The sequence below is a fragment of the Acipenser ruthenus genome, chromosome 27 (assembly GCF_902713425.1).
Source record: "Acipenser ruthenus chromosome 27, fAciRut3.2 maternal haplotype, whole genome shotgun sequence".
Classification (NCBI taxonomy): domain Eukaryota; kingdom Metazoa; phylum Chordata; class Actinopteri; order Acipenseriformes; family Acipenseridae; genus Acipenser; species Acipenser ruthenus.
In genome coordinates, this window is record NC_081215.1 from 9,379,906 (window position 1) to 9,451,515 (window position 71,610).

Consider the following 71,610-nt stretch of genomic DNA (forward strand, 5'->3'; position numbering starts at 1 on the left):
GGTGGCTTGATTCTTTAAAATCTTAAACAGCATAGCCAATACCTAGGAGGCTTCAGAGGGAGATGGAATGGGTCACCTAGCCATGCTGTTGATGCTGAATCATTGGGATCCTTTAAGAATTGGGATCCTTGAAGACTACTAGGAACCCGACCAGCATTACTGGGCCAAACAGCTACTCCAGATCAATAAAAAAATACTGTGTGATAATTGTTTTCATGAAAGCTTTTTTTTAAAAATTATTTTAGAATTCATTGGAAATAGTCAGAATTAACATTGTCACGTAAATGAATCTCAGTTAACAAAGACCCCACTGTTTGTCAGCGATATTTAACTTATAATTTGCATACTGGGAGGTTCATTCATGAGTAAGCATTTATCTGTTCACATTTTCTTCAGGCTGATAAGTCAATGTAAGGTGTAGTAGAGTTTTTGTGTCTCTTATCCTCTGTCTTTTTTATGACTCCACTCTCAAAAAACAAGGCCGCGAGAACGCAGGTCCATGAGAGACTAGGTCTGTATCCTTATCAAGGGCATCTTGACCGGTTAGAGTATGAGATGCAATGGAAATGTAAGAGAGAAAGAAAAAAAACTTTTTCTGTTTCCTTGGGAGGAAAACTCAAGAGAGCCAAAGCCTGTTCACACAGATCGCCCTTCGGTTGAGTTTGTGGAGTCAGTAAAGCAGACTGAAAAGATTGAGAATAGGAGAAGGAATGAGACAAAGAGAAATTGGCCCTTGCTTTGTTTGTTCTTAAGTTATTAACACGAGATTTGCAGCAGGATTACAGGAGATAAGGAAGTGTATTTCTGTCTCAGTAAGATGAAGATTCTTCAATTTGTCCCTTGAATATGATGCATTTGGACAATGATGGTATGATAACATCATAAATCTAGAAAAAGAATGTTCCATTCTGGGAGCCAAAAGGCATTGTAAATGTAGCAATTGATGATGTATTGTTTGTACGTAATGGAACATGAATCTTAAAAAATGCAAAAAATAAAACAAGTTGCATTACTGGAGGCATAATAAAAACAAAAAAACATTTACGAACAAGAGGAGGCCATTTGGCCCACCTGAGGTTGCCTGGTTCCCAGGCTGAAGCTGCAAAAATTAGCAAGATCAAATACTGTCATACCTATTCCGACCAAGCGCGGTCAAATTGATCGATACATACTATAACAATTAAATGCTGCGATATTATTTGTATTTCTCAGTCTGGACTTGCAGCTGTATTGAAGTTTGAGTATATCAGTCTGCATTCCTCAAGTGAGCTGTCTGTTGACATTTCTATTGTTTCAATGAGCTTCTAATAGCCCATCAATCAGCCTTGACAGCTCAGGGTGCCAGGCTGTCTGTCAGCACTGGTTACTATAAGTCACACGTTTTTCTAAGAAATTCAATGTTACCCCAATACACATTGCAAATGGATCGTTGAAGAACAGGACAGAAAAGAGTGTTTGGAATTACTGCACATTTTACCAAATACATTTCTGATGCAGCAAAGAAGGACAATGCGGTAAGTGCACTGCATATTTTGAAAAGGCAGTAGTATCTGTGTAATTTGTGCCAGCACTAAGACTTTGTAAACAATTGTAAATGAAGCTGTGACAGGACAGCTGAGGGTGGTGACATCAGGCCAGAAGCAGGAACTGAAAACACACAGACAGGCACTCGGGTGCAAAAGTGCACTGAGGCGCAATTTTCATTAACAAACAAAAAATGTAATAAAAAGGTTTCACAAAAACAACTGCTCACAGAGTGAAAATAAATATTTAAACAAAAACAAAATCACGAACACTAAACAAAACAAAGCTAAGATCAGGCTGGGCAATTGCCTTCATTGATCCTTTTGACTTTCGTTTTGTTCTGTCTCGCTCTTGTTCGCTCCTCTCGAACACCCACACAGAACTCAGACAGCTGCAAGCTTTTATGCTGGTGACCATCTCCTGTTTAGTAACAAAATAATCAATTCATTAAATCGGGAGATGGCCACCTTTTGCATGAGGTTTTGTGGGATGGGGCTTCCCCATCCCTGCTGCCAAACAATAACAAAAACCATGGCTTTTGCCATCATATTTATACATAATAAATCATAATACAAAACTAAATAAACACATTACAGCAGGGCTTTGCCATGCCCCTTTAATAGTGTGCGTGGCTCTCTTCTGCCCTGCCACAGAAGCCCATTATGTTCAAATGTTTATTTATTCATGTCATTTCGATTATAGTATGTCTGTATAGAAACGCATATCTTCGGTTGCACTTTGTTATGTAGGCAATATAAACCCATTTATTTAAAATATATATATTTTTATTTTCATTGTTTCAGTTGTACAGTTTTGTATGTATATGGTATACCTGTATATACACAAATGTATTTTCAAATACAGTCAAACCTGTATTAAGAAAAAAGCTTTTATTTTTGTTTATATAAATACCAGTATATTCATCCATGTTTGCTAAGTTAGTGTGACCAGACAAATCTCCTCATGAATTTTAGTTTAATGTCAACGTGGACATGTTTTCTAACAGCTTTAGATGCAACTAAGTGATGGATTGAATTGTATAACCCATTCTATATGGTCTCCACTTCTTTTAAATCACCTTGGCAAAAAATAATTCATATATTCCTTTGTTGAAAGTACTAAGCACATGTTGCGTTTAATCAGGGAGCCAGACTGTCTTCACTATCATATCTGTTGAGAAAAGAAGGGTTCTTTTTCAGTCACTTGCAGTTAACCAGAACATTTCAATTAATTTGCTTTGTTGACGAGCCAATGGCCCAGAGCTGAATCAGATGACAGGCCAGGAAATAACAAATCAGTTTTCTGACAACAGCTGCAAATCTTGTCCAGCCCACCTTTAATAGAAAGTGTTTCCTCATTAGACAAGGAGATAATGTGCACTAAGGAATTATCATTAAGCTTTAAAAAAGATTTTCAAAGCCAATATATGTGAGTTAAATCCTTAGGAATCTATTACAATCAGCACTCACATATCCGACCCTCTAAAAACTGGACTTCAGTGATGGTTAAACGAGTGTGACGCATATCTGATTATTTCATTTTGGCCCGTTCCAACTCTTGTCTTTTTTTTCAGGGAACACCAAAAAGATACAATATCAAAAATACACATCTGAAAGGACTGTGTTTTAAAATAAGTAGGCTTCCATTTAGATGTACTGTAGTTGGTTTTGTTGATACAGTACTATATTTTCAACAGTATTTTAATTCAGAACGATATGATTCTGAAAATATCACTTGCCAAAAGAGACGACCGTTTACATGTGTACTGTAATACAGTACATACTTTTAAATCTGGTACATATTGTAGCAGTATGTAAAATTCCCCATTAACGACCCAACAACAAAAATAAATGAAAATGTTACCCATGCACAGAATTGTGTAAAACGTAAAAGGCAATGCAATTCAGCAAAAGATTAAAAAAACACCAGTTGCCAGAATTAAAACAGTATCCAAAGTCGGTCTTCAAAATTGCAGAATATAGTGCTTGATAATGCCCAAATGTCACAAATTAAAATGCACAAAAGCAACTAAAGATCACATATTTAAAAAAAAACGCATCACAGTATCTAAAACTGTTTAATGATTAACTGTTTTACATTACTGTAGCTTGTATCGTTCACTTTGTTTTTGCTGCATTTTCGTCATGTGAAATTGGAGGCAGCGCTGTGTAACTGCACAATCAAGAAAGACTGATTTGGCATGTGAGAAAAAAAACACAACAAGAAAAATATGGGTGGTAACAGATAAACAAGTAAATTGTAACTTTGAAGAGATGGGCTTTGTATCAGAAAACTGGTGATAGAGTCGGAAATCGTGTGTGACGGGTAAGTGCATTAATTTGTTACATGTATATATAATGGGGATTGATTTTATTCTTTATACAAGGGCGGTAAAACGTGTATCTGGGGAACGGATATCCAAGTGCTGACTGTAGACACATTTGCAATTGTGTGGTTCTTTTTTCTGTGTACAGTCAGTTGAATAGGGTTATCTTATTTTCTAACTAGGATTTAGAGAGGAGTATTGCAGTGCATTCATTCAGGATCAAGGCACAGCATTGCTAGCTGTGTCAGATGATTCAACTGTGCAGCCCAGGACATCCCCTCAGGTGCCGTCCTCAGTTGAGGTCAACCAGGCCATGTGATGGAGGAGCACTGACCCCCAGAAGGGAGATCCAGTTGCAGAGAAGGCAGTGGGGAGGGGGGAGAAAGACTTTCAGAACATTTAGTGAGAAGTAGGCTTGGGCTATATAGTGTTGGTTAGCCAATAGCGTAGCTGACTGACCCACCCCTGGAATTACAGAAAGAAAAAACTACAAAAAGATATGTATTTCTAGGGGTCTTAAAAATAATTGGCAAATAAATCATCAGAATTGTTTTTATTATTAAGCATTTTGACAGGGTGGTTGTACTGCTCCATCTTCTTTTTTAGGTTTTTGTTATAAAAAATGAACTTTATGAATATGGTACTGTGATAACGAGAGAAAGAATCGATGCTGTAAATCTCCCTCCCGATCAGAAAGGGCGCTGTGTAAGGTTGGCAGTACGCTTCCCCATAGACGGGTCGACTCGACGGTGGGCGGAAACAGGAAGTAGGCCATCTTGGTGGGGGCACGTAGCTGTCAGTACACAGAACGACTCAAATGCAATCAGCTGCGGGCCAACCTGCGATGGGTTAGACCGGGGCGCCAAGCTGATTGCAAGGAGGAGTTGGGTAGTACAAAGGGGACGTAGGTACGCAGGTACGGCCCCTTGCGCTGAGTGGATGACTAAGCAGCCGGGGCCTGCGTTTGTTGTTTGTTTTTGTCTCCGGAGACCGGAGCTAGAGCCAGGGAGCCAGAGCGTACCTGATACACCGTCTCACTACACAGCACAGCGCAACAGAGCACCACCAGCAGTTCACAGACACTCGCACCAAGAGCACAGTTTTGTGCACGGAGGACTTGTGGTTACTGGAGTGCTTTGATTTGTTTGGTTTATTTTGTTTGGTTCTGCAACCCACCGTGTTGTGCTTCCCCTATACCATTGCTGGTATGCTTTTTCCAGATGGAGCTAAAAATCACCACATCATCCATGTACCATTGCTGGTATAGGGGCGACTTGCTTTATTTTTTAGATGTTTTATTCTGTTTGTTATTTGAATTAAATAAACATGAACAGTTTTTGGGAGCAAACACCTGGTGTGGACATTGCATTTATTACACCCTTTGCACATCCTGTTCACAGGTACCGAGACAGGGTGGAAGAACGTCTCTCTATTGTGAAGACAACCCCAACATGCACGGTAAATTAGGTATATTTTGTATTCTGTTCTGTTCTTCTATGATCATTTCTGCTGGGGATTTCTTCATTCCAGCTCATGCTGCCTGAGCCGATGAGAATTGGCCAATGATGTGAAAACCCAGCAGAGGGCGGTGCTTCTTTCTTGCCTGGACTAATGCAGCTCTGTTCTCTTTTTGTTTGTGTGATCACTACCTGTCTGACTACTCAGGTGTCATTTCACAGGTATCTCCCAAAATAATGAACACACTAAGTAAATACACAACCCCCTGTTCCAAATCATCCTTTATTGAAAAAGAAAGTAGCACATCAACACCACCAAACAAATAAATGGAATGCAGCTTCTCTCAGCGTTAAACTGAATTCACAGTTAGAATCAATATCAAAGTATAGCAAGGACTGTGGAAGGTGTTTGATTCAGAACATCCATAGTGTAGCAGGTTCAGGCCAGGGGTTCCAAAGCACAATCGAGAATGACTAGGCTGAGATGGACAGGCTGTGGCAGGGCAATAGACAGACAGTGACTGGAACCCAGTTATCCATTCATCCACTGGAAAAGGGTCCAAAAACATCAAGGGCTCCAGGAGTATCTCCACACAAACTAGACACATCCACAGCATCTCTGCACACTGGCAGCCCAGGACCCCTGCACCATTAAAACAAGAACTAAACAGCAAGCTATGAGTGTGACATCTTAGACAGCCCATTAGTGTTGGGGGAGTTACTTTCAAAAAGTAATCTGGTCCAGATCCAAGGTAACAGCCCCTGATCTTAACCACCAGAGAGTGGTGGGGGTATGGAATGGGTTACCTTGTAGAATATTACATCCTTTAAGACTTGACTTGACAAAGTTTTGAGATCAATCAGCTACTAGGAATTGGATGGGTCGATTGACCTTCTCATGTCCCTAAATGTTCTTATGTTCTTATTCCAAATTGTGAAATAAAAGGACATTCAAATGCATGTTTATCAAACACAACAAAGCAGAGGCTAAGAGCACAGAGTATAGATTATAATGACTTTGCAGAGGCTAAGAGCACAGAGTTTAGATTATAATGACTTTGCAGAGGCTAAGAGCACAGAGTATAGATTATAATGACTTTGCAGAGGCTAAGAGCACAGAGTATAGATTATAATGACTTTGCAGAGGCTAAGAGCACAGAGTATATATTATAATGACTTTGCAGAGGCTAAGAGCAGGGCCGGTTCTAGCAATTTTGGGGCCCCCTGCGAAAAAAAAGCCCCCCACCCCCACCCCCACCATTCACTGTTTAAAAGTGGACCTTCCTAGCTTTGCGAATTGCAAATTCCTCAATGACTGTTGAATAGTTGATGCACTGCACCTCTCCTGCTCTCCGCACCTAGGAATCGGCGAGCTACAGGCCCTTGGAGGACAAAGACCAGCCATACAGGTGTCAGCTCAAGCTCACCGGATGCCTGGCTAGTTGGGTGCGCTGTAGCACGATGAGGAACGAACTTGGCAACTTGGCACAGCCAGGATGCAAACCTCCACTCCCCTGACTGCATGACTCATCCTGAACAATACAGAGCCATGCCTTTACCAGGTGAGGCCCTCAGGGATTCCACAATAGGAGGTGTATAAACCCCCATGACACACAATTGACACATAATGAATGGCATGTATTTGATGATTGTGGAGTACTGTACAAGATGAAATATTTGTCCTCAAAGCCACTTGGTTTGGGGTGTATCGCCTGGATGTTTGGACGAGACGGTAGACCCTCTATAGTTAACCACAGGGTAATTGGTGTGAACCATTGCACAAAACGGGGGGGGGGGCAGTGAAAGGTCCATTTAGATTTTTTCTTTGTATTGACATAATGTATGTGGCGGGCAGTCTTTTCTGCAGAACTGAAGTTTGAAACTTTTCATTTAATTGAACATTTAAAAAGAGGCTGAATGTAAACAAAGTAAAATAAAAAGTAAAAAAAGTTTTAAAAAGTAAACAACAAAACTTTATGTGCATTGTGCCCTTATCGAGCTTCACCATGGTAAGTTTGCAGTATTTTAGTGTTTTTTTTATGCTGTGTATGTGTTTTTTTTCTTACCTGTAATGGCCCTTCCCCCAAATATTTTTACTTGTGTCTTTGCCATGTTATCAACAACAAGGCATTCTCTTTCAGGCAGGGGTGTCATTCTCTTTCAGGCAGGGACATCACTTCAGAAAGATTCTGCATTGAACATTATCTGTCCCAAATACCACCATGAATGAGAAAAAAACAGTCAGTAATTGGGCTAGAAATGCATAATGCAAGTATTTTTAACAGTAGAAATATGTAGCAAAGTTTTAAATAGTATGTTTACACAGATAATCATGAATAAACTAAAATAAAAGGGTGTAGCGTCTCGCTTTCATCTTGGCAAATTTGTCAACACCCTGTCAACAGCCTGTATTTGTTTGCTTTGTCAGGTTGGCTCGCAATAATCTAAAGATTGCTCAGTCTCTCATGCCCAGTAGCTGTACGCAGGTATGTTTTGACCCTTTTCATACATAAAAATAACTTTTTATTTGCCAAACTAATACCAACATTTGCATACGGTGAAAATGTGTTAGAAAAATAAATCCATTCATTTTCATGTATAACACTGCCTAATCATGTCTTTCCAAATAAAAGTATATGTAATCAATGTAACATTTTGAAACAGCACGTATCTATTACTGTAGTGTATATTACCTTAAATATCATTTTCTGCCAATCCACTGTGAAAAAGACAACAACTACGCCCTGGTCTCACTTTAAATACCATTCCGCTACCATTCTAATACTAGTGCAGAACTGCAATAGCATATAATACTATTGATAGTTTAATAATGCCGTATTCACCCCGATCAATCAAAGGATGGGCTGTAAAGTACCCAGTTTATAATATGAAAGATATCTTTTTTTTTTTTTTTAAAGAAAACCAGAATTTAAAGAAATTACAAGAATCTAAAATGGAAATCGGGTCAAATTGAAATGTAAAAACACCCAGCACAGCCCTACACATGAGCCTAAATCTCCTTTTCAAATTTATGGTACCTTGTCCTTAGAGCATACATGTATAAATAATCTTACCTTGGCATAAGTAATATTACTAGTTTCTTCCGCAAGTGAATCCTTCCTTGCTGTCTTGCTGTTGTTTAATTTCTTCCGTTTTCCACCTGCTGTGGCAAAAATATCTGAAATGTTCCTTTGACTCATCATCATATCAGTAATATTCTACTATAGAAATAAGACAAATGCAATGTAATCCTGCTTTGTCAATATAATCACTGGACACTGATGAATGAATGCCCACTGATGTCTTGTTGAGACTCTGAGCGTGAGCAATTACATCACATAGCAACCTTCACCAACGTCATTCTGGATCGGGATTAGATTAGAAAAGAATGAATTTCTTCGTTTGTGAAGAAAACTTCAACCATCTTATCTGTGAATATATAATATCATTCAGCTGGGGGGGGGGGGCAAAAAGTGGAACACATAATGGAGCATATCGATCATCTCCATCTGGGGGGGCAACTGCCCCAAACCAAGGTCCGGGGGGGGCACCTGCCCTTCCTGTCCCATAGCACATGACGCCCCTACTTTCAGGCCTTAACTCTTAAGATTGTGCTGAACAGTGCAAACGTGCTGCAGTGGAAGAAAGGATGTGTATCCACAACTTCTGAACAGTGGAAAGGATGTGTTTCCACAGCTTCTGAACAGTGGAAAGGATGTGTTTCCACAGCTTCTGAACAGTGGAAAGGATGTGTTTCCACAGCTTCTGAACAGTGGAAAGGGTGTGTTTCCACAACTTCTGAACAGTGGAAAGGATGTGTTTCCACAACTTTTGAACAGTGGAAAGGATGTGTTTCCACAGCTTCTGAACAGTGGAAAGGATGTGTTTCCACAGCTTCTGAACAGTGGAAAGGATGTGTTTCCACAGCTTCTGAACAGTGGAAAGGATGTGTTTCCACAGCTTCTGAACAGTGGAAAGGATGTGTTTCCACAGCTTCTGAACAGTGGAAAGGATGTGTTTCCACAACTTTTGAACAGTGGAAAGGATGTGTATCCACAACTTTTGAACAGTGGAAAGGATGTGTATCCACAACTTTTGAACAGTGGAGAGGATGTGTTTCCACAGCTTCTGAACAGAGTGGAAAGACAACCCATTGCTATTCTTAATTAAGAGAAGACGTCCATTTCATTCCTACAGCAAGGTTCTGCTGAAAAGTTTGACAAGTTTATCATCATTCAAATCCTTTACATACACACCCTTACCAGATAACCCAAGAAACCAGACTGGAAATGTGTGTCATTTATGAATAGTACTGAGTGATAAAGAAGGGTTCAATTGAGTGAGGGATGTTTATAGTAAATGTACTTCAACAGGCCTGCACTTTGGCCCAAGGTAAAGCCAAACATGTAGCCAGAATAAGTATTATTAATAAACATCAAAATCAGAAGTTGATGTCAAAATGTGATAATAATTGTCTTGCACCAGAATATATAAACTATCACCCAGCACAAAACATTTTGTTGTAATCGCTTGGTATCTCAGTCAATTGAATTGAATTGAGAGGCAAGGGCTGGGTATCCTCACAGTTCAATACAAACCTCTCAGTACCTGTTATATTCGATGTCAGTATTATTAACTCATCCTCCGCTAGGAAGGGATCCATTACGATCTCCTGCCGGGCTCGTAACCATGACAACTCACCATCCGCCAAGATCCGGTGCGACTTCACAGAATCACAGGTCTCTCAAGCCAGCATACATGCTATAGCTAGAATGCAAAGAACACTGATATTTAATTACCTGTTTCAGCCACAAGAGGGCTTGAACCTCTGACTGCCTATTGAAACTTAAGTGTTCTTCAGCTGCTCTGAAGCACAAGTTTGCTTATATTTGGTTGTCAAGGTAACAGTCTAAAGCCTTGTATTCCTGTATGACTGAAGAACTACTGTATACTTACCACTGCTTATACTGTGAAAATGTGTTTGGGCAATACAATTGCATAAAGATATACTGTACCTGTGCTACAAGGAAGCTTTGACTGGCTTTTGAATTTCTCACTAGAAAAGAATGATAAATGACCGTGGCTCCTTTGTTAGTAATCCCCTGTAAAAATGTGGTGTCTCTAGCAGAAAGGAATGGGTGTAATCCTGCGAGAAATATCACCAGTGTGAAAGGGCATGCTTTCTGTAGCCAGGGAGTAACTGATTTCACACGCCATGCAAGTGAAATTCTAAACATGACTGGCACAACAAGGAGCTAAGCAAACTGAGAAGGAGGAATGCTCAGAAGAACCCAGAACATAGGGGCAGGATGACAACGTGCGGAAAAGTCTTCCATCATCACAGCTATGTATACAAAAACAATAGGCTTAAAATATACTGGTAGCTATCCTGTTAAAAAAAATAAAATGTACCGTGTCTTCATTTCCATGAGTTGTTTTTATAGGCCTACAGTATGTCATGACAAGTAAATGACCAGAGCTTTTCTTTTTCTTGTGATAGACTGCACTGCAAATACATGCTATTGTTAAGCATACTGTAAGTCACTTGAATATACAACATGTTCATTTTCATGGAATATTTTAAGATGGAATTAACTGATCTAAATTTTAATTTAGATTCGGATTAATTACTGTATGGTTTTTCATGACATATCCTCTACTAAGAAAATTGTCGTTTCTTTTGAATATGGAGCATCTTTGGGTGTCAGCAGGTTTCTTTGATCTAACGATTAAAAAACAACTTGGACTTTGTCTTGTAAATTCTTCTTCATGTTGAGATTCACTTTGCACATCAGTTTCTGTTTCTGTCATAACTTCGTGGGAGCTGAAGTTAAATGCCCCTTGTGGCCTCAGCAGAGCCCTCAAACATGCCTTCTCGCTAACCACAACTGGCACACCCCAGTGGAACCATTAGCCTGCCCCCTGCAGGCCGATGTAAGAAATACATCAGTAAGAAATACCACCGCAAACGTGCTCTTTCTTGCACCCACGAGTGCAGGGGGACAGGTTAATGGTTACTCTCTGGTGTACCAGCTGTGCTTAGAGAGAACACGTGCTTGAGAGGCCACAAGGGGGCTTTAACTTCTGTGTTTAAAAAGTCACAAGTGATGACAGGAACAGAAAATTATATTCAATGCAAAGCCTGCAATGCTTTTCATTGGTTCTTATTACAATGATCTCTTCATTATGTGTTAAGGTGATTTCATCTGAGTTCTGGAGCTGCTCATCAGTTCTAGTTGGCTGCCACAGATATATGTAACACAGGCTAGATCGGACTTTAATAGGAGCCAGCGCCATCTAGTGTCTAGCACCTGAACACAGACTGCATTGTAATGAGGATTTCAAACATCATTGAACATTAAGGGGACAGTAATAAACTAATAATGTGTACTTAGAAGCTACTTACTCTCTAAGAAACTGATATTCCATCCCCTAATCAGTTTGCTGTTTAAGGTAGAAGACATTTCTCCAGGCAGAGTACGAGAGTGCAGGGTGCAGGGTGTCACTAGAGAAAGAGATCTATAGTATTCAGTAAATTACAAGAAGAGGGACTCACTGCTCCACTGAGCTGTGCTTGGATTGCCAGAATACTGTGATAATCAGAGCTGGTAGTAAGAAAACACATTGATGTCTCAATGTTTGTGGTACTGACAGTCAGATAAGCTCGCTACAACTCAACAGAAACTGTTTCTGGATTTATTTGACTCAGAGAGAAAACATGAGCATCTAACACTGTTGCTACAGAAATGTTATCTGATGTCAAGCCAATGTCGCCCCCTGTTGCCATGCAACACTGCTCAACGCAGCTGAGAAGAAAACTCTCATTCCAAGCTGTAGTTCACTTGAACAAGAACAACAAACAATTGACACGGGGGGCAATGACTTCAGAAGTGCTCTGATGCTGCCAGTGTATTTATCTGTGTAGTTATTTTATCATTAAAATGAGCTCTTACTATTGATAATAATAATAATAGCATCCTAGTCACACCTGCTCAACATCACTCTGGTAATGTCTTCTCTTGATAATAATAATAATAATAATAATAATAATAATAATAATAATAATAATAATAATAATAATAATAATGAAGATTAGCATCCCAGTCATACCTGCTCAACATCACTCTGGTAATGTCTTCTCTTACTATTGATTGAAAAGCAATGTTATTCTGCACTCGTGAGAATCTCTTCTTATTGGCGCAGTCCCTTTGAAATGAAGTTAAAAGAGATTGACTGTAATTGTGTGCACTAGGGGTAGAAAAATAGGCAAATAGGTCAACCAGTCAGAGATTCCTAGTTGAGCTATTTCTTTAAAATTTTCACGTAGTAGATTTGACCACATCAACTCCATTTGGCTTACTGCAGCAAGACTTGTCATTACAACCCTGAAACAAGTTGGCACTAGGTGTCAAAGCAATGGTTAGGAGACAGCTAGTTCTCGTCAGATGGAAAACAATATGTAACAAAAATGTAACGCCAAAATCTTTCATCTGAGACCTTTTCCATAAGTGGCATATCTTAACGATGGAAATAATGCTTGTGCTATGCTTTTGAGTTTCTATAAAGAAGAGTTGCAACAGTTCAGGATCATTTGCTATATTTTGTCTCTTGAAAAAACAAAGCTGTGCGAAGCATAGAGTAGACAGACTGAGGTCATTTCTTTACTAGGAAGTTTCCATATTTCAGATGAACTGTAGATATACCTGCAGCAATCTCATTATACTGAAGGCTGCTGTGTACAGAAACAATGCAATTAAAACTGCCCAGTGTCTTCTGAGCCCTAGTGTGCTTCTTCAACACAGCAATACTTCAGTCACTTTGCATTCTGAATAAATCTAGACATTTAGACTGGAGAACAGAAAGGTTCACTTTGGGCTTCCATAGAAAACCTCAATGCTTATAGTAGCAAACTAAGGCCAACACATGTTATGTAATGGCTTTATTGGATATTGATGGCTTTCCTGAATAAGTGTTTAATAGAATAAATAAATACTAAAAGAATATTTGTAAATCCACTGACAAACATCTTGTCTTAAAGGAACTGAGAAAGACTTCTTGAAACTATTTATAGTTAATATTGTTTTTAATTAATGTATTGTCATTGAATAGATGTCATTTATCTTAGTCGTTAAAGAACAGAAAGAGTCTTGGTTAAACACCAAGATGAAGCCATGCAGAACACAAAGCAGACAGGAGATCCCAGTACAAAATGGGCTTTCCTGAACATTGGAACTGCCTCCAGCTTGACATGGGATCCTCTGGGTTTGAGATAGAAGAGCAGATAACAGAGATTTAAAGATTCATAACAAACTGCTGACATGGAATATAGACACCCTGAGGTGAGTTATTTAAGGACTGTTTGTGTAAAGCCTGTTTTTAATGGCTGATGGTAGACAGTTTGCTACAGTGTTTATTTAAGGCTGTTTGCGTAAAGTCTGTTTTTAATCGATGATGGTAGACAGTGTGCTACAGTGTTTATTGAACAACTTGTTCATGAACCCCTTTCTAAGTACAGTACCCCCATCTTGCATTTTGGTGCTTTCCCATAGACAATAATTGAAAATAAAAGCAACTCCTGTTATTTTTTGTAATTAAATTAATTATCACCAAATTAAAATGAAAATAAAAGGTTTGTAAAAGTTATCAACAACAGTCTAGACCAGTTCCATGATGTTATTTCATTTACCAGAATAGTGTTTCAGTAAGTTATGAGTTCATGATTTGTGAATAGGCTTCCTATGTCTCTATTGCATAGAGACAAGAGGCTAGGTGTAAAGATCTTTACTCTAAATCATTAGCATAAGTGGCAGTGTGGCAGGGTGAAAGCCGTGCCGGTGCACGGGTGTTTGGGGAATATTGGGTGGCAAGGAGGGGGTTAAATTCCTCCCTGTAAAAACACGTGGGAATGTGGCTGAACAAAGCCTTAACAATGAGAGTTACAGAGCAGTCAGGGTTTCAGGGAGCAGGCCTTGCTTCAGGGATGAGGGTTACAGAGCACTCAGGGTTTCAGGGAGCAGGCCTTGCTTCAGGGATGAGGGTTAGAGAGTGGTCAGGGTTTCAGGGAGCAGGCCTTGCTTCAGGGATGAGGGTTACAGAGCAGTCAGGGTTTCAGGGAGCAGGCCTTGCTTCAGGGATGAGGGTTACAGAGCAGTCAGGGTTTCAGGGAGCAGGCCTTGCTTCAGGGATGAGGGTTAGAGAGTGGTCAGGGTTTCAGGGAGCAGGCCTTGCTTCAGGGATGAGGGTTACAGAGTGCTCAGGGTTTCAGGGAGCAGGCCTTGCTTCAGGTATGAGGGTTAGAGAGTGGTCAGGGTTTCAGGGAGCAGGCCTTGCTTCAGGGATGAGGGTTACAGAGCAGTCAGGGTTTCAGGGAGCAGGCCTTGCTTCAGGGATGAGGGTTACAGAGCACTCAGGGTTTCAGGGAGCAGGCCTTGCTTCAGGGATGAGGGTTAGAGAGTGGTCAGGGTTTCAGGGAGCAGGTCTTGCTTCAGGGATGAGGGTTACAAAGTGGTCAGGGTTTCAGGGAGCAGGCCTTCAGGGATGAGGGTTACAGAGCGCTCAGGGTTTCAGGGAGCAGGCCTTCAGGGATGAGGGTTACAGAGCGGTCAGGGTTTCAGGGAGCAGGTCTTGCTTCAGGGATGAGGGTTACAGAGCACTCAGGGTTTCAGGGAGCAGGCCTCAGGGATGAGGGTTACAGAGTGCTCAGGGTTTCAGGGAGCAGGCCTTGCTTCAGGGATGAGGGTTAGACAGTACTCAGGGTTTCAGGGAGCAGGCCTTGCTTCAGGGATGAGGGTTACAGAGCACTCAGGGTTTCAGGGAGCAGGCCTTGCTTCAGGGATGAGGGTTACAGAGCACTCAGGGTTTCAGGGAGCAGGCCTTGCTTCAGGGATGAGGGTTACAGAGCAGTCAGGGTTTCAGGGAGCAGGCCTTGCTTCAGGGATGAGGGTTACAGAGCGGTCAGGGTTTCAGGGAGCAGGCCTTGCTTCAGGGATGAGGGTTACAGAGTGCTCAGGGTTTCAGGGAGCAGGCCTTGCTTCAGGGATGAGGGTTACAGAGTGCTCAGGGTTTCAGGGAGCAGGTCTTGCTTCAGGGATGAGGGTTACAAAGTGGCCAGGGTTTCAGGGAGCAGGCCTTCAGGGATGAGGGTTACAGAGCACTCAGGGTTTCAGGGAGCAGGCCTTGCTTCAGGGATGAGGGTTAGAGAGTGGTCAGGGTTTCAGGGAGCAGGTCTTGCTTCAGGGATGAGGGTTACAGAGTGCTCAGGGTTTCAGGGAGCAGGCCTTGCTTCAGGGATGAGGGTTAGAGAGTGGTGAGGGTTTCAGGGAGCAGGTCTTGCTTCAGGGATGAGGGTTACAAAGTGGTCAGGGTTTCAGGGAGCAGGCCTTCAGGGATGAGGGTTACAGAGCGGTCAGGGTTTCAGGGAGCAGGCCTTCAGGGATGAGGGTTACAGAGCGGTCAGGGTTTCAGGGAGCAGGCCTTGCTTCAGGGATGAGGGTTACAAAGTGGTCAGGGTTTCAGGGAGCAGGCCTTCAGGGATGAGGGTTAGAGAGTGGTCAGGGTTTCAGGGAGCAGGCCTTACTTCAGGGTGCACTGAGGGCTTGCACTGGGCAGGCAGGATTTACAAGGCTGGCACTTTGCACAGTACCTGCTGGGACTGTTCACAGTACATGAGAAAACAAGATTTCAAAAGTTGGAAGAAATGAGTATGCCTCTTAACCCTTTGCAGTCCATTTATTAAATGCGTGTCAGGTGCATCAGGTCCAATTTATTTTCACACACGCAGTTCATTTTAGATGCTAATGTTTAAAATTATTTTTTTTCCACAAACGGGTTTAAAAGGCCCTGCATATCAACAAAGCACTCACTAGGCATCTCCAGCCCCGCCCCACCCTTTCGGTCGCTATAGCTTTCACATATGCTAATAAATAAATAATAATAATAATAATAATAGTCGTACATACCGATCGATCATCTCCTGTTCACTCGTTTTATAACCAAACTCCTCAATAATGCGATCCAAGTCATTATTTTATTACTATAACATCTCAAAAAATGCCTGTGTTATTCTCTGTGCGCTGATTCAGTAACAGGCAGCTTGTTTCCTTATGGCCGCCCCTATCTGATGCCAGGGGCAAATATGACTAATCATGAGATACGCTTTTTTTTTTTTTTTTGGCTTGTCTCGGCTCCTGTCGCTCCCACTTGGCTTTTTCCAGCGAAAAAACGACTAGAAACCCGTTTTTTGCGTTTTTTTGATGATGTTGGACAGGGTCCGACATTGGACCGGATAGGAATAATTGCAATGTCGGACCAGGTCCCACATAGGACCGCAAAGGGCTAAAGGCATACTCTGTATCACTTACTAGTCCATAATATTTAATTTCTTACTGCCTTGTTTCATATCCTATTGTGTGTGTGTGTCTGGATAATATATATTAATGTCTTACTGCATTGCTTATTACCATATAACATGACATGTTGGCTGGGAATTTATTTTGAGTTTATTGACAGTTTTGATTGGATTGCCAATAATACTTCCATCAATCAGAGTGTGGCATAGTTACAGACTGACAAATCCAACACACTGCTGAGCAGACACAGGGCTTGATCTAAGGACCTTCCTTCTCTGATACCAGCTGTTAAATACAGGTTTCTTTTCCAAACATTATATTTTTAAACAGAATACTGCATGAACATGTATGAAGTGCTGTGGTTATTTCACTTGTGCGGAGAGCAGTAAACAACGCACTCCACCACTTTGTTAATTTTGCACTTTTACCTTGTTTTCCATACTGTGCATTTCCCATAGATTGCCATGTTTTTAATATGCTTTATCAAACCTCTCTGGTCTTTACAGTATATACCTATGCTTTACCATGCTGTCACTATGTTTTACTAAACTTGCTATGCATTTACTATGGGGACCTGACATCTGTTACACTGTATGTAAATATAATGAGATACGCTGGCAATGAGATAACCAGCAAACCCTTTTTAAAAAGACTGCAAAGGAACAGCATTGCATAGACATGTTCTTTTGGGAACAAATACTGTCTTATTGTCTGCAGTGCTTTCAGCTGCATGAGGACTGTCTTCAATTCCAGTGAAAGAGCGCCATCTACTGCATGAATGTTGTCATGTTGAGCTAAATAAACACGTTTCCTGATAGTTATTGCTATAAAGACACACCTGGACCAGTGTTGCAGAAGTTTGCATGAATACCAAGAAAAGCAAGACACAATATCAAGTTCAAAATCAATTTTAGAACATGGTATCTGGTCTTCCTTTAGGTTAAAGGACGCTCTCAGTTTATATACCTTATTATCAGGTTATCTGTAAGCACTTCCTGGGTCATTTCACCTCTGTTTTCTGGGTCAAAGCATGTGACTGGCTGAAAGCATGTCAGTGAATGGGGAAAGCAGCTGATTGGTTATTGACAGGAAAAAAGCCAGTGAAGGGGTGGGGACAATTTCCTTCTCCAGATGAAATGACCCAGGAAGTACTACAATCATGGCTTGTGAAGTTTTGTTTAACTTAGTGTAGTACCAGTTTTAAAATTAAGATACATGTTTGCTATAACATGTGTTTCTTTCAGAACTGCACATCTGAGACCTAAAAATGTATAGCTGTGCATGGCAGATACATTTTATGGAACAATTTTGTAAGCTACAATTATTTCAAATGAAGATGGTTAAAAAATAAATGAGGGGTATTTGGTGAAGTGTAAAAGTTTTGATAAAGTACCTTCTTTGGGTAAACATCAGTGTGTTTATAATTTGAAAACATATCGGTTTTAAAAAGACAGAGGGATCCAATTGTATTTTCAATCACTGTGTATGGCCTTACATTCCTCCCTCTTAGGTTAACAGCCCCCTGTACTAGAAATGAAACAGCGAGTTTCACCGAGACCCTGATTAGAACTCTTACCTGAGGTAAGAGCAGAAGAAAAATACTAGCGGCGGCCATTCATTGTACTGTTTCTACAGCATATACGGACAGCAGTGTAGAGTAGTGGTTAGGGCTCTGGACTCTTGACCGGAGGGTCATGGGTTCAGTCCCAGGTGGGGGACACTGCTGCTGTACCCTTGAGCAAGGTACTTTACCTAGATTGCTCCAATAAAAACCCCACTGTATAAATGGGTAATTGTGTGTAAAAAAAAAAAAAATGTAATTGTATGTCTCGTAACAATTGTAAGTTGCCCTGGATAAGGGCGTCTGCTATGAAATAAATAATTATAATAATATAGTTCCAAGAACTTTATCAAGTAAAAAGGTGTAAACATGTCCCATTGGAAATGCAGTGAACTCACCAGTCCTCTATAGCAGAGAGCAATGGAGAAAACAGACACTTCAAACAGGTAGTCAGTCCCCTTTGCACTTACATCCTCACAAGAGTATGCAGTTATGTTTAATGTAAACAGGCAACTAAAACAGTAAGGGGCTGGTGTAAGTATAGGCGCAGTGCAAACAATTGCCTCTGCAAAATCCAAATTGTTTAGCGGCCAGGCAATTATTTTGCACTACAGCCTATGTAAGCTTAAGAGCAAAGCAAATTACTCAACATGCACAAATAATGAGCTGCAATCATGATAATGAGGGTCACAATGAGCACCGCCTGTGCATCGGGATATTCAGCAGCCGCACTTAAAGCCCAGAGGTGAGGGGAGTTACGAGTACAGAGAGCAGTAAGCACTGGATGAGATTTTACAGACCTTTTTAGGTGCAAACATGAGGGCACCCACACTGTGGTCCAGGCAAAACCGACTCTTCAGGATGCTGAACGTTCTCTCGGACAAATCACGTTGCTACATGGGCATGGTGTAGCAAACTTGAGCTTCGGTTTCCGCATTGCACAATAGTGTCATCACCCAGGGTCGCAGGCCATTGCCACTAACCCCCAACATAGAAAATGGTGTCCTATTATGTTATAATTACGGACAATACAAAAATTACATTTTTGGGGAAGTCCATCACTAAAAACATTAAATAATGCATTAACATTTTTTTTTTTATTTTGTCTAAAAACAATTTTGAATGTTTTGGTGCATTTTTAAAACTGTTTCCTTAAGATACACTTCGATTAAATGCAAATTAAATACTGAAATAAAGAATTTGTTTTACTAAACAAACAAACTTTACTCAGTAAGGTAAATAAAAAATCTCACAAGCTTTCCATCAAGGACATTAAACAGTACTTAGCAACAGATGACACCATCCGACGTTACGTTACGTTACCCTCTCAGTTTTGCCAGGCTGTTGCAGGAATGTTGAAAGCCGTCAGGTCGTTGAGCCACAACATTGCCCTCTATAGCGGAACGACTCACTCAGTTCTGGCTTGCTTACATGTGTACACCTGGGGTTCTACAGAACAGTGTCATGCTGTACACAGAACAGCCCTGCATGTAGTTCAAGTTCAAATAGTGAACATATTCTCTTTTTAAACTAAGCGAGTCTGCAGCAGCGTATGAAGCATTCAAAACGCTAAGTACTGGTTTTATTACTTTTATTTTAATACTCTGCATTTTGATATGCATTTTTAATTCAATTTGCAGCTGTCACTGTATTGCATTTACAGCCGCGTTGTGTTCATGAAGAATCACTGCGGTGCAAAGCGCTGAAGATTTTTCCTGTCCCACCCTAATTTAATTAATATGTTCTTTACAGTGAATTATCTGCATTTATTTTACAGGTGCTTAGACAATACAGAATGGGTAAGCTCTTAATTACTCGCTTCTACAATGGTTTGCACCTTGTAAGAGGAGGTGCAAAGCTTTTGGAGGGTCAGCAATTGCCCAAGTGCAAGGCCAAATCCTTCCATCTCATTAGAATGCTTGCGCCCACTTAGTATTCCAGATTCCTGCCCAATTCCATGCTCTTCTTCATTTAAATGGATTAATTATGGCAAAGTGCTAATTAGATAACAATATCTGTGTTTTACGTGCATCCTTACATCAGCCCCCAAGAATGATGCCTTTGTCATTACAAAGCAAATGTAAACAAATTAAATCTCACTAGCATCTTAAATGATAAATCATTTTAATATGCAAAAAGTGAATTTACAGTGTTATACTAAAATGCATATACCATTTTAACATTTCCTGAAAAAGTAAATTTGTGGTTTGTATTTTTTGTCATTACTGGGGAATGCAAGAATTTTAGTTTTTTTATTTAAACTATTTTGCTTAATTATAAGAAGCCAACCATTCATAAAATAAATAATGCTTTATAACAAGATACAGTGAACTGATTTTTTTTTTTTTGCCCCACCTCAATAAGAAGAATTATACTCATGACAAAAGGAACTTGCCATTAATGGAAAAGTGAAAGAAACAGTATGATTCACAGGATTTAAAATACTGTCAACGGGTTCCCTTTTATTTACGGGTGGAGACTCTTCACAAAGCAGTCATTTCTATGATGCAAAGCATGCTCAGATTGACATGGTAGCGCACACTGCTTCAGATTCAGCAACACTCACTACACACTGCTTGTACTCCTGTAACCTGCTTACCGCAACTCAACTGGAAATGTGTTCAATATTCTACAGTACTTGGCTTTGTTAAAAAAACTCTCTTGTCAACTGTATCCCCTGAAAGAAAGTAACCTAGAGAGTGCACTGTGAATCAGCTTATTGAGTCTGTTCTTTATGACAGACCCTGTGAAGCATGGAGGATAACAACCTCACTTCTACAGTCTGGCTTTTCCATTACTCCACAGGGACACGATCACGAACTACAGGGTTTCAACACAAGCAATTATATATGACTGGCTCATACGAATACTCTCAATACTAGACCATGAATAGAGAAGTGTTTCTTTGTGGATTATAGTACGTGTTACTTTCATTCCAGTAAAATAATTAGAATTCCAAACATTTTAAGCAGAACCAAAACTGAAGAAAGTTCTGCATCATGTTGTTCTTCAGTTTTAGTTAAATCATTATTTTGTTCCCTAAAACTAAAAAGGTAACATATTTATTATTGTAGATTGATTTAATATTGTAGATTGCACAGAACCATGCTTTATTATGAAAGTTAACTAGAACATTGTAAAGTCGATTGCATTTGATTTTGATTTTACATTACATTTCCCAGGAATCTATCTGTTAGTAAGACACTGTTTATAACTTACACTGAACGTGAAAAGCAGGTTGTATTTGCTATGAAAATTATGAACTATGTAAGAGGAACTTATATAAGACTTCATTCAAACAGACAGCCTTATTGAACTTAAACTAAGTTTTATTATTTACATCTATATGCCTTATTAAACCAATTTTCAGGATTTTATAGAACCAAGGTGGTCCTGCCCAAAAACATGTATTTAAAAAAAAAAAAAATGAATAAAAGGAATTAGAACTTCCACTGAAATGCACCAATATAGAATAAAAGTGCAGAGAACCCCCTGCAATGTTTACACCAAACACATGACTCTACCTGGCTGTACTCAGTGTTGTCCATATCACACATTATATATAATGTAACATTCCCGATAGTCTTGATATGTTTTTTATTTACACATCATAGGTAAATAAAATACAACTTTTTTTCAACTCAGGAATGTTGAGAGAGAGAGAGAGAGAGAGAGAGAGAGAGAGAGAGAGAGAGAGAGAGAGAGAGAGAGAGAGATTTGCTTGGGAACATCGCATGTATCCAGTCTAATGCTGGGAACAGAAAACCAGCCTTGTTGCAGCAGGGTGATCTGGATACACTGCGATCATTAATATATATATTTTTTTTTTCTCCTGGCAATCAGTCCCAAGTAAATGTTGAAAAATGACCCATGATGTGTGATAAAACATATAAAAAGCAGCAATAGGTTTAAAAATATACCGCTGCGATACAGACACGGGACACAGCAAAGGCAATGCAATGTGCTTTTTGTAAACTTTACAGGGTATTCTGTAACACTTCATAACTCTTCCTACAGAAAACTTTATATAACATTTTTCAGGACTTGATAGTTAGTTTTTAAACTATATTAACCCTACTGCATATAAGAAATGGAAAGTGTTTGTTTGCTTTTCTATATACTGTATTATCCCTGCTGCGTATTGAAATGGAAAGTGCTGGTTTGCTTTTCTATATACTGTATTAGCCCTGCTGTGTATGGAAATGGAAAGGGTTAGTCTGGCCAGCCAGCTTTGCAGGATTTGTCATAGAGAAAGACCTTCGCTTATGTTTGACGGACATCTTTTTAAACAGCATGTGAAAGAAGTGTTTCTGTATCTGCATTTAAAGAAAATACTTTACAATACAATAGCATCTTCAGCATATACAACACATGGCAAATTAAAATCAATTATAAATAAAACCGAGAGCAAAACTCAAAACAAAATTATAAATACATTTAATTTTGTCCTCCAGATATCGCCTTTAAAATCTATGAAGTACAGAGCTATACTGGTTAGCTGAGCTAATCCATATGGATCGGACAAGAATTGGTCACTATTTTCACTTCACAACTTGGCTCATGGGTTTAAAAGAGGCTTCAATTGCTAGCAAAAATACATTACAACAGTGCAATGTAATACATAGTGTCCATTTTCTTATGGGTTTAAACTTATTTACAAATGTCTGGTACTTTATAGAAAACAAGTTCTAGCTGTCAGTCACCCATTAAGCTTGCTACCCTCTTGAAACTATGAACCATATAAAATTCACAAGACATACAGGTGTTCCAAGACGCAACACTACCAAAGAAAGGACACCCCGATATTAACCTTGCAGCTGCTAATGTGACCTGGCTTACTGCTGACAACATTTCGGAATTAAAAAATGTCTTGCTTTTTGTTTGTTTTTTTCATGGCTTTATTTTGCCAATCAAGATTCAAAAGTCACCCTCAAAACATTAACAGTTTAAAATGTTCACCTTGCAGGTTTAAGTCTGAAAAGAGATTGTTTAAAATAAAAACACATTTTGAAGAAGGGGGCAAAGTATATTAATTTTAATATTTTAAACCAATGTAGAGTATACAATTCATTATCTATAATACCTTTATCTAAATAAAGTAGTGTTCTATTTTTGGCTATTATTCACAACGAAATGACCTCCGGATAAATGAAATTAGTATGTGTGCTAATAGACATGGAAGGAAAACTGTCCAATACAGCTGGTGTCCTTAGAAAGGGGTAACAGTGACATCAAGTGGAAAAAATAGGAAAGTGTATTCGACGTTTCAAAAGTTTAGATAAAAATAATAGGCAGTGACTGACCGACTGACTGAATCTGCTTCGATAGGTAATTACAACATTAATTCATTCATTTAAAATAGCAAATAACTTTAACCATGTACAGGGCTAGTTATGTCCTAGAAATCCACTTCATTGTTGAAACCATGTACATATTAAGTAGAACCTCAAACAAATGAAATAAATATCTTTGGATCAAAACGATGCAACTCGCCTACACTGAACTATTGTATTTTCTTGTAATGTTGTTTACAGGAAAGGAGACTTCCCAGGTTATGGAATGAAGAGTTTTCTAATTTACTAGCTAGGTTATTTTGAAAGGACTTTGCTAATAAACTTGTTTCAACACACAGAATGTATCATATACTCAGTAACATCTTACAAAAATGGGGTGCAGGAACAATTTACAATTTGTAAACCAATTTTTAGCAGTATCATTTATATCCAAAAACTGAAAGGCCTTTGTAAACCCATAAGCCAGCCAATATTGTGTTTGCATCATTGCAGCACTTAGTTAATTTACCTCCATTTCCAGTGCCCTTGCCAACAGGCCCGTTTTAGTTTGCAACCAGCCCTGATTTGGTCCTGAATGCCCATGTCTCCTCATTCTTGTGCTATGCTTCTTAGTACATACTTTACTGTGTAGGCAAAGGCTGCAAACCCGACTATGACAAACAGGTTTGCTAAGGCTCCCCCAAGAAGTCCATGGTTGCGGTTGGCCTGTTGGAGGCCTTGCTGGTTTGCCCCTGCTAGAGCCGCATGGCCGTTGAGAAGGGGGAGTCCGTTGTGACCGTTGTGCACTTCACCATCGGGGACGACGTCCGGGAGAGGCAGGGCCTGGGCTCTCTTACTCAGCTCTTCCTGTGCTTTTTGTTTGTTCTTGATTTCCTACAGAGAACCAGGGAAATGGTTACAATAGAAAGGGACGCACAGCAGATTTAAAAAAATAAATAAAAAAATAATAATAATAAAAAAAAAGTTTCCCCTCCACGAAATAAATGATCATAATTGCATCATTTCCAGATTAACTGTTTCACCTAAAAAAGGGATCCTCATATGCGTGGTTCTACCCATATTACATCAGCCAGGATATAATATTAAACTTCATGTAGAAATCTTTTACATTTTAATTACAACTTTGCAGGCGTTATAAAAATGGTAATTTTACACTTTTTTGTGCCCAATTATTTTACCCCCAATTTCCTCCCCAATCATTTCTCCCCTCACCGCAGAAATTCCCCACACAGCTCAGGAGACCTGAAGGTTCAGTGGGCTTCCTCCAATATCACTACCAAGCCAGCTTCCTCTTTTACACCCAGGAACTCGCAAGCAGATGTCTGAGAGCTACCGGCCTCTGGAGGACAAAGGCCAGCACTGCAGGTGTCCACTTCTAAGCTCACTGGGCACCTGGCCAGCAGGGTTCACTGCAGCACGATGAGGAGAAACTGTCCCTGCTGGTTTTGCCTCCCTAACCCACAGGAGCACCAGAGCCAGTGGAATCCCCAGTGAAGACTGGCCATATTGCACAGACATGATGCAAACCTGTACTGTACCACTCACCCACGCAGCTGGGCTTGTAATTTTACACTTTTAAATGCTTTTCCATTGCTAATACAGCACAAACACTTCTGTTTTGTCGCCTTCAGAAAAATACACATTTGCCTGTCTCTGTCTAGCTCACAAAAAGTCCAACTCCATGCTTTAAAAGGCTCTCTTATTTTCACATCATAAAATGTGGAACCAGGAATGTATTCATCTCTTCTTTCTGAGGTTAATTTGATTCCTGGAAGCTGTGGGGCAGTTTCTATGTGCATGATTTCTGTATTTACTCATAATCTGGGGTGGGCTCATACAAACATCTGTACCACAATAGGTAGAGTAACATTTAAAAATCCCATTACACCCCAAACAACATGGAGGGAAATGTACTGCAATCTAACATGCTGTCAATCTGAATAGCTCAAGGTTGTTTTGTTTAATTCATTTATCTGTAACTGTATGTAAGCGACTGGAAGATGTTCACATGGCAAAAAGCCTTTTCCTTGTTTGAGATCAACATTAAGCTGCTAAAGATGCATTAAAGGCTATTCATAGCAAACAACCCACCAAGAACGCTGAACAATGAGTGTGGAGGGCAAGCTACTGATAAATACTTTAACTAAAACAAGAACAAATAAATGAAAAGTGGGAACAAGGCATTGTATCTTACCTCTACCACATCAGGAAACAGATCACAGAAAACCTTATCCTTTGCATTAAAAGCCAAACTCTGAGCAGCAAGTTGTCTTTTCTTTAAAAAAACAAAAAACAAAACAAAAAGCGGTGTAAAAAAAGGGGTCCGGAACAATATTTACTTTGGTTCTTAATCTAGCAGCCATTGGTGTGCTTTAACTGTTTTGTGCTTTTCCAAAAAGGTACTTAGCACAAAAAGGTCTTGCTTGGAATTAATGTGAAATTAACATTTATATAGAGAGAGCTATATCCTGAAACAAGAATATATATATAAAAATGTGTGGCTTAGTTCTGACAAATACTGTTAAGTGGGTAATTAGTGTGGCTGTCCATAAACAAAGCATGTAGCAGGAAGTGTCAGGTATTCAGCAGGTATCTGAGACTGCAGCACAACCATGTGGAGGCAATGTGATTATGATTTAAAGAAAAGCTGCACACTTACAGTGAAGTCTGTGGTTTCAATACTGCCCAACGTGGGGCCTTTCTCAACCATAAAACTAAGCAGACCTGTCAGGATAGTGGAGACAGACCAAGCTGGATTCCACGTGTCAGGGTGGAAATCAGTAATTGAGAGACACAACCTGGAAAGGAAATGATTCAGTTAAACGCAATGAACTTTGAAAAATGTATCCATACAAACATGTTTTAATGCTGTGAATATAGATTGTAGCAACACCAATAGTGTGGTTGTAAGTGTTGAAGTTGGTACAGAGCAATTTGCTTTATGTTTGGAATCCACCAGACTGAGCAACTCGCACCAATATTACTGGCCTCTGTGGGGAGCTGCAAACACAATCGCACACAATGCTCTCAGAGGATCTGTAAACACAGTCACACACAATGCTCTCTGAGGGGAGCTGTAAACACAGTCACACACACAATGCTCTCTGAGGGGAGCTGTAAACACAGTCACACACAATGCTCTCTGAGGGGAGCTGTAAACACAGTCACACACACAATGCTCTGAAGGGAGATGTAAACAGTCACACACAATGGACAGGTGTTATCAGACTATAAAAGGTCCCTTGCTTAGCCACAAACACACATTACCTGCAAGGTGTGAAATGTGAGTGTAACTATTAAAACATTGAAATCGTCCAAAGGTTAGAAATACTAAAAGGAATTTAGTAAATTAAGACAAACGTTTCTCAAAAGGTCATTGAGAAAGATTTTTTCTCATTAAATGTATTAAGTTTCTTTCATCATTTATAAGTGTGACATACACTAATACCTTAAATACTGTACCTTGTTAAGAATGTTGTACCCAGGATTCCTCACAATTAGAATTGTATGTATATAAGATAGAACATTCTAAAGTGTGCCATAAGGATTCAATCTCGCTTCCATACATTCCTGTGAATCCAGGCACACTTTCTAAGTCACTGACTCACCTGCAGCCTGGTCAGCAAGCCCTTTCTTGAGTGTTAATATACCGTCTTGGAAACACTCATATTTAAAAAGGGACAAATGATAGGGGTGCACTATGTGAAAGGATTATATCTGGAAACCCCTTCCTAGGTTACAATCGTTGCATTGCTTTGGCATTCAATGTTGTAATTTGCCTCAGCGCTTCCCAGGCTCTGGATGTGGGTGAGACAATGCTTGCCCAGAATTCACTAGAAAGCATCATTACATCCTACAGGTGAGACTCTCACTCTCAAGTGCATACCCTTCTTCAAAGTGTTCAGCTTAAATACACCACGTCAACTTGAATACAATGGAATCAATACTATTACCACACCACAGTGCAGTGTGATCACCAGAGTCTGGAATCAATACTATTACCACAGTGCAGTGTGATCACACTAGAGTCTGGAATCAATACTATTACCACAGTGCAGTGTGATCACACCAGAGTCTGGAATCAATACTATTATCACAGTGCAGTGTGATCACACCAGAGTCTGGAATCAATACTATTATCACAGTGCAGTGTGATCACACCAGAGTCTGGAATCAATACTATTATCACAGTGCAGTGTGATCACACCAGAGTCTGGAATCAATACTATTATCACAGTGCAGTGTGATCACACCACTAGTCTGGTGTACTTGATTTTATTTCAGAGTGCCTGGAGAACCATATTGGTTCAATTTCTCTGTTCCATGTCAGTAAATTATCTTGTTTGCAGGATCCAATGCAGGACAGAACTGACCACATATCCCCTGATGCTTTGCACATGTTTACTACCACTAAGCTTAAAGAAATACAAATATTTGATCTAGAATGCTTGGTGCTTTACTTGTGCATTCTAGTTACAAGCACCAACAAAACTACAATGTATGAATTATAATACAAAACACCATAATCCATTTCAATGGATAAATGGAATCAGAAGTATATAAATGGAGTGGGAAACTCCTTACCCCCATGGCCACAAGTCTTAAGTGCTGTGACTGTAGCCTAATTAGCATGTCAGGTGGCTCAGTGATTTAGGGTGCAACACTGGTTTCTATTAGCTCATCTAGTTTAAGTACGTGACTCGCATTGTCAAGTGCAGTGTGCCAAGGCTATTTCATGACCTGCAACAGCAAGCACAATACAAACAGGGGCTTACCTTGTGTTGCATTTAAATCTTCCATTAGGTGTTATCATATAAATACTAGGAGGTTTGAAAGGAAATTCACGAGGGAAAATCAGTTTCCCGTGATAATAGCCACCTATAACATGTAAAAGAAAAGCATTCAACAGACAGAACATTTACACAGACACTGCCTGTGCCTAATCATTGAGATTACACTGTGGTGCATGAGAACTGGTAGATTATTTACAACAAAGGACACTTACTATTTAAATGAACTTGACATTTAATGATTTCATTCACATGCACACTGCATTCCATAATTGAGAATGGGTGTATTTAAATGCACCAGTACTGGAGTGGTTAGGCACACCACACCAGAAATATCTGTTAGAACATGCTCAGCTAACACAGAAACACATCTTTCTCATTCCAATGCCAACACTGCAATGACACATCCTTTTTATTAAGACAAAGCTGTAATGCTGTTTGTACAGCATGCTATTATCACATTTCAGCTTACCTTCATATGGGGTTTTCTCAGGCCCTCGTACAACATAGTGCCTTAAATAGAAAATGGCATTATTTTAAAATTGCTACTTCACAACAGAAAAAAAAGTTACAATATCTGAAAGACCCTCAATATGGCACCCATCTTAAATCACAGGTCAAAGTGAAGGGTACTGTCAGATTTTATTGAAAAAAGGCAGTACATCTATGCTTAACAGATTAACCTACATACATAACAGATGGTGGTAATTTCCAGCCATTAAAAATAATGACAGGGTGGTATTTAACACACGATTAATAGAACTACTGCCTGGTTCATCAGCAGCACACATCGTCTGTTTACACCGTCACGTTATGGGTACGGGACAGACAGATGGTCCAGAATATCGACAATGTCAGGTTTAAAGGAAAATACTACATTTAAATTGCACACGGGTGCTGGACGCAGCGACAGGATAGGTTAAGAGGCAGTGTACGCTTTTTGATTACAAAAATTGACATTTTTAAATACAGTAGCTTATATGCACATGCCTTCCTGAAAAAGAACTGTGACCACCAGGAATGTCATTTCTGTCACAGTTCAAGATATTGTACTTTTGGTTGAGAAAAAAGGGTCCTCTAATGTGAGCACACATTTCCTTTCCAGCACAGGAGAAAATATAGAAGCACTGGAGTGTCAGCAAGCTCCAGTTATTTCTCATGTTTAAAACTTGAGTTTGAATGACAAATGGCACAGTTACATTAAAATACAATTCATTGTTAAATGGTGAAACATATGTTTGTTACTGTATTCCCTCAGTTTGCAAATACCTGCCCAATTCATTCAACTACAATAATACATCTAAAATATTTCTCATACAGTACACCTTACCATACAAAAAGCTTATTTTAAACTAAAATAAATACAACTAGATTGAAAAATCTTGCCTGTCACACAATGCTACTGTTTCATTGCAAAATTGGATTAGAAAATGCTACATAGGCCTACTTCTTGTAATTTATTTGTAGTTACTAATATTCAACTTACTAGACCCACAAGAATGCAATCCTGTTTGACAAATATGTACTTTAATATAAATAGTAAACACACAAACGTGTTGGGGGACTTGTAAGAAAAAATAAATTGACTTTAAAATGACTTGAGCCGTCTCGATCGGTAGATGCAATGCTATGACACACATGTAAAGCTCAGTACTACCTGCTTTGGCACATGGACAGTGACTCGCTCACACCAGAATCCAAATCATACAATGAGTTTGTAACTCATGAATACGGGAGCAAACTTGTTTCTAGCAGTTCAACTCTTCAGTTCATGTTCCAGCTCTCCGCAAGGGTGAATAATTGTGCTCCAAATCACATAATTAGAGTAATACAGAAGGTCAAATCTGTGCCACAGCAATGAATAGGCTACAAACCTGATTTTTATGTTTTCCAACTAGTAAGTAGCCTACCCTTTAGACAAGTTAACAATCCAATTTAATGTATGCGGTACAAATAACAGAATACTTAATTACCCAATTACTGGATAATTAAAACATATACTTTTTATTATTATTATTGGCCTAAATACATGTTCCTAAACACAGAAATTATGCTAGGAAATGATACCGTTAAGACACATCTCATTCTCTGCCCGGTCTGAGACACGTGTTAATTATGATGCCGTAAGGGTCAATTAACGGCACAATACAGATTTATGAATCAGACTAATAATATGTTCATGAGAAAATTGGTCTTCAAGGGCTTGTTATTCTAACTAATTTATTTATTAACATTACAATTACTTGAGAAATATGGATCTAATTTTACACCACTTATTGGCAGAAAATCTTGGCTACATCTAAATAAAAACTCAAAGCAGATTTAGTGGGCTTAATAGGTTCTCTTACCCCAATTAAGTTGTATGTAAATCTATACATTACTGCCCATTAAGGAACATACAAAAGAGATTATCAATAGTGAAAGTCTGGAAATCTTCAATCAGCTTTGTGCTCTATTGCCGACCGTAGACGGCAGCTTGCAGGGGGTGGCGCACAACTGGCCAAGCGCCGCCGGGGACTTAGGTCGGCCAGGGTGTCCTCGGCTCACCGCGCACCAACGACCCCTGTAGTCTGGCCGGGCGCCTGCAGGCTTGCCTGTAAGCTGCCCAGAGCTGCGTTGTCCTCCGACGCTGTAGCTCTGAGATGGCTGCACGGTGAGTCTGCAGTGTGAAAAAAAGTGGTCGGCTGACGGCACACGCTTCGGAGGACAGCGTTTGCTCGTCTTCGCCATTCCCGATTCAGCCCGGGTGTGACAGCAGTGAGCTGAGCCTAAAAAATAATTGGATATGCCAAATTGGGAGAAAATAAATAAAAAATAATTGCTGATTACTAAATGTAAAAAAAAAAAAAAAAAAGGAGTTGAAGTGGTTAATAAATGAAAAACAACACTAACATTTTTGTTAACCCTTTAAGGACCAGGACTGTGGTAACACGATCACAATGAAGTGGGCTTCTAGGACCGCGATTGTGTAAACACGATAAAAAAAAAAAGCACATTGTTTTGATGACTAAAAGGGCCACCGTACTTTGCAGTACAGGCTTGAAACACATATCAATGGATAGGGGAGGGACTGACATTCACTTCCTGATATATTTTTTTCGTTTTTGACTGAGAGGGTCATTTAGTGCCAAAAGGGTGGAGACAGCTTACAGCAGATCGCAGAGAGAAAATCAGAAACAAAACAGGACACAAGAACTTGTTTAGAGCTAATAAAAAAAGGCAAAACACTGTAAATCGGATGTATTTCACTTAATTAGATTACATTTATTCTGTCTCATGTGTTTTTATATATATATATATATATGTTTTTACAACATTTATAAATATTAAGAAACAAGTGGATATAAGCATATACTATTTCATGAACTAAATGTATCAGGTACATTTTTTTTTCCTTTACCGATAATAATGGAAGTAATAACTTATTTTATTTATAAATATTTATTTTGAGAAATTAAATCGAGAGTAGTGTCCATTATTTCTTATAAAGACCCTGAGAATAAACATGTCTTATGTCATTGCAATCACTCAAGTGAAACAATGTCTTGTAATTTGCCCAAACATCAATATTTTTCAACAAAACTTTCAAGAAGTATTGTAAGGTCCCTCTGGTCACAGAATAACATGTTTTTATACATGTATCTCCAAGCAGAATACAAAATAAAAAAATATTTATTTTTAATAATAGAAAAAGCAAACTGTTTGTATGGTTGCTGAAGTACTTTATGTTCCCCAGAGTGTTCTGAAAAAAGGACACATTTTCCAAGATGCTACTGTGAAAAATAGATATTTAGTGATTTGTGTATATGAAGAGTGAGCTACAGCCAGTGCCTGGTCCTGGGGGAGCATCCCACTGAAAAATGCTTGGTCCTGAAAGGGTTAAACTGCTAGAAACATTTTTCAAAATTTCTACCATTTAGAAAGTAATAATTAACAGAGTGTAAAAGAAGTTACACATCCCACATCACATCTGTATTTTATCAAGTACCCGTAAGAACATGTCTTTGCTTTCCCGAACAGTTCTTTCCAAAGCCATACTTAGACAATAGTTCCCGCTGCATTGGCTTTTACAAATCTGTTGTATTAATTCAAATTTAAAAGAAAGTATTACAGTGCTGCTTGTATCAATTAAAAAAGCAACCAAACAATAAACTAAACAGTGCACCATCTAATACCCAGTAAACAAAACATTTTAGTGTTGCATACGGTGCAGTACAATTGCATTCAATTTCCAGCTGTACAATTGCATTCATGTTTTTCTGTTAATCAGAACCATAACCAGAGGTCGCTCTAGCTTTTCTGTTCATGCGTTCCTGAAACGCACATGCCCAAAATTTTGCGTCCCATCCATCAGATACTAAACGATCAGTTAACACAAAGGCTACTAAACTCCAGGGATGTGCATTTTTATGAACATTTAAACGCTATGCTATAGCTTAAACAATCTCTGTCTGTGTACAGATACGCATATGAATACTTACACGCTTTTCTTTAACCAACAGTAGACCGTTCCCATGAGGAGACGGGATTCTAAGCAGTGTTTGTTGCCTTCATCTTCATGCGTTTTCATGTTTTTCTGCATTCCAATAAGAGCATCGCCATGTCTGTGTCTTAAGCGAAGATTCTTGTTCTGCGTGCATATGCATTTTTTTGCTCAGCAGCTTTTTCACACACACTTTAGTACATAATGCCATTTCGATAGACAACCTACGGGTACTTCATCTCTCATTCATAATTATATGAACGTATTTTTCGTTTGCGTTTTTCTGCATTACTACTGCTTGCTACTGCTTCCTGTCTTTGGTCACTGTTGTACAGTCTCCGGCTAAGAGAACCCCCCTCACGTATATAACAAAGAAAAAAGTGTGTGTCTTTATATGTATAACTATACAGACATATTTTTTTTTTAAAGTACTATATGCCATAGAGTTTAAACGTTCAAAGAAATGTACCAAAATGCACATCCCTGGAGTTTCTTCGCCTTTGTGTTAAAATGTATATTTGATGGATGGGTCACAAAATTTTGGGCGTGTGCGTTTCAGGAACGCAAGAACAGAAAAGCTAGCGCGACCTCTGACAAGTGTACCACTGCGCTGCACCGACATGTAGAATAAGTTACAGTATGTATTACGCATTCAAAGTACTCCATTCAAACAAAATGTTTTCTACATCCGGACATAAACACTTTCCTCCTATAAGCTCACATTTCTTTCATCATTTTAAGTTTGTCTTTGTTTCGTCTCCAGTCACATACTGTTTTTTTCAGCATTGCGATTAACATGTATTTCTGCAAATTCAACAAAGCGCATTTTCAAACCTGTTGAGTAGCATTTTCGTTTTTTGTCTGACTGTCCTACTTTATCCAGTCTCAAAGCCACCTGCATTATTATAGTATTGCAGTTACAACGAACGGAAGACTTGAAGTTTACTACTCGGCTTTCTAACCAACAGCTGTCTGCTACAGTTCCCAGGGGAGGGTTCAGTCTGAATGTTGACAAATCAAAGGCTCGGGAGGGTGGGAACAAGGAATAATAACCGTGGCTATAGTAATCACATTGTAGCACTGGTACAGTAGTTTAATATTAGACAACGGCGCATAAGTCGCACCAGCGTATTAGTCACCACCCCCTTTTAAAGGCCCCGCAAAAATGCCTAGAAAATCGACATACAACAGTTCTTACGGTAATACGTAGAGCCTATCCATATGACTGTCTTAACATGGTCTGGAAAATGTTAGATGGACAGTATTGGTGTATTAACATTGAAAAAGTAATAAAACAACAAACCAATGAGTCCTTACCATTCTAGAATATTGGAAGGGAGGGGTTCTGCACAGATGTAAGGCACAGGGTCTTTCTTTATTCGAAGGTAGTCCTGCTTTAATCGCTGTGTTGCTGTTGTGGGAGCTCTCTTGTTACTGTTGTTGCTCATCTAGAACAACACTGCACATGTTAATACTTTCACATTAAAACTTCCATGCAACTACATGAAGGATCCATTCATGAGGTCTTAAAGAACAAGCGACTTGGTGTTCTACATTTCCTTTTATCTTCAACAAGGCTCAGATAATCAAACTCTTTACAGCACTGAACAATCATCTTTACTCCCACTTTTCTGTAAAGAAAAAATAAAGCATCCCAGGGAGCCTAAAGAAAGAGAATTGGCATCTGGTGGAATCACAGGGATGGAAGTAAAATGCCTATTGCACAGCAGTGTCACCCATTCCAGGTTTTAATACGAGCTCGACTAGCCACAGTGTACAGGTACCAAGCTCAGGTGTACCTTATTAAACTAAAAACAGGAATGGATCAAACTGCTATGCACTGAGAGACTTATTTCCATCCCTGAAATAATGAAGGAAGTTGGACGTGTGAAAAAGATCAGTATGTGGTTAACAGAATGTTGAAGTGCTTTTTTACTGAGCATTAGTGAAATGGAACTAGTTCACAACGGTAGTGGAACTGAACAGACAAAATCAGAGAACATTAAAACAACAACTCAATGTCTTAATATCCCAAACCACATTTGGTCAGAAATCAATATCACAACACATTTAGCCTAGCATAGTGTTGAACTGCAGACAAAGTCAGAATCTCAATCTGATTGGCAGGGGCAGCTGTTTAAAACTACTGCCACAGTTTTCTTTTGTACGATTCCCACAATCAAACTTGACTTTGAGAATTGACGTAGATGTGTTACTGTACCTGTTGCAGAACTGAGCCCAACTTAATTATTTGTAGTAAGATAATAATACAGCCAAAAAAACAGTTGTAGTAAACCTATCCAGGTCAGTGCGTGTCCCTCCAGTGTGTAGGTGTACTTAAGCCTCTCTTCCATCTCATCTCTATAATTCTGAATGATCACAGAGCTGTTCAATCACAATGCCTTCTACTGTCCACTTATTTGCTACACATAGTTGGTTACCATAAAAAGGTGTTCGACAGCATATGTCTAACATAAATACTAATAGAACATATAGAAAAAAATGTCTAATGAAATAGAATATAAGATAAAATTCATACTATAAATAAATTAAGAGCTGGTCTATAATGGAGTATATTCTAAAGAGTTGTTAAATGCTGTGCAGTATTATTGTGGTTATTTTGTCATTTAAAAACAGGTGTAAGAAAGCCTAGAAGACTGTATTTCTTAATACTGGGTTTATTATTGCAGTATACCTCAAATACTCACCTCAAATCTATCACACATTCATTTAATGGCACAAAATGTATATCACCATAAGTACTGGCACTTGCTTCCTTTCCAATCCAACTACCAGCTAGAATTAAACACAAAACACTTCATCAAAATGTCTGTCGAACTGCATAAGGTGTTAAGTGTTAAACACGCTATGGATGAACTGGTTTAACATACTATGTAGGTATCTTATATGTTGGGCTTGAAGTTTTCGGGTTTTATTTTTGGTCACAGGACGTCCCTTTAAACATATTTTGAGCCCATTCTGCTTCCCAATTAAACTCAGAAAAAGCTGTTAATTACAACAACGTCACTTGTTTTTAACTTCATATTTCGACTGAGCCCGATCCTGTTTCGCCTTATTTTTTTATTTCAAACAGACGTGACAAATTACGTGAATTCCTCGTCCTTGGTCCCAATTCCTTTTCATTCTTGCAGTCGCCTAGTTTGTCTTTGTGCTTTTGTTATTTTCACTCATTTAACAAAGTTGTCCTGATAGTATGAAATACCCAGCACAGAGTGTATACTGATAGCAAGTCCACCCCTGATTTGTAGCAAAGAATAAAATAAATCTTAAACCCAGTTTTTATTTAATACTTTTCCATTTATTAGAATGCAGAGACAGCTTAACGAGTACTAATTAACATTTAAAAAGGGAGGTAAATAAAAACCGAAAAGTGAGTTCCCTACTTATAGTCCACCTACAGTCACGTTATAGTCACTAAGAGCCTGGCTGGTTGACCCAGACCGTAAACAACCAAAACAGGAAATGCGTTCTATTAAAAAATACTATGCTGTTGCATGCAATAACCCGGTTATCTAAATGAAACCCCACGACATCTTACATGATAAAGCGGGCTTTGTGTTTGTGTGTTTATAAATACAAACTACAGAACGGCCTGAAGTCAATCAACACCAGGCCAGCAGCAGCACTGGCAATAACATTCCCATTGCAGGCGCAACGCACTCACAGTCACACAGGAAACAAGAAACACAATTACCTCTTTAGAAACCCCGCAAGAAAAGGCTGGTCTGGCAGGTTTAAAGTCCGCTGGTTAATTCTCCTTCTGTATTGTGGGACTTTACTATAAATATCTGATAATTTCACAGGACTATGATAGAAGCGCATCAAAACTCTATATTCCTGTCCTGTTCAGTTTTCAATATGGCTACGCTGCGGGTAGGCGGGGTCTATAGCCTTAACTTCCGGATTATCCAACGCGTAGTACTCTGTGTGAAGTAGAGGTCCAGCCGCTGTTGTAAATAGTAAACTTCACAGCATTGAAATGTGCTTTTTTAAACTTGTGACTTGTGCAGTCTCTTGCACTAACATTAATTGGATCCTATGTCAAATACCATAAATGTAAACATAGTTCTTGATTTTGGTTCACTACAATGTGTCAGTGTACGTTTTAAAGTTACATTTTCAAGCAATTGCGATTACATACAACAGTCCCTATGATCGGAATAGTACCGATATACGCATCATACACATGGGAGGGGTCATACGCAAAAAACACTCTATCGTATAACAATAGACGTATCCCTTCAACTCAACACCACACGAGCAGCATGACATTAAACAGGTTAATTACGTTAGTTTGTTTAATAATTAATGTAAACAATTAATTAATTTGAATAATTACAATAGTTCAAATTAATGTGCGTTAATCAACTTGAATGAATACAATATGACCATTACCATATTAGATCATCGACGAAACACAGACAATCTATTAGGCCTAGTTATCTGTTAAATAATCTGAATATGCATTCACGTTAATTAAGACCTCATCATAATCATTTTATTTAATGACGTGTATAAGATCGAGGAATTACAATGAACACACAAAACACCCTCAACCACAACAAGGCAGGTTAAAATATCACAGCAATTTATTAGATAATAGTACTAATGGTACAGAAAGGAAAAACTTGAAAATCACCATGAGGTAACAATTCACGTACATACCAATGCAGCACAAGTAAACACGTATGGATGGATATGCTTCTATATATGTCGTTTCTTAATAATGCAATTAAACTACAGTACAAGTGGAATCCTATTGCTTTCCATACATTCAGTATAGGTTCAGCGTCTCATTCTAACACAGTACATTAACTCATCTGTCTCAATCTCAGCCAGGCTGTGTGGATCTGCTAGCAGGTGATGACGTCACTCTGCTGACAGTTTCCTCAGCTCAACTACACACAGGGACCCTGCGTCTACCGCTCACAGGTGAAATAACTCTAGTTAAACACCAGCAGCAGCTTAGTTACTTTTTAACAAGGTTCAAACGCTGAGGTTTTTCATACGCGCGTTTTGATCCATTTCTATGTATTGTAATTATCATGAATTACTCTGGTTCCACAAGGGAAAGGTAAAGGAATTATATTCAACGGTTCCTCGAAGAAGACCCCAAAAGTCTTCCGTTGTAGTTACATTTTCGCTTCGTTTCCACAAATCTTCAAACCCAAGTTGGGCTCCTTTATCTTCAAAACCCAAGTGGGGATTTCACACACGTCCTGTGTGTTTTCTTCTTTGAACGCATCGCCTCGCAGGCAGACACAGTCTCGTTATCTGTGGTTACGACTGGGAACAGAAGCTTGTATCCGAGCCGGGAATGGTTCTTTTCGACGCGTAGATAAACTGACTCGCAGACGTCTCTTTCCTATCAGCAGCAGTCCTGACGGAGCTTTCTTTGACGTTCGTTTATTGCAGGGTACAGAATCTTCTTGCAGTCAAGAGGTATAAAGCTTAGCGCTATCTTCTCTTATGAAGTCATGTTAGAGACTCAGAAAACAATTCGGGAACCCAACTGGAAACCAATTCAAAGTTCTTGCTGCAAGTTGCCAGTTCTTATAGGACTTTCTCACCCTGCATGGGATGAACACATCATCTAATTTATGACTTCATTCTGCTGTATAAAGCTTTCGTTTCCTCCATGAATTCCGATCAGATGCTCCGATCTATTTATGATCCTGTAGAGCCCCTTTGTGTCGGGTTCAGTTAAAGTCCACCGGCCCGAGGCTCACTACCCCCCTGTTTTGTGTTGGGTGCTTCGGAAGTTGCTCCAGTCAGTAGTTCATGCTGCCCTGCATACTGTGTGTTCAAGAATGAATCCAAAAGATTAGTTCAGAGATGTCCTTATATCAAAAATAGCTATTAATTTCAGGCAATTGTGCCTACAACACAGACACAATGAAGCGTTCTTACCTTTGTATACCGGTAAGATAGCGATCAGCAGATGTGTCAGCCGCATGTAGAGTTTTCACTAACTGTACTGTGCAGAGTAAATTTAATTTTTTTCTATGTGTAAATATCGCGTCTTTCTTCATATTCATCGGGACGCGGGACATTTGCTAGGAAATCAGGACTGTCCTGACCATATAGGGACTGTTGGCATGTATGCAGTATGTATGCATTTTTGAGTTTTTTTTTTTTTTTTTTTGGTGTTCCTCATCCCAAATGGGGTTCGTTCCAGTTTTAAATAATTACTGGTAAATGAATCAACTAAAATGCATAAACCGTTTAAGGTGTATATAAAATAGCTATGATATTCAATCATATCAATTGAGAAATCAGTGAGTGGTCTCCAACCCATAAGCCAGTTCAACTCTTTAGCTGGGATTGCGTTACCTTACCGGCTCTGCCAAAGTTACTTTGGCTCTCTCACACACAGGTAATACTGTCTGAATACACATCATGTGCAGACGTTTTTAAGGTATCAAAAAGCCCCTAAAAGAAAAAAGATGGACGAAGACCAATTATCTAAAACTCGAGAAAAAATAAAAGGGTTCACAAGTTCAATAGAAAGAGGGGAATTGATGACAATGGACAAACTCAGGAATGCCTCGTTTTCAACAATACCATCCAAAACATGTAGACCTACTGCTCAGAATGCTGCGTGAATCACAAGAGAAAAACACAAAAAAATCAATTTGTGGTAAGAACAAGTAAGTGGAAGTTGGAGCGTGTAAACGCTATATTGCGCGCGTTTATAACTAGTTTCTGGTGTCCAGCACGCGCATGAAGAATACAATGCTAAGACATCGGGTCTAGGGGTATGATTCTCGCTTAGGGTGCGAGAGGTCCCGGGTTCAAATCCCGGACGAGCCCTTTTTTCCGTTGAGAGAGACCACTTTTTTTCGTTACTAGGCCCTAGTACAAGACTATAAAGTCCCCACATCAATTTGTTTCAGTTATTTAGCATATCCATATTAAACATTGGTATAGGTACCGGTACCTATTTAGATTACATTATTTATAAACTGAAAAATAAAACAAATTATTATTATTATTATTATTATTAGTAGTAGTAGTAGTAGTAGTCCTATTTATTGCCCAGAGGGCGGACTACACCGACTGCCCAGTGGCAGCCGGTGCACCGGCCGCCCAAAGGCGGCCGGAGAAAAAATTCAATTTAGCACCTCTATAAAGGGGTGCTAACAAGACTGGGCGATAACTAATAAACAGAAAAACAGGTAACAGGACTGTAAATTAAATAAGCAAAACCAAAGGGGAGGTGGTACAGAGCACGCCCCCTAGAGCCCACTGGTCGACAAAGGTAGCCATGTCGCCAGCGGACTCCGCGTGGGCGTGCTCTAACTTAACCCTTGATCGGACAAGGGCCCTGAACATGGCCCCACAATCAAAGAGACCCTCCCCGATCATTTTACGCTTCCTGGTCTTGTAAATTGCCAGTTTAGCAAGAGCCAGGAGCAGATTCACGAGGAGGTCCCTCTTCTTGGTGGAGCCATGAACAGGGTGCCCGAATATGAGGAGGGTGGGTGAAAAATGCAGCCAGAACTGCAGCAACAAATTCCTCAGCAGCAGGAAAAACGGCTGCAGCCTGGCGCACAAAAAATAAATGTGGCTTACCGACTCGGACTGACCGCAGAAAGGGCATGCGGCGTCCGAGTCGGTAAAGTGACGCAGGATCTCTCCTGACGCGAGCGCTCCGTGCAGGACCCTCCACCCCAAGTCCCCAGCTCCCCTGGAGACCAGCGGGGAGTACAGGGCCTCCCACTGGGGACCGACGCCCTCCGGTGGTCGGAGGGTCTCCCGCCAAGCGGTGTCTCGGCGGGAGACGAGGGCGAGGAAGTGGAGGGTGTGGAGCGTCATCGCGTACAGGGTCCTCCTCGACGCCGATCGGAGGGGCGTCGAGGAGAACCGCGAGATCCTGCTCAGGTTGTTCTCGAGGGGAGGCCGAGGGGGGGCTCGGGCCTTGGGTTCGATCAGCAGGACCGGAGAGCCGGGGGTAGGGGGGGGGATGGAAGATGGCTCCCCGGTCCTGAGAACTCCCTCGAGATACCTGACAGAGTCTGGGTGCAACGCTGCTTTGCACTCCCGGATCGCGCGGCCGGCCGTCCTGACGGTCGCCCGAGCCGCCCTGGCGACGAGCGACTCGGGGGTCAGCCACTCGGACCGCTCGCGATCCAGGAGATCCCAGACTCTGGTCACCTTGGCCGAGATCAGCGCGCGCCGCACCGAGGGGGACTCCAACGCCTGCGCACCCAGGTGGGGGTTGTGCAGCAGGGGCTCCAGCAGGAGTCCCTCGCCCTCGGTCGGAACGGCGTCTCGGCCGACAGAAAACATGCTCCGGGTCCTGAGCAGGTCCTGGTAAAAGACCGGCAGCTCGGGGAGACGGATTCCCCGGAGGTCGATCCAAAGGAGCTGCCGGTCGTAGCCCAGGTCGTGCAGCCGGCGCAACAAAAGCGACGCCAGCGTGCACCACTGCGGGGCCGGGTCTGCGTAGAGGAATCTCTGCAGCGTCTGGAGGCGGAAGGTGTGCACCTGGCTCTTGATGCACACCAACCCTTGCCCTCCCTCGGCCAGAGGGAGGCTCAGAACCGCCGCAGAGACCCAGTGCTTTCCGGCCCAGAAGAAGTCCGTCAGCTTCCTCTGGACCCTGGACACAAACTCAGGGAGCGGGCTCAGGACGGTGAGTCGATGCCAAAGCATCGACGCCACCAGTTGGTTAATCACTAAAGCCCGTCCCCTGAAGGAAAGCAGTCTCAGCAGACCCGACCACGACCTCAGCCGAGCAGCCACCTTGTCCTCCAACTCCACCCAGTTGGCTGCGACCGAGGTCTCCGCGGGGCTCAGGTGGACTCCCAGATATTTGAAACTGTCCGCGCTCCACTTGAACTGCTGGAGCGCGACAGGGAGGGAGTCCACCCGCCAGGGACCCACCAGTAACCCGGAGCACTTGTCCCAGTTGATCCTGGCAGAGGAAGCGGCAGAGTAGACGCTCTGGCAGCTCCGCATCCTCTCCAGGTCAACTGGGTCGGAGGCCACCAGGAGCACGTCGTCGGCGTAGGCCGACAGGACCACCCTCGTGTCCGGCGCGCCGAGCGCCAACCCCGTGAGCCTCCTGCGAAGGAGGCAGAGGAAGGGCTCGATGCACAGCGCGTACAGTTGTCCGGACAGAGGGCAGCCCTGACGCACTCCTCTCCCGAACGCGAGGGGCGCGGTCAGGGACCAGTTGACCTTCACGAGGCACTCGGCAGAGGCGTACAGCATCCGGAACAGGCCGACGAAACGCGGCCCGAATCCGAATGCTCGCAGGGTTCCGAAGAGATACCCGTGATCCACCCGGTCGAACGCCTTCTCCTGATCCAGCGACAGGAAGGCGACCGACCGACCGGTCCTCCTGCAGTAGTGCAGGAGGTCCCGAACCAGGAAGATGTTATCAAAGATCGTCCGGTTCGGGACCGTGTAGGACTGGTCGGGGTGGATCACGTCTGCCAGCACGGACTTGAGCCTCAGGGAGGCGGCCTTGGCCACGATTTTGTAGTCCGTGCATAGCAGCGAGACCGGGCGCCAGTTCTTTAGGCAGCGGAGATCCCCCTTCTTGGGCAGGAGCGTTAACACCGCCCGCCTCATCGAAAGGGGCATCTCCCCGGTCTCGTAGGCTTCCGCCAGGACCCGCGCAAAGGCGGGCCCCAGCAAGTCCCAAAACTTCTTGTAGAACTCCACGGTCAGCCCGTCGATGCCCGGCGATTTGTTATAGGGCATCTGACCGAGGGCGTCGGAGAGCTCGGCCAGGGTCAGCTGGCCCTCGAACTCGTCCCGGACGCCCTCGCCGACCGTGGGAAGCCCATCCCACAGAACCCTGCACGCGTCGGAGTCGACGGGATCCGGAGAGAAGAGGGCCGAGTAGAAGGCCCTGGCCCTCTCGTTCACGCTCTCCGGATCCGTCAGAAGGGAGCCGTCGTCCGCCAAGAGGCAGGTGATGTTCTTGCGGTCTCCCTTCTTTTTCTCCAACGCGTAGAAGAAGTGTGTGCCGCGGTCCATCTCCCGGAGGAACTGGACGCGCGAGCGCACAAACGCCCCCCGGGACCGCTGGAGCTGCAGGTCCCGCAGGGTGCACTTCTTCTCCTCGTACGCGCTCTGCTCGAGTTGGTCCCCGCGAGCCAGGCGGCTCTCCAGACCGAGCAGCTCCCTTTCCAGCCGCTCGATCCGCGAGTCCCTCCGCCTGCTCGCGCCCCTCGTGTACTCCTGACAGAGGACCTTGATCTGCGCTTTCCCCACGTCCCACCACTGACGCCAGGTGGGGAAGCGAGATCGCCTGCCGTGCCAGACCGTCCAAAAGTCCCGGAAAGACCGCTCAAAGCGCTCGTCCTCCAACAGGCTGTTGTTGAAGTGCCAGTAGGCTGAAGAATGCCTAGCTGGCACCACGGCCACCGTCACGGCCACCAGGTTGTGGTCCGTGAACGGCGCCGGCCTGATGTCGGAGGCGCGAACGCAATGAGCGTGGTTCCTGGTGACGTAGAACCTGTCAATCCGGGACTGAGACACCCGCCCCTCCCTCACCCTGGTGAAGGTGAAGGCCGAGGCGTCCGGGTGTTGCCACCGCCAGATGTCGACCAGAGAGAGCCGAGCGATCAGCTCTCTCAGGGCGGCCGACGAGAGCGGGTAGGGCTCGCGCCCCACCCGGTCCGCGGCCTCGAGGGTGCAGTTGAAGTCACCCCCGAGGACCACGAGCTCGTCGGCGCCGATGGTGTTCAGGTGGGCCGACATCCGGCGGAAAAACTGGACCCTCGCCGGACCCGAGGACGGAGCGTACGCGTTCACCAGGTGAACGGTAGCGTCCCCGTCCCGGATCCGGTGGTGCAACAGACGGCCCGGCACGACGTTGACCACATCGAGCACCGTGGGAACAAAGGACCCGGAGAAGAGCGTCGCCACCCCACAAGATGACTCGGTGAGGTGGCTGAAGGACACTCTCCCCCCCCACTCCAGCAGCCAGTTGGCCTCGGCCTGCGGGGTGGAGTGGGTTTCCTGCAGGAAGCACACAGAGTAACCCCCTTTTTTCAGGAAGGAGATTACCTGGGCCCTGCGGAAATGGTCCTTGCATCCGTTGACGTTCACGGTCCCGATGCGATACATGGTCCTCTGTCAGGAGTAGTTGGCGACACTCACGGGAGATCCTGAGATCTCCCGAAGTTCACCAACTGGTCGTGAAACTTTCGGGCACGTATGTGCACGCACGTGCCCGAAGTTTTGCTGGCGTGGCTGGCCCTGAGGAAGGATCTCACAGAGTTGAGGATCCTCTGGAAATCCCCCCATTTGTCCAGGGCCAGCTGGACCTTGTCCCTGCGGTGGATGGTGGCCTCCAGGAACTCCAGGAGCTCCGCCGCAGGGATGTCCGGAGAAGGGGCGGACAGACTCTCCGAGCCCACGCTGCACGCGGACTCCGAGTCCTCCTCCCGCTCCTCCGGTTCTCCACCGCCCCCCTCGCGGTGGAGAAGCACAACGCACTCACGTTGGTGGGTGAGCGCGTTGCGTCTGATCTTGATCTTGACCGACTCTCCCAGCGCCCCCCCCCCCGGGGACGCGGCGGGAGAGATCGGCGGAGGGACCCTGGCGGGGACCGTCTGCACCCTCGATTTCGGGGGCGCAGACGGTCGCTCGACGTACACCGCCGAGCCGGACGGTCTCGTCGTCCCCGCTCTGGGTCCCTCCTTTGAGGTCCGAGGCACGGTCTCAGGCCCGTCCTCTTCCCTCGAAGGAAGGGGATCCACCCTCTCGGGTCCTTCCCCTCCCTCCCCTAGAGAAAGGGGATACACCCTTTCGGGTCCTTCCCCTTCCTCCGCATCAGTCACCGGTTGCTGGTTCCGGGGCTCCTCCCGCGCCCCCTCGGTGACTGGAACCGGCCCCTCGATGCTGGGTCGGGGGCCGGTTTCTTGGCCCCGTTGCACTTCGGGGAGGGGATCTACCACGAGGGCACCACCTTCTGCCCTCTCCGGTTCTTCCCCTGCCTTCCGCGCTCCGGAGACCAATGTAAACGCGGGCTCCTCAGAGCCCGCCTCTGCCTCAGGGGGTGTTTTCTCCTCCCCCTCCGCGGCGGCACGAGGGCCGGAACCCCCGTCGCCGCAGGAGAGGGGAGCCTGAGGCAGATCTTGTTCCGGGAGGGGTGGTTCTTCCCCCCCCTCCGGCCCCTCGGCGGGGGTCGCTTGCATGGGCTCCGCGTTGTCTGCGGAGCCCACGCTTGCCTCGGGAGCTGAATCCGCCTCCTCCACGGAGGCGGGAGCCCGAGACAGCTCTTGTTCTGGTTGGGGTGGTTCGTCCCCCCCCTCCGACCCCTCGGCGGGGGTTGCCTGCATGGGCTCCGCATTATCCGCGGAGCCCACGCTTGCCTCGGGAGCCCGAGGCAGCTGTTGTTCCGGGAGGGGTGGTTGGTCCCCCCCCTCCGGCCCCTCGGCCGGGGTCGCCTGCATGGGCTCCGCATTATCCGCGGAGCCCACGCTTGCCTCGGGAGCCCGAGGCAGCTCTTGTTCCGGGAGGGGTAGTTGTTCCTCCCCCTCCGGCCCCTCGGCGGGGGTCGCCTGCATGGGCTCCGCTTTGTCCGCGGAGCCCACGCCTGCCTCGGGAGCTGGTTCCGCCGCCCCCTCCTCGGCAACACAGGGTTCAGGACCCGCGTCGCCGTCGGAGGAAGGCGGTGCCCGAGGCAGCTGTTCTTTCGGGGGCCCCTCCTGCGCCCCCTCGGCGACCTCCGCTGCGGCCGGCCCCCCGATGGTAGGGTCGGGGCCGGCTTCCGAGGTCTGTGGTGTGACGGGGAGGGGATCTACCCGAAGGGCTTGTTTTGCCCTCGCGGGTTCCTCCCTCCCCTTTGGCCTCTCGGCGGGGGCCTCTTCCATGGGCTCCGCTGCCTTTGCGGAGCCCCGGACCGCCTCGGGAGATGGATCTTTCTCCCCCTCCACAGCAGCACGAGGGCCGGAGCCCTCGTCGCCGGTAGAGGGGGGACGCCGAGGCGGTCTCTTTCTTTTTTGGGGGCCCTCCATCGCCCCCCCGGGGACCCTCAGCAAGAGGCCGAGACGTGTGCACTTGCGTGCACACGTGGGAAGACGCGCCTGCGCCTTTCTCTTTCCCCTGAGGCTGCCGGAGGCTGTCCCCTGCCCTGCCACGGCGACGGGGAGCACACCTCCGGCAGCGCTTCTCTCTTCCTCGTACCCGGGGATGAGGTGCTTCGTTTTACGGGCGGCTTTGCCGCCCTGCCTCGCGGGGGGCGCCGTCGAGGGAGTCCCTTTGTCTGGGACTCCCCCTGACCCACCGCCAGATGGTGCGGCGGCGGGCTTCGTCTCCCCCCGCTTGTCCTCCCCGGTGGACCTGGCCGCCACCTTCCTGCGGCGGGCGACCAAGGTCCACTCGGCGGCCTTCTCCCACCGCGTGCTTTCGGGAGGCGCGGAGGGTCCGGCCGCCTCGGGGGCCCTCTCTCCCTTTCCCCCCCCGGATGTTACTGGGAGGGGGGCGGGTACTTTTTTGCCCCCCTTCTCTGCGGGCCTCTTGGAGGGCTCCGGGGGCGAGGTGGACTCGGAGGGGCGCGGTGCTTGCGCGGGTGGCTTGGCGCTTTTCTGGAGCTTGGGGCACCTCTTTTTCTGGTGCCCCAGCTCCTTGCAGTGAAAGCACCGCACCTCCTCCGAGGAATAAAAGATCACGTAATTGGTCCCCTCGAAGGGGACCACAAAGCTGCCCTCCGCGGTGTCCCTCCCCGCCAGGTGGATGGTCACCTGGCGGCGGAAGGACAAGATGTGGCGGAAGGCTTGGTCTTTGCAGCCCAGGGGGAGGGGGTGGATAGCTGTTTTAAGCTCCCCCAGGGCTTGCAGATGGGGCCTGAGCAGATCGTCCCTCAAAAAAGGTGGCACGTTCGAAAGGACGACCCTTGTGCCCAGGCCCGCGAGTGGTTCGACGGGGATAAAAATCCCCGCCACCGCGAGACCCCTCTCGATCGCCGTGTTCGCGGCGGCCTCCGATTTTAGGAAGAAGACGGCCTTGCCGTACATCTTGGAGGCCGCCACGATGGCCGATGGCCCCACCACCTTGGCCATGGCCTTGACAAAGCCCTCGATCGAGAGGGAGTCCTTCAGGAGGCACCTGACCCCGTGCCTCCTGGTGATGTTTTTGAAAGGGGCTGCAGCCTCCCCTGCAGCCACCTTTGCCCATTGTTTTGTGGGCTGTGCTGTCTGCCCACTCATTATCGAATTTTTATTTGCAGTTTTTATTTATTTATTTACTAAACAATAAACAAACAAACAATAATTCAAAAACAAAACAAACACAAATTGCACACCCCTGCACTCCAATAGTGCAGGGGCGCACAGAACAGAAAAGTTTTAAATCAGAACAAAATTAGTATATATATATTTTTTTTTTTTTTTTTTTTTTAATAAAAAAAATGAAAAATGAAAAATAACTACCCCTGCACTCCAATAGTGCAGGAGTAGTGAAATTAAAAAGAAAACAAACAAACAGAAATTATATATTTATTTTTAAAAAACAACAAAAATAAAAATAAAACAATCAAAAACACGAAAGGGTTTTTTTTTTTTTTTTTTTTTTTTTTTTTTAATAATACAAACAAACGTATCTATTTATTTATTATTTTTAAATAAACAAATAAATACAAGTTGACACACCCCTGCACTACAATAGTGCAGGGGTACAAAGAAAATTCAAAAAGAAATCAAAGTCTAAAACTAAAAAATAGTTTTAAACTAAAAAGAAAATCAAAATCAAAAATCAAACCAAGGGCAAACAAAGGAGCACACGGCCTGTGCTCCCTGCCTGCCCTTCCCCCACTCTGCACACAGCAGAGATGGGGGATTTTTCAAAACAAAACGATTTTTAATTAAAAAACTAAAACAGCTATTTACATAAAAATAATTTTCCTAAAAAGACAAAAATAAAAGCTTTCAAGTAAAATTAATGAATTAATAAAAGAGTGTTTTTAAAAAGAAGGAAAATTCAAAGAAAGAAAAATCTCTCCTGCACTTGCTTATGTAGGCAAGTGCAGGGAGAGAAAAGGACAAACTAAATAAGTGTTTTATTTAAAAATAAAACAACTTCACCAGAATATTTTTAACTAAAAAGGTGCACTACTACTTTAGATAAACTAAATTATAAAAAGAATTCAAAAATAAAAAGTTTAAATAACTGTTTTTAAATGTTTTTAATGTGGGAAGTGAGGAGCCCACAGAAAGTGCGACCTCACAGTAGTCCTATTTATTGCCCAGAGGGCGGACTACACCGACTGCCCAGTGGCAGCCGGTGCACCGGCCGCCCAAAGGCGGCCGGAGAAAAAATTCACTTTAGCACCTCTATAAAGGGGTGCTAACAAGACTGGGCAATAACTAACAAACAGAAAAACCGGTCAAAAAAGGACTGTAAATTAAATCTTTATAACAAAAGGGGAGGTGGTACAGAGCACGCCCCCAAGAGCCCACTGGTCGACAAAGGTGGTCATGTCACCAGCGGACTCCGAGTGGGCGTGCTCCAACTTAACCCGGGATCGGACAAGGGCCCTGAACATGGCCCCACAGTCAAAGAGACCCTCCCCGATCATCTTACGCTTCCTGGTCTTGTAAATTGCCAGTTTAGCAAGAGCCAGGAGCAGATTCACGAGGAGGTCCCTCTTCTTGGTGGAGCCATGAACAGGGTGCCCGAAAATGAGGAGGGTTGGGGAGAAATGCAGCCAGAACTGCAGCAAAAGGTTTTTCAATAAAAGGAAAAACGGCTGCAGCCTGGCGCACAGAAAATAAATGTGGCTTACCGACTCGGACTGACCGCAGAAAGGGCATGCGGCGTCCGAGTCGGTAAAGTGACGCAGGATCTCTCCTGACGCGAGCGCTCCGTGCAGGACCCTCCACCCCAAGTCCCCAGCTCCCCTGGAGACCAGCGGGGAGTACAGGGCCTCCCACTGGGGACCGACGCCCTCCGGTGGTCGGAGGGTCTCCCGCCAAGCGGTGTCTCGGCGGGAGACGAGGGCGAGGAAGTGGAGGGTGTGGAGCGTCATCGCGTACAGGGTCCTCCTCGACGCCGATCGGAGGGGCGTCGAGGAGAACCGCGAGATCCTGCTCAGGTTGTTCTCGAGGGGAGGCCGGGGGGGGGCCCGCGCCTTGGGTTCGATCAGCAGGACCGGAGAGCCGGGTGCAGGGGGGGGGATGGAAGATGGCTCCCCGGTCCTGAGAACTCCCTCGAGATACCTGACAGAGTCTGGGTGCAACGCTGCTTTGCACTCCCGGATCGCGCGGCCGGCCGTCCTGACGGTTGCCCGAGCCGCCCTGGCGACGAGCGACTCGGGGGTCAGCCACTCGGACCGCTCGCGATCCAGGAGATCCCAGACTCTGGTCACCTTGGCCGAGATCAGCACGCGCCGCACCGAGGGGGACTCCAACGCCTGCGCACCCAGGTGGGGGTTGTGCAGCAGGGGCTCCAGCAGGAGTTCCTCGCCCTCGGTCGGGACGGCGTCTCGGCCGACAGAAAACATGCTCCGGGTCCTGAGCAGGTCCTGGTAAAAAACCGGCAGCTCGGGGAGACGGATTCCCCGGAGGTCGATCCAAAAGAGCTGCCGGTCGTAGCCCAGGTCGTGCAGCTGGCGTAACAAAAGCGACGCCAGCGTGCACCACTGCGGGGCCGGGTCTGCGTACAGGAATCTCTGCAGCGTCTGGAGGCGGAAGGTGTGCACCTGGCTCTTGATGCACACCAACCCTTGGCCTCCCTCGGCCAGAGGGAGGCTCAGAACCGCCGCAGAGACCCAGTGCTTTCCGGCCCAGAAGAAGTCCGTCAGCTTCCTCTGGACCCTGGACACAAACTCAGGGGGCGGGCTCAGGACGGTGAGTCGATGCCAAAGCATCGACGCCACCAGTTGGTTAATCACTAAAGCCCGTCCCCTGAAGGAAAGCAGTCTCAGCAGACCCGACCACGACCTCAGCCTAGCAGCCACCTTGTCCTCCAACTCCACCCAGTTGGCTGCGACCGAGGTCTCCGCGGGGCTCAGGTGGACTCCCAGATATTTAAAACTGTCCGCGCTCCACTTGAACTGCTGGAGCGCGACAGGGAGGGAGTCCACCCGCCAGGGACCCACCAGTAACCCGGAGCACTTGTCCCAGTTGATCCTGGCAGAGGAAGCGGCAGAGTAGACGCTCTGGCAGCTCCGCATCCTCTCCAGGTCAACCGGGTCGGAGGCCACCAGGAGCACGTCGTCGGCGTAGGCCGACAGGACCACCCTCGTGTCCGGCGCGCCGAGCGCCAACCCCGTGAGCCTCCTGCGAAGGAGGCAGAGGAAGGGCTCGATGCACAGCGCGTACAGTTGTCCGGACAGAGGGCAGCCCTGACGCACTCCTCTCCTGAACGCGAGGGGCGCGGTCAGGGACCAGTTAACCTTTACGAGGCACTCGGCAGAGGCGTACAGCATCCGGAACAGGCCGACGAAGCGCGGCCCGAATCCGAATGCTCGCAGGGTTCCGAAGAGATACTCGTGATCCACCCGGTCGAACGCCTTCTCCTGATCCAGCGACAGGAAGGCGACCGACCGACCGGTCCTCCTGCAGTAGTGCAGGAGGTCCCGAACCAGGAAGATATTATCAAAGATCGTCCGGTTCGGGACCGTGTAGGACTGGTCGGGGTGGATCACGTCTGCCAGCACGGACTTGAGCCTCAGGGAGGCGGCCTTGGCCACGATTTTATAGTCCGTGCATAGCAGCGAGACCGGGCGCCAGTTCTTCAGGCAGCGGAGATCCCCCTTCTTGGGCAGGAGCGTGATGACCGCCCGCCTCATCGAAAGGGGCATCTCCCCGGTCTCGTAGGCTTCCGCCAGGACCCGCGCAAAGGCGGGCCCCAGCAAGTCCCAAAACTTCTTGTAGAACTCCACGGTCAGCCCGTCGATGCCCGGCGATTTGTTATAGGGCATCTGACTGAGGGCGTCGGAGAGCTCGGCCAGGGTCAGCTGGCCCTCGAACTCGTCCCGGACGCCCTCGCCGACCGTGGGAAGCCCATCCCACAGAACCCTGCACGCGTCGGAGTCGACGGGATCCGGAGAGAAGAGGGCCGAGTAGAAGGCCCTGGCCCTCTCGTTCACGCTCTCCGGATCCGTCAGAAGGGAGCCGTCGTCCGCCAGGAGGCAGGTGATGTTTTTACGATCTCCCTTCTTTTTCTCCAACGCGTAGAAGAAGTGTGTGCCGCGGTCCATCTCCCGGAGGAACTGGACGCGCGAGCGCACAAACGCCCCCCGGGACCGCTGGAGCTGCAGGTCCCGCAGGGTGCACTTCTTCTCCTCGTACGCGCTCTGCTCGAGCTGGTCCCCGCGAGCCAGGCGGCTCTCCAGATCGAGCAGCTCCCTTTCCAGCCGCTCGATCCGCGAGTCCCTCCGCCTGCTCGCGCCCCTCGTGTACTCCTGACAGAGGACCTTGATCTGCGCTTTCCCCACGTCCCACCACTGACGCCAGGTGGGGAAGCGAGATCGCCTGCCGTGCCAGACCGTCCAAAAGTCCCGGAAAGACCGCTCAAAGCGCTCGTCCTCCAACAGGCTGTTGTTGAAGTGCCAGTAGGCTGAGGAATGCCTAGCTGGCACCACGGCCACCGTCACGGCCACCAGGTTGTGGTCCGTGAACGGCGCCGGCCTGATGTCGGAGGCGCGAACGCAATGAGCGTGGTTCTGCGACACGTAGAACCTGTCAATCCGGGACTGAGACACCCGCCCCTCCCTCACCCTGGTGAAGGTGAAGGCCGAGGCGTCCGGGTGTTGCCACCGCCAGATGTCGACCAGAGAGAGCCGAGCGATCAGCTCTCTCAGGGCGGCCGACGAGAGCGGGTAGGGCTCGCGCCCCACCCGGTCCGCGGCCTCGAGGGTGCAGTTGAAGTCACCCCCGAGGACCACGAGCTCGTCGGCGCCGATGGTGTTCAGGTGGTTCGACATCCGGCGGAAAAACTGGACCCTCGCCGGACCCGTGGACGGAGCGTACGCGTTCACCAGGTGAACGGTAACGTCCCCGTCCAGGATCCGGTGGTGCAACAGACGGCCCGGCACGACATTGACCACATCGAGCACCGTAGGAACAAAGGACCCGGAGAAGAGCGTCGCCACCCCACAAGATGACTCGGTGAGGTGGCTGAACGACACTCTCCCCCCCCACTCCAGCAGCCAGTTGGCCTCGGCCTGCGGGGTGGAGTGGGTTTCCTGCAGGAAGCACACAGAGTAACCCCCTTTTTTCAGGAAGGAGATTACCTGGGCCCTGCGGAAATGGTCCTTGCATCCGTTGACGTTCACGGTCCCGATGCGATACATGGTCCTCTGTCAGGTTTAGTTGGTGACACTCACGGGAGATCCTGAGATCTCCCGAAGTTCACCAACTGGTCGTGAAACTTTCGGGCACGTATGTGCACGTACGTGCCCGAAGTTTTGCTGGCGTGGCTGGCCCTGAGGAAGGATCTCACAGAGTTTAGGATCCTCTGGAAATCCCCCCACTTGTCCAGGGCCAGCTGGACCTTGTCCCTGCGGTGGATGGTGGCCTCCAAGAAATCCAGGAGCTCCGCCGCAGGGATGTCCGGAGAAGGGGCGGACAGACTCTCCGAGCCCACGTTACATGTGGACTCTGAGTCCTCCTCCCTCTCCTCCGGTTCTCCATCGCCCCCCTCGCGATGGAGAAGCACAACGCACTCACGTTGGTGAGTGAGTGCGTTGCGTTTTATTTTCAATTTCACCGTCTCTCCGCGCGCCCCCCCCCCAGGGGACGCGGCAGGAGAGTCCGGCGGAGGGACCCTCACGGGAACCGTCTGCACCCTCGATTTAGGGGGCGCAGACGGGCGCTCGGCGTACGCCGCCGAGCCGGATGGTCTCGTTCCCGATCTGAGTCCCTCTTTCGAGGGCCGAGGCACGGTCTCAGGCCCGTCCTTGGCCCTCGGAGGAAGGGGATCCACCCTCTCGGGTCCTTCCCCTCCCTCCCCTAGAGAAAGGGGATACACCCTTTCGGGTCCTTCCCCTTCCTCCGCATCAGTCACCGGTTGTTGTTTCAGGGGCTCCTCCCGCGCCCCCTCGGTGACTGGAACCGGTCCCTCGATGCTGGGTCGGGGACCGGTTTCTTGGCCCCGTTGCACTTCGGGGAGGGGATCTACCGCGAGGGCACCACCTTCTGCCCTCTCTGGTTCTTCCCCTCCCTTCCGCGCTCCGGAGACCAATGTAAACGCGGGCTCCGCAGAGCCCGCCGCTGCCTCAGGGGGTGTTTCCTCATCCCCCTCCGCGGCAGCACGAGGGCCGAAACCCCCGTCGCCGCAGGAGAGGGAATTCTGAGGCAGCTCGTGTTGTGTTTGGGGGGGCTCAGCTCCCCCCTCCGACCCCTCGGCGGGGGTCGCTTGCATGGGCTCCGCGTTGTCTGCGGAGCCCACGCTTGCCTCGGGAGCTGAATCCGCCTCCTCCACGGAGGCGGGAGCCAGAGACAGCTCTTGTTCTGGTTGGGGTGGTTCAACCCCCCCCTCCGGCCCCTCGGCCGGGATCGCCTGCATGGGCTCCGCATTATCCGCGGAGCCCACACTTGCCTCGGGAGCCCGAGGCAACTCTTGTTCCGGGAGGGGTAGTTGGTCCTCCCCCTCCGGCCCCTCGGCGGGGGTCGCCTGCATGGGCTCCGCTTTGTCCGCGGAGCCCACGCCTGCCTCGGGAGCTGGTTCCGCCGCCCCCTCCTCGGCAACACAGGGTTCAGGACCCGCGTCGCCGTCGGAGGAAGGCGGTGCCCGAGGCAGCTGCTCTTTCGGGGGCCCCTCCTGCGCCCCCTCGGCGACCTCCGCTGCGGCCGGCCCCTCGATGGAAGAGTCGGGGCCGGCTTCTGAGGTCTTTATTGTGACGGGGAGGGGATCTGCCCGAAGGGCTTCTTTTGCCCTCGCGGGTTCCTCCCTCCCCTTTGGCCTCTCGGCGGGGGCCTCTTCCATGGGCTCCGCTGCCTTTGCGGAGCCCTGGACCGCCTCGGGGGGTGGTTCCTTCTCCCCCTCCGTGGCAGCACGAGGGCCGGAGCCCTCGTCGCCGGTAGAGGGGGGACGCCGAGGCGGTCTCTTTCTTTTTTGGGGGCCCTCTATCGCCCCCCCGGGGACCCTCAGCAAGAGGCCGAGACGTGTGCACTTGCGTGCACACGTGGGAAGACGCGCCTGCGCCTTCCTTTTCCCCCTGAGGCTGCCGGAGGCTGTCCCCTGCCCTGCCACGGCGACGGGGAGCACACCTCCGGCAGCGCTTCTCTCTTCCTCGTACCCGGGGATGAGGTGCTTTGTTTTACGGGCGGCTTTGCCGCCCTGCCTCGCGGGGGGTGCCGTCGAGGGAGTCCCTTTCTCTGGGACTCCCCCTGACCCACCGCCAGATGGTGCGGCGGCGGGCTTCGTCTCCCCCCGCTTGGCCTCCCCGGTGGACCTGGCCGCCACCTTCTTCTTCCGGCGGGCAACCGCGGTCCACTCGGCGGCCTTCTCCCCCCGCGCGCTTTCGGGAGGCGCGGAGGGTCCGGCCGCCTCGGGGGCCCTCTCTCCCTTTCCCCCCCCGGATGTTACTGGGAGGGGGGCGGGTACTTTTTTGCCCCCCTTCTCTGCGGGCCTCTTGGAGGGCCCCGGGGGCGAGGTGGACTCGGAGGGGCGCGGTGCCTGCGCGGGTGGCTTTGCGCTTTGCTGGAGCTTGGGGCACCTCTTCTTCTGGTGCCCCAGCTCCTTGCAGTGAAAGCACCGCACCTCCTCCGAGGAATAAAAGATCACATAGTTGGTCCCCTCGAAGGGGACCACAAAGCTGCCCTCCGCGGTGTCCCTCCCCGCCAGGTGGACGGTCACCTGGCGGCGGAAGGACAAGATGTGGCGGAAGGCCTGGTCTCTGCAGCCCAGGGGGATGGGGTGGATGGCCGTCTTGACCTCCCCCAGGGCTTGCAGATGGGGCATGAGCAGGGCATCCTGAATAAACGGTGGCACGTTGGACAGGATGACCCTGCTGCCCAGCCCCGCGAGGGGCTCGATGGGGACAAACATGCCCCCCACGCTGAGACCCCTCTCGATCGCGGTGTTCGCGGCGGCCTCCGATCTCAGGAAAAAGACGGCTTTCCCGTACATTTTGGAGGCCGCCACGATCGCTGCTGGTCCCACCGCCTTCGCCATAGCTTTGACGAAGCCCTCGATCGAGAGGGAGTCTCGCAGGAGGCACCTGACCCCGTGCCTCCTGGTGATGTTTTTAAATGGGGGGGGCGCGTTGCTCGCGGCCGCCTTTGCCCATTGTCTGGGGGGCTGTGGTGTCTGCCCGCTCATTGTTTATTTTTTATTTGTATTATTTATTTATTTATTTATTTATTTATTTATTAATCAAACAAGAAACAAACAATTGTTCAAAAAAAAAAAAAAAAAAAAAAAAAAAAAAAAAAAAAAAAAAAACAAACACAAATTGCACCCCCCTGCACTCCAATAGTGCAGGGGCGCACAGAACAGAAAAGTTTTAAATCAAAACAAAATTAGTAAATTTTTTTTTTTTTTTTTTTTAATACAAACAAACGTATTTGTTTACTTTTAAATAAATAAACAAATACAAATTCACCCACCCCTGCACTACAATAGTGCAGGGGCACAAAGAAAATTCAAAAATAAATCAAAGTCTAAAACTAATAAATAGTTTTAAACTTAAAAGAAATTCAAAAAACAAACAAAGGGCAAACAAAGGAGCACACGGCCTGTGCTCCCTGCCTGCCCTTCCCCCACTCTGCACACAGCAGAGATGGGGGATTTTTAAAACAAAACGATTTTTAACTAAAAACCAAAAACAGCTATTTATATAAAAATAATTTTCCTAAAAAGACAAAAATAAAAGCTTTAAAGTAAAATTAATGAATTAATAAAAGGAGTGTTTTAAAAAGAAAGAAAATTCAAAGAAAGAAAAATCTCTCCTGCACTTGCTTATGTAGGCAAGTGCAGGGAGAGAAAAGGACAAACTAATAAAGTGTTTTATTTAAAAAATAAAACAACTTCACCAGAATGTTTTTCAACTAAAAGGTGCACTACTACTTTAGATAAGTGAAATTATAAAAAGAATTGAAAAATAAAAAGTTGAAACAACTGTTTTAAATGTTTTTAATGGGGGAAGTGAGGAGCTCACAGAAAAGTGCGACCTCACAGTAGTAGTAGTCCTATTTAAGGCCTAGTAGGCCGGACTACACCGACCGCCCAGTGGCAGTCGGTGCACCGGCCGCTCAAAGGCGGCCGGAGAAAAAATTCAATTTAGCACCCCTAAAATAGGGGTGCCAACAAGGACTAGGCCTTAACTAATAAACAGAAAACCCGGTAAAAAGGACTGTAAATTAAATCTTTATAACCAAAGGGGAGGTGGTACAGAGCACGCCCCCCAGAGCCCACTGGTCGACAAAGGTGGCCATGTCGCCAGCAGACTCCGCGTGGGCGTGCTCTAACTTAACCCTTGATCGGACAAGGGCCCTGAACATGGCCCCACAATCAAAGAGACCCTCCCCGATCATCTTACGCTTCCTGGTCTTGTAAATTGCCAGTTTAGCAAGAGCCAGGAGCAGATTCACGAGGAGGTCCCTCTTCTTGGTGGAGCCATGAACAGGGTGCCCGAAAATGAGGAGGGTTGGGGAGAAATGCAGCCAGAACTGCAGCAACAGATTCCTCAGCAGCAGGAAAAACGGCTGCAGCCTGGCGCAAAGAAAATAAATATGTGCTACCGACTCGGACTGACCGCAGAAAGGGCATGCGGCGTCCGAGTCGGTAAAGTGACGCAGGATCTCTCCTGACGCGAGCGCTCCGTGCAGGACCCTCCACCCCAAGTCCCCAGCTCCCCTGGAGACCAGCGGGGAGTACAGGGCCTCCCACTGGGGACCGACGCCCTCCGGTGGTCGGAGGGTCTCCCGCCAAGCGGTGTCTCGGCGGGAGACGAGGGCGAGGAAGTGGAGGGTGTGGAGCGTCATCGCGTACAGGGTCCTCCTCGACGCCGATCGGAGGGGCGTCGAGGAGAACTGCGAGATCCTGCTCAGGTTGTTCTCGAGGGGAGGCCGAGGGGGGGCTCGGGCCTTGGGTTCGATCAGCAGGACCGGAGAGCCGGGGGTAGGGGGGGGGATGGAAGATGGCTCCCCGGTCCTGAGAACTCCCTCGAGATACCTGACAGAGTCTGGGTGCAACGCTGCTTTGCACTCCCGGATCGCGCGGCCGGCCGTCCTGACGGTCGCCCGAGCCGCCCTGGCGACGAGCGACTCGGGGGTCAGCCACTCTGACCGCTCGCGATCCAGGAGATCCCAGACTCTGGTCACCTTGGCCGAGATCAGCGCGCGCCGCACCGAGGGGGACTCCAACGCCTGCGCACCCAGGTGGGGGTTGTGCAGCAGGGGCTCCAGCAGGAGTCCTTCGCCCTCGGTCGGAACGGCGTCTCGGCCGATAGAAAACATGCTCCGGGTCCTGAGCAGGTCCTGGTAAAAGACCGGCAGCTCGGGGAGACGGATTCCCCGGAGGTCGATCCAAAGGAGCTGCCGGTCGTAGCCCAGGTCGTGCAGCTGGCGCAACAAAAGCGACGCCAGCGTGCACCACTGCGGGGCCGGGTCTGCGTAGAGGAATCTCTGCAGCGTCTGGAGGCGGAAGGTGTGCACCTGGCTCTTGATGCACACCAACCCTTGCCCTCCCTCGGCCAGAGGGAGGCTCAGAACCGCCGCAGAGACCCAGTGCTTTCCGGCCCAGAAGAAGTCCGTCAGCTTCCTCTGGACCCTGGACACAAACTCAGGGGGCGGGCTCAGGACGGTGAGTCGATGCCAAAGCATCGACGCCACCAGTTGGTTAATCACTAAAGCCCGTCCCCTGAAGGAAAGCAGTCTCAGCAGACCCGACCACGACCTCAGCCGAGCAGCCACCTTGTCCTCCAACTCCACCCAGTTGGCTGCGACCGAGGTCTCCGCGGGGCTCAGGTGGACTCCCAGATATTTAAAACTGTCCGCGCTCCACTTGAACTGCTGGAGCGCGACAGGGAGGGAGTCCACCCGCCAGGGACCCACCAGTAACCCGGAGCACTTGTCCCAGTTGATCCTGGCAGAGGAAGCGGCAGAGTAGACGCTCTGGCAGCTCCGCATCCTCTCCAGGTCAACCGGGTCGGAGGCCACCAGGAGCACGTCGTCGGCGTAGGCCGACAGGACCACCCTCGTGTCCGGCGCGCCGAGCGCCAACCCCGTGAGCCTCCTGCGAAGGAGGCAGAGGAAGGGCTCGATGCACAGCGCGTACAGTTGTCCGGACAGAGGGCAGCCCTGACGCACTCCTCTCCTGAACGCGAGGGGCGCGGTCAGGGACCAGTTAACCTTTACAAGGCACTCGGCAGAGGCGTACAGCATCCGGAACAGGCCGACAAAGCGCGGCCCGAATCCGAATGCTCGCAGGGTTCCGAAGAGATACTCGTGATCCACCCGGTCGAACGCCTTCTCCTGATCCAGCGACAGGAAGGCGACCGACCGACCGGTCCTCCTGCAGTAGTGCAGGAGGTCCCGAACCAGAAAGATGTTATCGAAAATCGTCCGGTTCGGGACCGTGTAGGACTGGTCGGGGTGGATCACGTCTGCCAGCACGGACTTGAGCCTCAGGGAGGCGGCCTTGGCCACGATTTTATAGTCCGTGCATAGCAGCGAGACCGGGCGCCAGTTCTTCAGGCAGCGGAGATCCCCCTTCTTGGGCAGGAGCGTTAACACCGCCCGCCTCATCGAAAGGGGCATCTCCCCGGTCTCGTAGGCTTCCGCCAGGACCCGCGCAAAGGCGGGCCCCAGCAAGTCCCAAAACTTCTTGTAGAACTCCACGGTCAGCCCGTCGATGCCCGGCGATTTGTTATAGGGCATCTGACCGAGGGCGTCGGAGAGCTCGGCCAGGGTCAGCTGGCCCTCGAACTCGTCCCGGACGCCCTCGCCGACCGTGGGAAGCCCATCCCACAGAACCCTGCACGCGTCGGAGTCGACGGGATCCGGAGAGAAGAGGGCCGAGTAGAAGGCCCTGGCCCTCTCGTTCACGCTCTCCGGATCCGTCAGAAGGGAGCCGTCGTCCGCCAGGAGGCAGGTGATGTTTTTACGATCTCCCTTCTTTTTCTCCAACGCGTAGAAGAAGTGTGTGCCGCGGTCCATCTCCCGGAGGAACTGGACGCGCGAGCGCACAAACGCCCCCCGGGACCGCTGGAGCTGCAGGTCCCGCAGGGTGCACTTCTTCTCCTCGTACGCGCTCTGCTCGAGTTGGTCCCCGCGAGCCAGGCGGCTCTCCAGATCGAGCAGCTCCCTTTCCAGCAGCTCGATCCGCGAGTCCCTCCGCCTGCTCGCGCCCCTCGTGTACTCCTGACAGAGGACCTTGATCTGCGCTTTCCCCACGTCCCACCACTGACGCCAGGTGGGGAAGCGAGATCGCCTGCCGTGCCAGACCGTCCAAAAGTCCCGGAAAGACCGCTCAAAGCGCTCGTCCTCCAACAGGCTGTTGTTGAAGTGCCAGTAGGCTGAGAAGTGCCTAGCTGGCACCACGGCCACCGTCACGGCCACCAGGTTGTGGTCCGTGAACGGCGCCGGCCTGATGTCGGAGGAGCGAACGCAATGAGCGTGGTTCCGCGACACGTAGAACCTGTCGATCCGGGACTGAGACACCCGCCCCTCCCTCACCCTGGTGAAGGTGAAGGCCGAGGCGTCCGGGTGTTGCCACCGCCAGATGTCGACCAGAGAGAGCCGAGCGATCAGCTCTCTCAGGGCGGCCGACGAGAGCGGGTAGGGCTCGCGCCCCACCCGGTCCGCGGCCTCGAGGGTGCAGTTGAAATCCCCCCCGAGGACCACGAGCTCGTCGGCGCCGATGGTGTTCAGGTGGGCCGACATCCGGCGGAAAAACTGGACCCTCGCCGGACCCGTGGACGGGGCGTACGCGTTCACCAGGTGAACGGTAGCGTCCCCGTCCCGGATCCGGTGGTGCAACAGACGGCCCGGCACGACGTTGACCACATCGAGCACCGTGGGAACAAAGGACCCGGAGAAGAGCGTCGCCACCCCACAAGATGACTCGGTGAGGTGGCTGAAGGACACTCTCCCCCCCCACTCCAGCAGCCAGTTGGCCTCGGCCTGCGGGGTGGAGTGGGTTTCCTGCAGGAAGCACACAGAGTAACCCCCTTTTTTCAGGAAGGAGATTACCTGGGCCCTGCGGAAATGGTCCTTGCATCCGTTGACGTTCACGGTCCCGATGCGATACATAGTCCTCTGTCAGGTTGAGTTGGCGACACTCACGGGAGATCCTGAGATCTCCCGAAGTTCACCAACTGGTCGTGAAACTTTCGGGCACGAATGTGCACGCTCGTGCCCGAAGTTTTGCTGGCGTGGCTGGCCCTGAGGAAGGATCTCACAGAGTTTAGGATCCTCTGGAAATCCCCCCATTTGTCCAGGGCCAGCTGGACCTTGTCCCTGCGGTGGATGGTGGCCTCCAAGAAATCCAGGAGCTCCGCCGCAGGGATGTCCGGAGAAGGGGCGGACAGACTCTCCGAGCCCACGCTACACGCGGACTCCGAGTCCTCCTCCCGCTCCTCCGGTTCTCCACCGCCCCCCTCGCGGTGGAGAAGCACAACGCACTCACGTTGGTGGGTGAGCGCGTTGCGTCTGATCTTGATTTTGACCGACTCTCCCAGCGCCCCCCCCCCAGGGGACGCGGCGGGAGAGATCGGCGGAGGGACCCTGGCGGGGACCGTCTGCACCCTCGATTTCGGGGGCGCAGATGGTCGCTCGACGTACACCGCCGAGCCGGACGGTCTCGTCGTCCCCGCTCTGGGTCCCTCCTTTGAGGTCCGAGGCACGGTCTCAGGCCCGTCCTCTTCCCTCGAAGGAAGGGGATCCACCCTCTCGGGTCCTTCCCCTCCCTCCCCTAGAGAAAGGGGATACACCCTTTCGGGTCCTTCCCCTTCCTCCGCATCAGTCACCGGTTGTTGGTGCAGGGGCTCCTCCTGCGCCCCCTCGGTGACTGGAACCGGTCCCTCGATGCTGGGTCGGGGACCGGGTTCTTGGCCCCGTTGCACTTCGGGGAGGGGATCTACCGCGAGGGCACCACCTTCTGCCCTCTCCGGTTCTTCCCCTCCCTTCCGCGCTCCGGAGACCAATGTAAACGCGGGCTCCTCAGAGCCCGCCTCTGCCTCAGGGGGTGTTTTCTCCTCCCCCTCCGCGGCGGCACGAGGGCCGGAACCCCCGTCGCCGCAGGAGAGGGGAGCCTGAGGCAGATCTTGTTCCGGGAGGGGTGGTTCTTCCCCCCCCTCCGACCCCTCGGCGGGGGTCGCTTGCATGGGCTCCGCGTTATTTGCGGAGCCCACGCTTGCCTCGGGGGCCGGATCTGTCTCCTCCCCGGAGACGGGAGCCAGAGGCAGTTCTTGTTCCGGGAGGGGTGGTTCGTCCCCCCCCTCCGGCCCCTCGGTGGGGGTCGCCTGCATGGGCTCCGCATTATCCGCGGAGCCCACGCTTGCCTCGGGAGCCCGAGGCAGCTGTTGTTCTGGGAGGGGTAGTTGGTCCTCCCCCTCCGGCCCCTCGGCGGGGGTCGCCTGCAAGGGCTCCGCATTATCTGCGGAGCCCACGCCCGCCTCGGGAGCCCCAGGCAGTTGTTGTTCCGGGAGGGGTGATTCTTCCCCCCCCTCCGGCCCCTCGGCGGGGGTCGCTTGCATGGGCTCCGCGTTGTCTGCGGAGCCCACGCTTGCCTCGGGAGCCCAAGGCAGATCTTGTTGTGGGAGGGGTGGTTCTTCCCCCCCCTCCGACCCCTCGGCGGGGGTCGCTTGCATGGGCTCCGCGTTGTCTGCGGAGCCCACGCTTGCCTCGGGAGCCCAAGGCAGATCTTGTTGTGGGAGGGGTGGTTCTTCCCCCCCCTCCGACCCCTCGGCGGGGGTCGCTTGCATGGGCTCCGCGTTGTCTGCGGAGCCCACGCTTGCCTCGGGGGCCGAAACCGCCTCCTCCCCGGAGACGGGAGCCAGAGGCAGTTCTTGTTGTGGGAGGGGTGGTTCGTCCCCCCCCTCCGGCCCCTCGGCCGGGGTCGCCTGCATGGGCTCCGCATTATCCGCGGAGCCCACGCTTGCCTCGGGAGCCCGAGGCAGCTCTTGTTCCGGGAGGGGTAATTGTTCCTCCCCCTCCGGCCCCTCGGCGGGGGTCGCCTGCATGGGCTCCGCGTTGTCCGCGGAGCCCACGCCTGCCTCGGGAGCTGGTTCCGCCGCCCCCTCCTCGGCAACACAGGGTTCAGGACCCGCGTCGCCGTCGGAGGAAGGCGGTGCCCGAGGCAGCTGCTCTTTCGGGGGCCCCTCCTGCGCCCCCTCGGCGACCTCCGCTGCGGCCGGCCCCTCGATGGAAGAGTCGGGGCCGGCTTCTGAGGTCTTTATTGTGACGGGGAGGGGATCTGCCCGAAGGGCTTCTTTTGCCCTCGCGGGTTCCTCCCTCCCCTTTGGCCTCTCGGCGGGGGCCTCTTCCATGGGCTCCGCTGCCTTTGCGGAGCCCTGGACCGCCTCGGGGGGTGGTTCCTTCTCCCCCTCCGTGGCAGCACGAGGGCCGGAGCCCTCGTCGCCGGTAGAGGGGGGACGCCGAGGCGGTCTCTTTCTTTTTTGGGGGCCCTCTATCGCCCCCCCGGGGACCCTCAGCAAGAGGCCGAGACGTGTGCACTTGCGTGCACACGTGGGAAGACGCGCCTGCGCCTTCCTTTTCCCCCTGAGGCTGCCGGAGGCTGTCCCCTGCCCTGCCACGGCGACGGGGAGCACACCTCCGGCAGCGCTTCTCTCTTCCTCGTACCCGGGGATGAGGTGCTTTGTTTTACGGGCGGCTTTGCCGCCCTGCCTCGCGGGGGGTGCCGTCGAGGGAGTCCCTTTCTCTGGGACTCCCCCTGACCCACCGCCAGATGGTGCGGCGGCGGGCTTCGTCTCCCCCCGCTTGGCCTCCCCGGTGGACCTGGCCGCCACCTTCTTCTTCCGGCGGGCAACCGCGGTCCACTCGGCGGCCTTCTCCCCCCGCGCGCTTTCGGGAGGCGCGGAGGGTCCGGCCGCCTCGGGGGCCCTCTCTCCCTTTCCCCCCCCGGATGTTACTGGGAGGGGGGCGGGTACTTTTTTGCCCCCCTTCTCTGCGGGCCTCTTGGAGGGCCCCGGGGGCGAGGTGGACTCGGAGGGGCGCGGTGCCTGCGCGGGTGGCTTTGCGCTTTGCTGGAGCTTGGGGCACCTCTTCTTCTGGTGCCCCAGCTCCTTGCAGTGAAAGCACCGCACCTCCTCCGAGGAATAAAAGATCACATAGTTGGTCCCCTCGAAGGGGACCACAAAGCTGCCCTCCGCGGTGTCCCTCCCCGCCAGGTGGACGGTCACCTGGCGGCGGAAGGACAAGATGTGGCGGAAGGCCTGGTCTCTGCAGCCCAGGGGGATGGGGTGGATGGCCGTCTTGACCTCCCCCAGGGCTTGCAGATGGGGCATGAGCAGGGCATCCTGAATAAACGGTGGCACGTTGGACAGGATGACCCTGCTGCCCAGCCCCGCGAGGGGCTCGATGGGGACAAACATGCCCCCCACGCTGAGACCCCTCTCGATCGCGGTGTTCGCGGCGGCCTCCGATCTCAGGAAAAAGACGGCTTTCCCGTACATTTTGGAGGCCGCCACGATCGCTGCTGGTCCCACCGCCTTCGCCATAGCTTTGACGAAGCCCTCGATCGAGAGGGAGTCTCGCAGGAGGCACCTGACCCCGTGCCTCCTGGTGATGTTTTTAAATGGGGGGGGCGCGTTGCTCGCGGCCGCCTTTGCCCATTGTCTGGGGGGCTGTGGTGTCTGCCCGCTCATTGTTTATTTTTTATTTGTATTATTTATTTATTTATTTATTTATTTATTTATTAATCAAACAAGAAACAAACAATTGTTCAAAAAAAAAAAAAAAAAAAAAAAAAAAAAAAAAAAAAAAAAAAAAAAAACAAACACAAATTGCACCCCCCTGCACTCCAATAGTGCAGGGGCGCACAGAACAGAAAAGTTTTAAATCAAAACAAAATTAGTAAATTTTTTTTTTTTTTTTTTTTAATACAAACAAACGTATTTGTTTACTTTTAAATAAATAAACAAATACAAATTCACCCACCCCTGCACTACAATAGTGCAGGGGCACAAAGAAAATTCAAAAATAAATCAAAGTCTAAAACTAATAAATAGTTTTAAACTTAAAAGAAATTCAAAAAACAAACAAAGGGCAAACAAAGGAGCACACGGCCTGTGCTCCCTGCCTGCCCTTCCCCCACTCTGCACACAGCAGAGATGGGGGATTTTTAAAACAAAACGATTTTTAACTAAAAACCAAAAACAGCTATTTATATAAAAATAATTTTCCTAAAAAGACAAAAATAAAAGCTTTAAAGTAAAATTAATGAATTAATAAAAGGAGTGTTTTAAAAAGAAAGAAAATTCAAAGAAAGAAAAATCTCTCCTGCACTTGCTTATGTAGGCAAGTGCAGGGAGAGAAAAGGACAAACTAATAAAGTGTTTTATTTAAAAAATAAAACAACTTCACCAGAATGTTTTTCAACTAAAAGGTGCACTACTACTTTAGATAAGTGAAATTATAAAAAGAATTGAAAAATAAAAAGTTGAAACAACTGTTTTAAATGTTTTTAATGGGGGAAGTGAGGAGCTCACAGAAAAGTGCGACCTCACAGTAGTCCTATTTAAGGCCTAGTAGGCCGGACTACACCGACCGCCCAGTGGCAGTCGGTGCACCGGCCGCCCAAAGGCAGCCGGAGAAAAAATTCAATTTAGCACCCCTAAAATAGGGGTGCCAACAAGGACTAGGCCTTAACTAATAAACAGAAAAGACCAGAAAAAAGGACTGTAAATTAAATCTTTATAACAAAAGGGGAGGTGGAACAGAGCACGCCCCCCAGAGCCCACTGGTCGACAAAGGTGGTCATGTCGCCAGCAGACTCCGCGTGGGCGTGCTCCAACTTAACCCGGGATCGGGTAAGGGCCCTGAACATGGCCCCACAATCAAAGAGACCCTCCCCGATCATCTTACGCTTCCTGGTCTTGTAGATGGCGAGTCTAGCAAGAGCCAGGAGCAGATTCACGAGGAGGTCTCTTTTTTTAGTGGAGCCACGGACAGGGTGCCCGAAAATAAGGAGGGTGGGAGAAAAGTGCAGCCAGAACTGCAGCAACAGATTCCTCAGCAGCAGGAAAAACGGCTGCAGCCTGGCGCAAAGAAAATAAATGTGACTTACCGACTCGGACTGACCGCAGAAAGGGCATGCGGCGTCCGAGTCGGTAAAGTGACGCAGGATCTCTCCTGACGCGAGCGCTCCGTGCAGGACCCTCCACCCCAAGTCCCCAGCTCCCCTGGAGACCAGCGGGGAGTACAGGGCCTCCCACTGGGGACCGACGCCCTCCGGTGGTCGGAGGGTCTCCCGCCAAGCGGTGTCTCGGCGGGAGACGAGGGCCAGGAAGTGGAGGGTGTGGAGCGTCATCGCGTACAGGGTCCTCCTCGACGCCGATCGGAGGGGCGTCGAGGAGAAACGCGAGATCCTGCTCAGGTTGTTCTCGAGGGGAGGCCGAGGGGGGGCTCGGGCCTTGGGTTCGATCAGCAGGACCGGAGAGCCGGGGGTAGGGGGGGGGGTGGAAGATGGCTCCCCGGTCCTGAGAACTCCCTCGAGATACCTGACAGAGTCTGGGTGCAACGCTGCTTTGCACTCCCGGATCGCGCGGCCGGCCGTCCTGACGGTCGCCCGAGCCGCCCTGGCGACGAGCGACTCGGGGGTCAGCCACTCTGACCGCTCGCGATCCAGGAGATCCCAGACTCTGGTCACCTTGGCCGAGATCAGCGCGCGCCGCACCGAGGGGGACTCCAACGCCTGCGCACCCAGGTGGGGGTTGTGCAGCAGGGGCTCCAGCAGGAGTCCCTCGCCCTCGGTCGGAACGGCGTCTCGGCCGACAGAAAACATGCTCCGGGTCCTGAGCAGGTCCTGGTAAAAGACCGGCAGCTCGGGGAGACGGATTCCCCGGAGGTCGATCCAAAGGAGCTGCCGGTCGTAGCCCAGGTCGTGCAGCTGGCGCAACAAAAGCGACGCCAGCGTGCACCACTGCGGGGCCGGGTCTGCGTAGAGGAATCTCTGCAGCGTCTGGAGGCGGAAGGTGTGCACCTGGCTCTTGATGCACACCAACCCTTGGCCTCCCTCGGCCAGAGGGAGGCTCAGAACCGCCGCAGAGACCCAGTGCTTTCCGGCCCAGAAGAAGTCCGTCAGCTTCCTCTGGACCCTGGACACAAACTCAGGGGGCGGGCTCAGGACGGTGAGTCGATGCCAAAGCATCGACGCCACCAGTTGGTTAATCACTAAAGCCCGTCCCCTGAAGGAAAGCAGTCTCAGCAGACCCGACCACGACCTCAGCCGAGCAGCCACCTTGTCCTCCAACTCCACCCAGTTGGCTGCGACCGAGGTCTCCGCGGGGCTCAGGTGGACTCCCAGATATTTGAAACTGTCCGCGCTCCACTTGAACTGCTGGAGCGCGACAGGGAGGGAGTCCACCCGCCAGGGACCCACCAGTAACCCGGAGCACTTGTCCCAGTTGATCCTGGCAGAGGAAGCGGCAGAGTAGACGCTCTGGCAGCTCCGCATCCTCTCCAGGTCAACCGGGTCGGAGGCCACCAGGAGCACGTCGTCGGCGTAGGCCGACAGGACCACCCTCGTGTCCGGCGCGCCGAGCGCCAACCCCGTGAGCCTCCTGCGAAGGAGGCAGAGGAAGGGCTCGATGCACAGCGCGTACAGTTGTCCGGACAGAGGGCAGCCCTGACGCACTCCTCTCCTGAACGCGAGGGGCGCGGTCAGGGACCAGTTAACCTTTACGAGGCACTCGGCAGAGGCGTACAGCATCCGGAACAGGCCGACAAAGCGCGGCCCGAATCCGAATGCTCGCAGGGTTCCGAAGAGATACCCGTGATCCACCCGGTCGAACGCCTTCTCCTGATCCAGCGACAGGAAGGCGACCGACCGACCAGTCCTCCTGCAGTAGTGCAGGAGGTCCCGAACCAGAAAGATGTTATCGAAAATCGTCCGGTTCGGGACCGTGTAGGACTGGTCGGGGTGGATCACGTCTGCCAGCACGGACTTGAGCCTCAGGGAGGCGGCCTTGGCCACGATTTTATAGTCCGTGCATAGCAGCGAGACCGGGCGCCAGTTCTTCAGGCAGCGGAGATCCCCCTTCTTGGGCAGGAGCGTGATGACCGCCCGCCTCATCGAAAGGGGCATCTCCCCGGTCTCGTAGGCTTCCGCCAGGACCCGCGCAAAGGCGGGCCCCAGCAAGTCCCAAAACTTCTTGTAGAACTCCACGGTCAGCCCGTCGATGCCCGGCGATTTGTTATAGGGCATCTGACCGAGGGCGTCGGAGAGCTCGGCCAGGGTCAGCTGGCCCTCGAACTCGTCCCGGACGCCCTCGCCGACCGTGGGAAGCCCATCCCACAGAACCCTGCACGCGTCGGAGTCGACGGGATCCGGAGAGAAGAGGGCCAAGTAGAAGGCCCTGGCCCTCTCGTTCACGCTCTCCGGATCCGTCAGAAGGGAGCCGTCGTCCGCCAGGAGGCAGGTGATGTTTTTACGATCTCCCTTCTTTTTCTCCAACGCGTAGAAGAAGTGTGTGCCGCGGTCCATCTCCCGGAGGAACTGGACCCGCGAGCGCACAAACGCCCCCCGGGACCGCTGGAGCTGCAGGTCCCGCAGGGTGCACTTCTTCTCCTCGTACGCGCTCTGCTCGAGCTGGTCCCCGCGAGCCAGGCGGCTCTCCAGATCGAGCAGCTCCCTTTCCAGCCGCTCGATCCGCGAGTCCCTCCGCCTGCTCGCGCCCCTCGTGTACTCCTGACAGAGGACCTTGATCTGCGCTTTCCCCACGTCCCACCACTGACGCCAGGTGGGGAAGCGAGATCGCCTGCCGTGCCAGACCGTCCAAAAGTCCCGGAAAGACCGCTCAAAGCGCTCGTCCTCCAACAGGCTGTTGTTGAAGTGCCAGTAGGCTGAAGAATGCCTAGCTGGCACCACGGCCACCGTCACGGCCACCAGGTTGTGGTCCGTGAACGGCGCCGGCCTGATGTCGGAGGAGCGAACGCAATGAGCGTGGTTCCGCGACACGTAGAACCTGTCGATCCGGGACTGAGACACCCGCCCCTCCCTCACCCTGGTGAAGGTGAAGGCCGAGGCGTCCGGGTGTTGCCACCGCCAGATGTCGACCAGAGAGAGCCGAGCGATCAGCTCTCTCAGGGCGGCCGACGAGAGCGGGTAGGGCTCGCGCCCCACCCGGTCCGCGGCCTCGAGGGTGCAGTTGAAGTCACCCCCGAGGACCACGAGCTCGTCGGCGCCGATGGTGTTCAGGTGGTTCGACATCCGGCGGAAAAACTGGACCCTCGCCGGACCCGAGGACGGAGCGTACGCGTTCACCAGGTGAACGGTAGCGTCCCCGTCCCGGATCCGGTGGTGCAACAGACGGCCCGGCACGACGTTGACCACATCGAGCACCGTGGGAACAAAGGACCCGGAGAAGAGCGTCGCCACCCCACAAGATGACTCGGTGAGGTGGCTGAACGACACTCTCCCCCCCCACTCCAGCAGCCAGTTGGCCTCGGCCTGCGGGGTGGAGTGGGTTTCCTGCAGGAAGCACACAGAGTAACCCCCCTTTTTCAGAAAGGAGATTACCTGGGCCCTGCGGAAATGGTCCTTGCATCCGTTGACGTTCACGGTCCCGATGCGATACATGGTCCTCTGTCAGGAGTAGTTGGCGACACTCACGGGAGATCCTGAGATCTCCCGAAGTTCACCAACTGGTCGTGAAACTTTCGGGCACGTATGTGCACGCACGTGCCCGAAGTTTTGCTGGCGTGGCTGGCCCTGAGGAAGGATCTCACAGAGTTGAGGATCCTCTGGAAATCCCCCCATTTGTCCAGGGCCAGCTGGACCTTGTCCCTGCGGTGGATGGTGGCCTCCAGGAACTCCAGGAGCTCCGCCGCAGGGATGTCCGGAGAAGGGGCGGACAGACTCTCCGAGCCCACGCTACACGCGGACTCCGAGTCCTCCTCCCGCTCCTCCGGTTCTCCACCGCCCCCCTCGCGGTGGAGAAGCACAACGCACTCACGTTGGTGGGTGAGCGCGTTGCGTCTGATCTTGATTTTGACCGACTCTCCCAGCGCCCCCCCCCCAGGGGACGCGGCGGGAGAGATCGGCGGAGGGACCCTGGCGGGGACCGTCTGCACCCTCGATTTCGGGGGCGCAGATGGTCGCTCGACGTACACCGCCGAGCCGGACGGTCTCGTCGTCCCCGCTCTGGGTCCCTCCTTTGAGGTCCGAGGCACGGTCTCAGGCCCGTCCTCTTCCCTCGAAGGAAGGGGATCCACCCTCTCGGGTCCTTCCCCTCCCTCCCCTAGAGAAAGGGGATACACCCTTTCGGGTCCTTCCCCTTCCTCCGCATCAGTCACCGGTTGTTGGTGCAGGGGCTCCTCCTGCGCCCCCTCGGTGACTGGAACCGGTCCCTCGATGCTGGGTCGGGGACCGGGTTCTTGGCCCCGTTGCACTTCGGGGAGGGGATCTACCGCGAGGGCACCACCTTCTGCCCTCTCCGGTTCTTCCCCTCCCTTCCGCGCTCCGGAGACCAATGTAAACGCGGGCTCCTCAGAGCCCGCCTCTGCCTCAGGGGGTGTTTTCTCCTCCCCCTCCGCGGCGGCACGAGGGCCGGAACCCCCGTCGCCGCAGGAGAGGGGAGCCTGAGGCAGATCTTGTTCCGGGAGGGGTGGTTCTTCCCCCCCCTCCGACCCCTCGGCGGGGGTCGCTTGCATGGGCTCCGCGTTATTTGCGGAGCCCACGCTTGCCTCGGGGGCCGGATCTGTCTCCTCCCCGGAGACGGGAGCCAGAGGCAGTTCTTGTTCCGGGAGGGGTGGTTCGTCCCCCCCCTCCGGCCCCTCGGTGGGGGTCGCCTGCATGGGCTCCGCATTATCCGCGGAGCCCACGCTTGCCTCGGGAGCCCGAGGCAGCTGTTGTTCTGGGAGGGGTAGTTGGTCCTCCCCCTCCGGCCCCTCGGCGGGGGTCGCCTGCAAGGGCTCCGCATTATCTGCGGAGCCCACGCCCGCCTCGGGAGCCCCAGGCAGTTGTTGTTCCGGGAGGGGTGATTCTTCCCCCCCCTCCGGCCCCTCGGCGGGGGTCGCTTGCATGGGCTCCGCGTTGTCTGCGGAGCCCACGCTTGCCTCGGGAGCCCAAGGCAGATCTTGTTGTGGGAGGGGTGGTTCTTCCCCCCCCTCCGACCCCTCGGCGGGGGTCGCTTGCATGGGCTCCGCGTTGTCTGCGGAGCCCACGCTTGCCTCGGGGGCCGAAACCGCCTCCTCCCCGGAGACGGGAGCCAGAGGCAGTTCTTGTTGTGGGAGGGGTGGTTCGTCCCCCCCCTCCGGCCCCTCGGCCGGGGTCGCCTGCATGGGCTCCGCATTATCCGCGGAGCCCACGCTTGCCTCGGGAGCCCGAGGCAGCTCTTGTTCCGGGAGGGGTAATTGTTCCTCCCCCTCCGGCCCCTCGGCGGGGGTCGCCTGCATGGGCTCCGCGTTGTCCGCGGAGCCCACGCCTGCCTCGGGAGCTGGTTCCGCCGCCCCCTCCTCGGCAACACAGGGTTCAGGACCCGCGTCGCCGTCGGAGGAAGGCGGTGCCCGAGGCAGCTGCTCTTTCGGGGGCCCCTCCTGCGCCCCCTCGGCGACCTCCGCTGCGGCCGGCCCCTCGATGGAAGAGTCGGGGCCGGCTTCTGAGGTCTTTATTGTGACGGGGAGGGGATCTGCCCGAAGGGCTTCTTTTGCCCTCGCGGGTTCCTCCCTCCCCTTTGGCCTCTCGGCGGGGGCCTCTTCCATGGGCTCCGCTGCCTTTGCGGAGCCCTGGACCGCCTCGGGGGGTGGTTCCTTCTCCCCCTCCGTGGCAGCACGAGGGCCGGAGCCCTCGTCGCCGGTAGAGGGGGGACGCCGAGGCGGTCTCTTTCTTTTTTGGGGGCCCTCTATCGCCCCCCCGGGGACCCTCAGCAAGAGGCCGAGACGTGTGCACTTGCGTGCACACGTGGGAAGACGCGCCTGCGCCTTCCTTTTCCCCCTGAGGCTGCCGGAGGCTGTCCCCTGCCCTGCCACGGCGACGGGGAGCACACCTCCGGCAGCGCTTCTCTCTTCCTCGTACCCGGGGATGAGGTGCTTTGTTTTACGGGCGGCTTTGCCGCCCTGCCTCGCGGGGGGTGCCGTCGAGGGAGTCCCTTTCTCTGGGACTCCCCCTGACCCACCGCCAGATGGTGCGGCGGCGGGCTTCGTCTCCCCCCGCTTGGCCTCCCCGGTGGACCTGGCCGCCACCTTCTTCTTCCGGCGGGCAACCGCGGTCCACTCGGCGGCCTTCTCCCCCCGCGCGCTTTCGGGAGGCGCGGAGGGTCCGGCCGCCTCGGGGGCCCTCTCTCCCTTTCCCCCCCCGGATGTTACTGGGAGGGGGGCGGGTACTTTTTTGCCCCCCTTCTCTGCGGGCCTCTTGGAGGGCCCCGGGGGCGAGGTGGACTCGGAGGGGCGCGGTGCCTGCGCGGGTGGCTTTGCGCTTTGCTGGAGCTTGGGGCACCTCTTCTTCTGGTGCCCCAGCTCCTTGCAGTGAAAGCACCGCACCTCCTCCGAGGAATAAAAGATCACATAGTTGGTCCCCTCGAAGGGGACCACAAAGCTGCCCTCCGCGGTGTCCCTCCCCGCCAGGTGGACGGTCACCTGGCGGCGGAAGGACAAGATGTGGCGGAAGGCCTGGTCTCTGCAGCCCAGGGGGATGGGGTGGATGGCCGTCTTGACCTCCCCCAGGGCTTGCAGATGGGGCATGAGCAGGGCATCCTGAATAAACGGTGGCA

The 71,610-nt window shown here is 49.3% G+C and overlaps 1 protein-coding gene across 2 annotated transcripts; it reads right to left on the minus strand.

Moving 5' to 3' along the window:
• Positions 1 to 22,630: 22,630 nt before the first annotated feature.
• On the minus strand, positions 22,631 to 36,767 carry LOC117963801 (ubiquitin-conjugating enzyme E2 J2-like). 2 transcript variants are annotated; one of them, XM_034905041.2, is made up of 8 exons: positions 36,499 to 36,767; positions 35,492 to 35,579; positions 34,101 to 34,231; positions 28,773 to 28,813; positions 28,286 to 28,388; positions 26,170 to 26,308; positions 25,705 to 25,785; positions 22,631 to 24,383 (listed from the first exon to the last, which is right to left on the minus strand). In XM_034905041.2, the coding sequence occupies exons 2-8, from the start codon at positions 35,507 to 35,509 to the stop codon at positions 24,099 to 24,101; spliced, it is 798 nt and encodes a 265-aa protein (XP_034760932.1). In that variant the 5' UTR covers positions 35,510 to 35,579; positions 36,499 to 36,767; the 3' UTR covers positions 22,631 to 24,098. The 2 variants fall into 2 exon arrangements, with proteins under 2 accessions (XP_034760932.1, XP_034760933.1); XM_034905042.2 differs by lacking the exon at positions 35,492 to 35,579 and having other exon boundaries at positions 36,499 to 36,764.
• Between the last annotated feature and the right edge of the window lie 34,843 nt (positions 36,768 to 71,610).

Excerpts from the sequence above, each read along its gene's own strand:
- LOC117963801 (XM_034905041.2), bottom strand. Across the intron at positions 26,309-28,285 it reads AGATTTAAATGCAACACAAG|GTTGTGTCTCTCAATTACTG; the intron begins GTAAGCCCCTGT and ends TTTCCTTTCCAG. Across the intron at positions 25,786-26,169 it reads TTGAAACCACAGACTTCACT|AAAAGACAACTTGCTGCTCA; the intron begins GTAAGTGTGCAG and ends GTTTTTTTAAAG.